Consider the following 72,089-nt stretch of genomic DNA (forward strand, 5'->3'; position numbering starts at 1 on the left):
TTGTTTGATATGCAATTTTCTAGACCAAGTTTAGCAGTCAAGTACTCTAAATACATTAATATAAAAACGCCACAATCACCACTCCATTCTGCTTTTGGTACCTTCAGGATGTGGGATTCTCTGAAATCTTAAAGTCTCATTTCTCATGTTATGATACCTGGCCATTTCAACTTCAGACATTGCTTTATGAAGGAAGGGCGGCAACATCTCACAAATGGCTTTCATGAATTCTCTAAAATCGTCGTCTTTGAGAATTGTCTGATCGCAATCATAAACATCAATTCTCCATTCTTGCAATCGAATAACACACAGTACCCAATGTAGGTTGTCGAGGTTGAGGGGGAAGTAAACATCATCAACACTGCTCCAATTGGGCATTTGTTTATCTTCTCTACCCAGTAGTAGTAGCAAATGGTTTTAGAGAAAATATGGCCATCTGGTTTAGAAGGATCAGCCGAGTCAGAAACAAAATCGGCATAGAATGAATTAACCAAAGGGGCAAACTGGCAATCTAAGATGGTGAAATCCGGCGGATACGACTTAGGGTAGGCGAATGCTCTTGCTCTTAGCAGAGAACATCCGACATTCATTTCCACATCAATTAGCCACCTATGTAACCTCAGAATTGTAGTGAAGAGTACATGGTCTACAGTGCCATCAGAGAGGTGGATCTTCTTAAATGCAACCCCTTTCGCAAATTCTTTATTGAACTCTGTCTTCAGTTTCTGATTACACTTCGACATATGATCGACAACAATCGTCTTCTTTCTTGGACGAAGGACGGTGTAGAGACTAAGTAGAGCTCTCGACATAGTCCTCTTTCTCTTAAATACGATGTGGGATGCATCTTCCAATTCCACCACATCCTCCTCTATCTGCTTGTTCTTCTTCTTCTCTTCCTTCTTCTTCACAACAAAATGATCGTCCACCTTCTTCTGCACCACCCTCTTCCCCTTCTGCACCACATTCTTACCCTTCTGCACAACCCTCTTACCCTTCTGCACCACCTTCTTCCCCTTCTGCTCAACGAAATCATCGTCCACCTACAAAGAAATCATTGAATTAGGCTGAACCGCGACTCGAGAAATATGCCAAATGCAAGAAATGCAAAATACATACCTCAACATTCTCTTCCACCTTCTCTTCCACATTCTCTTCCACCTTCTCTTCCACCTTCTCTTCCACCTTCTCTTCCACTTTCTCCTCCACATTCTCTTCCACATTCTCCTCCACAAGAACATCAGCTTCCTCAACATTCCCAACAATCCCCACATTCTACAAAAAACAAAAAAAATCTTTAATTAGACCAAATGCAAGAAATAGGCGAACTGCGAGAAATAAGTCAAATGCAAGAAATGCACCAAATGCAAGAAATGCACCAAATGCAAGAAATACATACCTCAATATTTTGTTCGGTCAACAAAAAATCATGATCTTCATCTTTATTCTCCTCCACAAGACCAACATTGTCTTTCTCCCCATCCTACAAAAAAACAAAACTCTTTAGACCAAATGCAAGAAATGCATGGAATTCAAGAAATACATACCTCAATATTTTGTTCAGTCAACAAATTATGATCTTCATCTTTATTCTCCTCCACAAGCCCAACATTGCATTTCTCCCCATCCTACAAAAAAAACAAAAGTCTTTAATTAGACAAAATGCAAGAAATGCACCAAATGCAAGAAATGCACCAAATGCAAGAAATGCAAAAAATGCACCAAATACAAGAAATGCAAGAAATGCAAGAAAATACATACCTCAATATTATGATCAATCAACAAATACTGATATTCATCTTTATTATTTTCCACTATCCCATCATTGCCTTTCTCCACATCCTACAAAAAAACAAAAGCCTTTAATTAGACCAAATGCAAGAAATGCACCAAATGCAAGAAATGCACAAAATGCACCAAATGCAAGAAATACATACCTCAATATAAGGGTACATCAACAAATCCACTAGCCCATCATTGTCTTTCTGCACATCCTACAAAAAAACAAAAGCCTTTATTAGACCAAATGCAAGAAATGCACCAAATTTATCATCATTCAACATATGCTCAGTGTTCACCGCAAAATCTTTCTCATCCTTGTCTTCCTCATTCTGCTTCTTTTTCTCTGTTAAATCTTCCTCATTAAATCTTCTCCTTCTCTGTTCCTCCCCTAGTGTGGCTGATAATATGCCAAAATCTTGTTGTAGTTGGTTTAACATATCTTTAATGAGAATTATTTCAGTTCTCATTTCAGTTTTGAATTCATTTAGCTCCTTCGAAAGTTCATCCAATCTACGTCTATCCTGGGAAGTTATTGCTGTTGGAGTCAGGGGAGAGGATTCTTCGTCTTTTCTATTCGTGGCGCTCTCGACAGAATAAGAGCTGCTGGTGCTGGTACTGGTGTTGGGGGTAGGGTTGCGGGTTCTTCTTCTCGTGGAAGGTTTGGCTTCGGCAGAAGTAATTTGTCTTTTCTTCCTTATGACAGATTTATTATGAGGAACTACATCGTCACTATCTCCAAATGTCCTCTTTCTGCAGTTAAGATAAAAAAGACATCATAAACATTACCTCCCATATCTTCAAAGTCCTCCCCAGCATATAAGATCTTCTCTTCTTCAGACAATTCCATTTTCCTGACAATCTTGCCTTGCAAGACAATGTGAAGATTAGAGGCAGTGCTCTTCCTCCTGGATTTGTACTGTATTATCCTTGAGCAGACAGGCTCTTGCGTTTGAAGCATTGTTTTAATTGCAAGATTGGGGACAAACGTTTTGATAACCTCATAGGTCCACACTTGTAAGGCTAGTGCGAACCCATATACGGTATAAGAAACATCGACATCTTTGTCTTTGTTCTTCTTCCCCGAGGCGGCATTCTTCTTCTCCAGATATAGCAACCTGTAGCGATTAAGGTCTTTGGTCAAACCCTTTATGGTTGCTCTAAAGGACACCTTTCCCCATGGAAAATTGAGGAATGTGTCGATGTCATCGACCATGCTAAGGAGTTTCATATTTATTATCCTCTTCGGGTCAAGGGCAAAGAGATAATGGGAAACAAGGTATACCAGCCCCAATTTCTATGCATCTTCCCTATTAGTGCAGGACAAGAATTTTGAATGACGGTCTTCTATTCTAATAAGTTGATTACTATTAAAATATTTAACAACCAAAGATGGAGATTCTTAAACCTGATTGAATATCGTTTCCTCCGTAGGGAATCTCTCAAAATTGAGACCTGTAACCAATGTAAACTCCATCATCCCGAAGCACAACTCTTCTCCATTCACAAGGAACTTCATCTCCATAGAATTTGAGCTGGACTTCCTGAGGAGCATTTGGTGTATAACCGTTCCTGAGAACCGTAGTAACGGGTGCCCTTTGAATAAAAATCTGAATTGGGTTTGCTTAACCCTTTTAGTTAGATTCATTGACGCAAACTTGGCGACAATATTTCCCATATTGGTTTTCTAAGATACCCTCCCAGCAAACTCGGGTATTATAGTGGACTCCATCTACAAAATAAGGAACAACATGGGAGTAAGCAAATCGAGAAAATTATAATTACCTAAACTATTGGCAAACTATTTCAAATAAGGTCTAAGTTTCCCAGTTTCATACTGCACATCATACTGCAACCAAAATAATGTTAAAACTAGTTGTCTTATTAGTTTTTAATAATCCAAAATCACTAATAGAATTAACCATTGAGAAATGCTTGCAAATTGACAATTCTAAATACATTAAGCATATGATGTGTCATTTCTTAATGTAACAACTCAAACAACATCAAAGAATATACGAAAATGTCATTTCTTCACAAGAACATAACAAACAAGAAATTATTAAACGAGAAATGAATGAATAAACGAGAAATGCATGCATGCAGAATAAGAACACTGATATAATACTCGTCATATACCCTAAAAGCTTTTATACACATAAACGAAACCAGAACCAAACCCTAAACCTAAATACATCAATATCCATGAATATAAACAGTATAATATACATCAAAACCTAAACCTAAACTTAAGCCATAAACTGACCTGAATATATCGAAGAGACGGTGGAAAGTTGATGATGTCGAAGAGACGGTGGAAAGTCGATGATGTTGGACGAGGAACGATGAAGTTGAACGAGGTTGATCGATGATGTTGAACGAATTAGGAATGAGAAATTGGCAGTTGTGAAGACGTGGTTTTGGAAGTCGGGGTGGGAGGGAGAATCGGGGGTTTTATTTTAAATTAGGGCCAAAAAATATATATACAATAATTGACGAGAATTGTCATTCACGCGATTTCATCTAAAACGCGTGAGTTTATCAACGCGTTTTAGATGAAAAGCGTGAATGGGAATTCTTGTCAATTGAAAAACGGGAATTGTCATTCACGCGTTTCATCTAAAACGCGTTAATCAACTCACGCGTTTTAGATGAAATCGCGTGAATGGCAATTCTCGTCAATGAGGGTAAAATCTGGCGCCCGAGGGGTATTTCTGACATTTCGCAGAGGACAAAAGGGCCCTTTTTGTCAACGTTAGCAGGCGTGGTCCATTTTTGGATTTTAGCCTGTTATGGGGACCATTTCATCAAATTCCCCGATTACACAACCACACTTTTATATTGAACCTATTCTTTCTTTCTTTTTTTTATCATATTTTACAATTTAGAAAATATTACATTAGTTATATTTATTAAAATTATAATAAAAAAATAATTTTAAATTAAATTATAATTATAAGTTAGATCAGGATAAAAAAAACTAATTTTCATATTAAATAAGATAAACATTATATTATAATTTGAATAATAATCTAAAGAGTCATAATTTAATAATATATCTAGAAAAATAATCTTTGGCCGAATGGAAGATTAAAGTTTTTTATTGAGTCAATTTAGATTTCGAATATCTTCTTTCAAATCATACAATATTTAGAGTACATTATAATTAAAATAATACAAAATGAGGTTTTGTCTTAACGATTTTTTAATGTCGTTAACTTATTATCTATGTGGTATTATTTATAAAAAAATAAAAAATACGCATCACTAATTTAATGTCATGCCACTTTTTTAAGAGAAATTATTAGGGCAGCGAAAATGTAACAAAAGCAAGGTTACGAATCTACGTGGTATGCCACATAGTCGCCTTTTAAAAAAAAAATCATTTTTTTTTAATTTTCTCGCCCGCCTCTTTATATTCTTCTTCTCTCTTTGCCTCTTCCGCTATTTTTAGAAAATGATTCTTCTCTTCATCTCTTCTTCAACTTTTAGAGAAAACTTAGTACACCGTTGTTCTCTTCGTCCTTTCTTCAACTTATAGAGAAACTCTAGATCGTCGTTCTCTTCGTCAATTCTTCTTCCACAAAGACCTAGTCGCCGCCTTTATCATCATTATAAAATGGTAAGCCTTCAACACTATTTGTCTTTTACCATTCAAAAACTTATTTTTCTATAGCAAAAATAACAACATTCCGTTCTTTTAAATTCCAGTAGAACTACATCCAACATGTTTGTCCAAAACTTTCAAAGATAAGTTATTTCTAGTTTATTACTGTTTTGTTTTACTGTCATCAATATTCGTATTTTTATCTTTTTAGTTTTGTAACCGTAAGTTAAATCCATTTACACCAAGATTTAGACCAATATATTTTGAAATTTATGTTTTTTTTAGGAAAATGGTTTAACACTATTTAATTAAGAAACTCAAAAGTGGGAGAGTCAATAATCAAAACTAGACAAACCCTAGTTTTGATTGTAAGATGACAAATAAACGACCCAAAAGTTTTTGAATGGTAGCAATTATACCACATTACAAACACAAATTACAATGAACAAAGACTGCAATTTATCTATCCCAGCATGTGTTGTCTCCATGTCCGCCTTTTTGACCATATTGTCTTCTTTCACGTCCCCTTCCTCTATCGTTCTTCATGAAAGGAGATTGAATTGAAGTAGATGATGATGTCTATCTACTCTCATTGTTTAATCTTCCTCAATATGAATCCATACTAATATGATAAAAGGTATCCTACTTCAGGATTTCAGGGCTTTTAACACTATTTTTCTCTATTTCAGTTTTACATATTTGAGGATCAACAACCTTAGTTTCCTCTTCACTTTTCTCCTCTACTATATCTTCAGGAAGTAGCAACATATAATATTCGATACTTCCCCCATTTTCAATAAAGATTAATCATGACTTTAATCAACTCACCAAATACCTAAATGGATCCCTACACTTTAAAGTTGATTGTCAAATGAGCCCTTAACTTTTGGGTTCATCTAAATATGCAATCCAATTGATGTAAAACATGAATAAAAGAAATGGTCTATGTTTAAGTCATTAAACTTGTAGATTTCAGTCACAACCACACTTTATATCGAGCCTACTTTGTTTTTACCATATTATACAATTTAGAAAATATTACATTAGTTATATTTATTAAAATTACAATAGTTTAAAATGTAATTTGAATTATAATCTAAAATTTAGTTTTATATTTTAAAATTTAATTATAATTATAACTTACATCATGATAAAAAAAAAAGCTAATTTTCATATTGAAGAAGATAAATATTATATTATAATTTGAACAATAATCAAAAGAGTCATAATCTAACCAATATATCTAAACAAAAACTTTTCTCGAAATGAAGATTAAAGTTTTTTATTGGGTCAATTTAGATTTCGGACATCTTCTTTCAAATTTTACAATTTAGGACATTTTTTTGTTTTAACATTTTTAATGCCGTTAACTTATTATATACACAATAATATTTATAAAAAAAAATAACACATCACTAATTTAATGACATGCCACTTTTTTAAGAGAAATAATTAGGGCAACAATTGTTAAACTTGAATCCAAACAAATACCTATAGTATTTCAGAAATCTCAGGCCGCAATAAAGCATAATCGATAACGGTGGACGGATAAACGACCGACAGACAAAGATGAATGTTGAGTCGACGAAGACGAATGTTGAGAGGACAAACTCTAGATTCACAGGTCGCGAGAGAGTAGAACCGTAGCGAAGATGATTTGAGACGAAGACGACGATCTTGGAGATTTTGAAAAACCCTAACTTGAAGTTCATTTCCCTCTAGCGTAAATGTATATGTTAGTGTGAAGAAATTAGAGAGATTGTTTTAGAGGAGAAGGGAAGAGAGATGTGTTCGGGCAGTAAGTGCCTCCGGGCAGCATTAATTTTTTTATTTTTTTTAATTACAACGCCGTTTTAAAACGACATAGCTTATGATACATATTAAGGAACAACAGATTCGGGGCCGTATAATTATATATAAAGGAGTGATAAGGGGATGAAATTTGAGAGAACGAATAAAAGAGTAAATGATGTGACATCACATCATTGGTTAGAAAAAAGAAAAAGTGTGAGAAAGAGAGAAGATAGAGAAACTATTATATTTTTTAAAGCAATCAAACTATGTCATGTCATTCATTCTCCCATTCTCTTCACCAAATTTCATCCCCAATCATTTCTCTTATATATATTATTTAAATAATAAATAAATTAAATTACATCTTAAAATACAAATATTAGTCCACGACACAAGCACTAAAAATGAACAAATAATATTAAATAAAAAAACTTGTTAGGTCACAACTCACCAACAATGAAAATTTTGATATAAAAAGTGATTGAACTTTTGTAAACATACAAATTTTTGGATTATAATTTTTTTTTTTGTCAAATGTAACTTACTATTATTATTATTAATATTTTTTATTTTTTATAAGTTTAACAAAAATGTGTGCTAAAAAGGATTAAAATACATAAGCTTCATTTTAATAAATAACACACATGATTATAGATATTTGTTATTTTTTTTTTCATATTCAAGTAGTAGATAAGATTAGATAGGCAAGCTCCATGTAAGTATGTAACTCCCTCCCATAGTCATCAAAATATATATATATATATATATATATATATATATATATATATATATATATATATATATATATATATATATATATGAAATTATCCTATAATTTTTAAAAATTTTAATTTAATATAATATTTTTTTAAATGTCAAAACTTACCTTTATCTATTATTATTTTATTAATAAATTTTTCGTTAATTTTTGGTTAATTTTACCTATTATTATTATTTAATGTAATTTTTAATTTTTAAGCTTCATTCTTGAATCTGGTTTCGTGGACCACAATAAATAAATAAATAAATATATATATATATTAACATAATATTTAAATAATTATACTATATAATTATAATTATATTTTTATTTTTATTGATGTTACAAAATTATTATATTTAATTAATAAAAATTAAGAAAGTTTTTTTTTTTTTCGCTTAAGAGAACTTATATCTCAAGATAATATTATATATTTTTAGTACAACATATATAATATTTGTATGTGATTAACAAACACATTGAGTAATCATGAAGAGTTACAACTTGTTCTCTAAGTATGGATTGGATTATGATTAATTAAATGATCTAAAACCTTAAAAAATAAAGTATATATATATATATACATGATATTACTATGATGTCACACGCACGCAAAGATAATATAATTGTATATATCCTTTCTTATTAGATTCTATTAATGGGTCAGGACATATATACATATATTGCATTTTATTTAATTGTTGAACTAGTTCGATCTGTTTTTTTTTTATTGATTTATATATTTTATCTAAGAAACAATCATAACATGAAAGTGTGTCTGATTATTGAATATTGAACCAAAAAGGCACAAACGTTATTATGTACTATAAGATTCAACTAGCATTATTATTATGATTTTTTAAGTTTAGTTTTAGTACTCTAATGAGTTGGAATCAGAATTGAAAATGAAGTCAAATTTTAATTTTGTTGATTTGAGCATTCAAACAAAGGAATTGCAATTGTATTTTCTATATAAAAGGAACTAGATTGTAACTTGTAAGTATAAATTTAATCTTCAATTTCACACTTTTGTTCGGTGAGAAATGCATAAGGTCGATATGGTTAATGACAATACGATCTTGAGAGAATCACTTAACATTTTTATTTAGTTCAATTTTGTAAATATCATAATATAGTAAAATCCCATGAATTATGAGTAAAGGTTTGGATCAGTGAAACCGAACTGTGATCGTTCGACTGACAGTTAGAAGGTATTAAAAGATTAAAATCACCGATTTAAATTCATTTGTCGATAAAAGAAACTGACTCAATCAAGTATGATTGCATTCTTGAGCACAACTGCATTGGGTGATCGTGTTGCGCTTGGGGCTGGGTGTTATGTTCATACATTGAAAGTCAAGTGGTTAACCGATAATTTAGCACTACATGCCCAAATTAACTTTTGTCCAAAACTTTTGAGATTCAATTTTTTATTTACACTTGTTCCAATCTTCATATTAAGTATGTAATCTATTTATGGTCTTGATTTACATTATAATGGTAATTTTTTGTTTGACTCCATTAGGTTTTCAAATTATGTTTTGTTACTTTCTTTAGGGCTGATCTAAATAAGTTTTTTTTTTTAATCTTTAATTTTAGACAAAATTTTAAATTTCCATTCAATAAATAAACCATGATGAAAGCATAGCTGAATTCATTGATAAGAGGTTTGACAAAGGTTTTCAATTTATTTTGTAGGTTAATTTTTCCAATTTCATAAATTATTTTCTCATTTCTCTATAATTGTATAACGTTGGATGTTATGAAAATGAAACCGTGATTTAGATTTGGGACCACAACTTGATATATATTGTCTTTTATTTATTACTTAGTTTATCATAAATACAAACAAATATATGATATTTACCCATAATAAATTGTATTATATCAACAAATACATATGACTTAACCTAATATTTTAAATACTTTAATAAACTATTTTATTAAATAGATTGTGAATAAATAATAATTAACATTTTATTGTCTTGATGATATTTTTTTAGCAGCAAAATAAATAAAATTATAAATTTCGAGTTATTTTTCATTTTTTTAATAAAGAATCATTATTGAAACCAATTTTTCAATTAAAAACCCTTTTACATCTATCAACATTTTACGACGTTGCTTACCCATCCTAGATCAAAAATAATTTTCATTTTCGCTCAAAATATTTTGTATAAATTATTCTGACATAGTTTGATGGTTCTATCCAACTCTTTCTCCGTTCCAAGCCAGCGTAGAGAAGTAATTCATCTTGTTCATCATTTTCAGGACAAGCTCGTGTCGGCACACGTAAGTGGCAAAAACCGCTTCTTCTTCCTCAACATCTTCCCGAGGTGCGACCGTTATACTGTCAATTGAAAATCCGGTGATTTCGACTTCTCTTTCAGCTTCTAAGGTCGAGGCTTCGGCATCCAACGAATGAACGTCTCCATGTACAGTGATAACGGCCCCTTCATATACTTGATTGAGCTTCTGATGCAGAGTTGAAAATATTTTGTATAAATTATTGACATTGTTTGATTGTTTGTTCGACTCGCTCTTTTTTATCATTTGTCCCTCTTTTTCATCATTTGTCGTTACATACATATCTTTTAAAATCGGTTTAAACAAAATTAAATTTTGAATATTTTCATTAAAATTTTAATTTTTATAAATTTATCCTATTACTTAACATTTAAAATATAATTTAGTATTTTTTTATGATAATTAATTTAAAAAAAATAAAAATAAAAATAAAGCATTTCCAAATGGGCCACTTTTGGCAAGAACATCACCATGCAATGAATTGTGCAAAAATTGAAGAGGGGGTATTTACGTAATTAAACAAACAACGGCGATCGGAACTGTAAACCCAGTGTGGAAGTCCACGACAGTATTCCTCTCTGAGCTCGTCGTCTCTCCTCAATAAAATTGTTGAATCTCCATTGTCTATGGTTTGAGGACCTTCCACCCCTCTTACTAGGGTTTCCAACTCTCCCGATTCATAAATTAATAACCGGAATTCGTTTCCTCATCTACCCACTTGCATCCAAGCCCGATCTTATGAAGACGCCGACTTTCTTCTTCTTTTTCGTGCTCCTGTCTGCATTTCCATTAACAATTGTCCGTCCGGTGTCTTCTTTAGCATCAGAGGAGGCCAGGATTACCAAGTTTGTTGAGCGTGAGGCAACTGATGATGCCCTTGGTTATCCCAACCTGTAAGTTCCTCTGGTTGTGTTTATAGATATATAAATCATGATAATTAAGAAATGAACATGATTTGAATCGGTATCTGTTGAATTGTGATGCTTTTTCTTGCTTGTGCATTGTATTTGACTTAGATGTCACAGTTACAAGATGCAAATCACATATATTGCAAGTTGAGATTTACACAACTGTACACTCTTCCCACTATGATCATATTCTACCTTTAATGTGCTTATGGTGTGGGTTTCATTATCATTAGACCTTCCACCTTCAATAACTAGCTTTTGAGGTGTGTAATTAGTGTGGGTATCAATGCCATGGCCAAGCGTTTTCTGTGGTTGGTTATACTGGAAATGTAGCATTACCATAGGCAAAGGAAGATACTGTATTGTGGGATCAATTGTTATGAACCAATTGCTAGCTCCATGGGACGTATGGCTTTTTGTTTTGGGTTTTAATGAATCTTAGGAGCTCAAAATTCCATAAATAGATTTGAAATGTGGTTATTATAAGATGACCTTTCTTCAGCACTTCATTTCTCAAGTTTGTAAGTTCTAATATTAGGAGATTTAAAGTTAGAACATTGCTTCAGTCTCTCGATCTAAAGGAGGTTAATGCTTTAGCAAGTGTATTTGGGATTCACATCATATATCGATAAGATATTGTTTTTTTCTCCTGCTTCATTTTTTTCTAATCCTCATTTTTCTTCTGGTTGGTGATAGGGATGAGGATGAACTGTTGAATACACAATGCCCTCAACATTTGGAGCTAAGATGGCAGACTGAAGTTAGTTCAAGCATATATGCTACACCTTTGATTGCAGATATTAACAGGTTGAAGCACAAATGGAAAGAGAGTATCTTCCATGTGTTTGTTGGTCAATGATCATTGTGTATTGTCTCTTTCTGTGTACCTCTTTAATGGTTTTGTTCTCTACATGTTTATTTGGAAAACCTGTATTTCATTTTGTGAAATAAAATATGTGTTCGTAACAAGAACTAGATGGGTCAAGATTTTTTACTTAACTCAAAGAAACAAATTGGGGCCTATAAGATCTCTGTTTCAGAAGCATATTGAAGAGAGTTTAAAGCTTCCTCAAATAGAAACAAGGGACTTCTGTTCTCAAAATATTTATAAGCGAATGAATTGAGAAATATTGCAAGACTATTTCATAGCTGGATGTATTTATGGTTACTATTCAAACTGTTCTATTATCAGAATATACTAGCTTGGTGTAAATCATCTCTATATTACATCTTTGATATACCTCCTTTTGTGTGTTCTTGCTTGATAGAGCTTGTTTTACCAAAATTGTTTACTCTTGTTTCCTCAGTGATGGAAAGCTGGACATAGTTGTTCCCTCATTTGTTCACTATCTGGAAGTCTTAGAAGGTTCCGATGGAGATAAAATGGCAGGTACTTGCTGATCTTTTTCGGAGGAGATGTTATAAATTCCGGTATTCTGTTTGTCTTATCATGAAAGTTAGGAATTACAAAGAATATAATTTTGTAACCATTTTTCTACCCTTTCCATGTCATTCCTTTCTTTTCCTTTATCCAAACATGTTCTGAAATCTTATATTCTCTTTCCCTTTAGTGATCTTATGTTATTCTTTCCCCTCCTCACCCTCCCTACCAAATTTGAGTTAGGCCTAAGGGAAGTATATTAAATAGATCAATATCATAGTGATTCTTTGGATTTTTGTCATTCTTATTCAACATTACGAATGTTAATTAGTTCAATCATCCAACAGGGTGGCCTGCTTTTCATCAGTCAACAGTTCATGCTACTCCTCTCTTGTATGACATTGACAAAGATGGTGTTAGAGAAATAGCTTTAGCCACATACAACGGGGAGGTGCTCTTTTTCCGGTAGCTGCCTGTTTTTCAATATATCTGATTATATAATATAAGTAGTATTTCTAGTGATTCTTTTCTCTCAAGATTGATTTACCGCTTTCAGGGCTTCAGGATACCTGATGTCAGACAAGTTAGAGGTTCCTAGGTTGAAAGTAAAAAAAGACTGGTATGTTGGTCTGAATCCTGATCCTGTGGATCGGTCCCATCCAGATGTGCATGATGAATCACTTATCCAAGAAGCTCTTTCGAATTCAGTGCCTCGTAAGTTACTACTTGAAAAAGCATTTTGCACCTTCATGATTGATGCTTATATCCTTTCATTTATGCTCATTACAAGTAATGCCTTGTCCTATCTCCAGAAGCTAAAGTAAACACATCTGTTGTGAACATCTCGAATTTGACATCAACAGCATCTCAAGCTTTTGTAGTAACAAATGCAAATGCAGAGGACAAAGGGAATGAAACTAATCCTAAAGTAGAATTGGAAAATAAGCTGCAACAGAGTGTCGACAATAACTCATCAGCTTCTGGCACAGGCAAAGAAAATGGAACTAGTAGTGGAAGGCGATTACTTGAAGATGATAGTTCGAAGGTTTCAGAACAAGGTTCCGATTCACGAGCTAATAACAATGACAATGTACAGGCTGCAACAGTGCAGAATGATGAAGCTCTTGAAGCTGATGCTGATTCATCTTTTGAGTTGTTCCGTGATAATGATGAACTTGCTGATGAATACAATTATGATTATGATGATTATGTTGATGAAACCATGTGGGGGGATGAAGAATGGACAGAAACTGAACATGAGCGACCAGATAATTATGTTAATATTGATTCACACATCTTATCCACTCCTGTGAGTTTAATGGAATTTTTTCTCTTGTTACGTTCTTTGTTTCTTGTTACACTTATATTGGTTTCAATATGCATTTCCTTACTTTTTCTTAGGTAATTGCTGACATCGATAATGATGGAGTATCAGAGATGATTATTGCTGTATCGTACTTTTTTGACCGCGAGTGAGTTTTCCATCTTTGGAGTTGTATTAATTTACATCTGCTCCCTTTTCAGATAAAATTCCTTAAACTATTCACTTATCTATCATTAGTTATTAATCTGATTGAACATAGGTGATGATTCTTCTCTTTGTTGAACATGCATATTTGTCATGCTGTAATTGTATTTTTTTCCCTTCAAATTCCATAGATAGTTTGTCATTTCTAGGTAATGTAGTTATTATCATAACCTTTCTTATAAGGTTGGTGCATTTGGAACTCTTTTCTGGGCATATGAAGTGTTAGGTTAGTAAAGGGTTCCAAACCTATCTTACTAATAATAATCAAGGAGCAAGCCAAAACCTACTCTTAACTTTACTGAAATAGTGAGGAAAATCCTCGACTGAGAGGAAATTTTCTTTTAATAAGAGTGACCTTTCAAAGACATTGCGATAAGACACTTGACATGCTAAGTGCACCCTGGCCATGGTTAATGCAAGTTTTAAATTTCATCAGTTGTCTTAGGCCTTGTTTGATGAAGGGTTAATGACCCCTTATCCCATCATCAATCACTTCATCATTCAAATCATCAACTAAAATACCCTTATTTTAATTTGTGTTGCATTTTAAAATATTCTATACAAGGATATTTTAGTCATTTAACCCAAATAACCCCATATAATACACTTTTTCATCAAACAAGGCTTTTTCGAAGGTTTATTTAAAAAAATACATAAAACACGCTCTTAGTCGCCCCTGAAAAATAACATTCTATGAAGAATTCTAGTAAGTCGGATTAGCAGTTTTTGCTTTTCTGTTGGACAGTCATGATTCAATTATCCTGCTTTCGGAATCTAGTATTTTTGCTTGATCCTACGTTAAATTACTGTTTAGACTGTATTTTGCCCTGAGATGCAATTTTCTGTTATTTGGCTAACCTAAAAGCACACATTTTAACCACATTATATCTTTATTTGCTTCAGTTATCTCTCCTCTGTTTATTCTACCTACATATGTTTCCTCTGATCTTTTGTAACCATATTTGTATTCACTCCTTTCTCACACTTCTACAGTATCTGTTTCCACACCTTAGGAATAAAGCTTGACGTGATCTAAATGCTATACTAACTTAATATGATTACGCAGATACTATGACAACCCTGAGCATTCAAAAGAACTTGGTGGAATTGATATAGGGAAATATGTAGCTGGTGGTATTGTAGTGTTCAACCTGGATACAAAGCAAGTTAAATGGACTCACCAACTAGACCAAAGTACTGATACTGGAAAATTCCGTGCCTACATTTATTCTTCTCCCACAGTCGTTGATTTGGATGGTGATGGAAACATGGACATTCTTATTGGGACATCTTATGGAATGTTCTATGTTCTGGATCACAGAGGTATGTAGGGCAGAACAATGTCAATTTTCTTTTAACAGGCGTGTAACTTGTTTCTATCATAGTGGCAATTTGCTTTTTACATTTTATGATATGAATATTGAACTAGGTTCATTTAATACCAGCCAAGTTGTTTGGTGAAGTAGTTATATTAGGTTTTTTCTCACTTTATCAGAGGGAGAGAGATGGGGAACATTATATATGAGCCTATTTGGAAACTGCTATTTTGTCACAATCCGTGTCACAGTCGCGATCTTTTTGGAAAATCGCCAAAAGTTAAAATTGAAAGGGATTTTTTTTTAGTTTGGCATAAGATTTTGTCTGGATTATAATCCAAATTATAGTGTATTTTTGTATAAAAATTGTTTCTATTTCATAATTCATATTATATACTCATTTGTTACTTTATTTCGTATATAGATTTTTTTTCTGGAAGCATGATCAAATTATTCTTCAAGATAATGATATAGATTATTTTCTAGATTACTCTGATTTTGGCAAACATTACAAATATAGGTTTTTCCAGATCATGATCCACATGGAAATAGTGTATAACACAATAGCCATTTGACTTGTTATGGCAGCTTAAAATGTGAATGCTACAAAATAAGCACAATAATACTCCATTTGAGAATTTGGAGCCACTAGTTCCAGTGGCTCCATCTCGAGTTCCCCCTTTGTACCTTGATACCCTAATTGTCATATTCAAAAAGAACATTTAGGTCTTATTTGATATGGGGTTATTTGAATAACTAAGTGGATAACCTTATTTGATGGACGTTGTAGAAAATCATGTTATTTAGGTAAAAAGATTGGATAGATAAAAATTACCACAAGTTCAATCCAGTACCAAAACATCTAGAACAGAACAAAGAAAGGATCAAGACACATGCACTTTAAGAGGGTCTCCTAACTTCTAGATAAGCTATATTTACCAATATGCATGGGATTAAATACTTTGACCCTTTTCCCAAAAAAAAAAAATACTTTGACCCTATTGGAATCTAGAACTCATTGTATCTAGTTCTCAATTACGAGTTTTTGTTTTGTTTTCCGCTTTGTAACATGAACGCTTCTCATGCTCATAAACTTCTTTATTCTAATACAAAGTTGACCTTTTCCAAAAAATCTAAAAGTATATTCTGAAACAGCAGTTCCATTTTCTTAGGTGGATTTTCCATTAATGCTGTCAATGTGAAAGTTGAAACTTCTTTTCTCTCACTATAGGAAAGGTAAGAGAGAATTTTCCTCTAGGAATGGCTGAAATACAAGGAGCCGTAGTTGCAGCCGATATCAACGATGATGGCAAGATTGAACTAGTAACTGCCGATACAAATGGAAACGTCGTCGCTTGGACCGCACAAGGGAAAGAAATTTGGGAACAACATATCAAGAGTCTTGTCCCACAGGTATTGTCTACTGTTGATCATTTTTTGTTATTACTTTTGTTTTTTATAATTCCATGTTGTTTTTAGGGTCCCAGCATTGGCGATGTAGATGGAGATGGTCATACAGATGTGGTAGTTCCAACAATATCTGGAAATATATATGTTCTCAGTGGGAAAGATGGGTCGTTTGTTCGTCCATATCCATATAGAACTCATGGAAGAGTGATGAATCAAGTTCTTCTTGTGGACTTAAATAAACAAAATGAGAAAAAGAAGGGCTTGACCATTGTCACCACTTCATTCGATGGTTATCTGTATCTCATTGATGGACCCACATCGTGTGCCGATGTTGTGGATATTGGTGAAACCTCGTAAGGATTCTTCATTATACTATCACAACAAAAAAGAAATATCTTTTTTCCCGTTTGTTGTTGTTAGAAAGTGGAAATAATTTTTTTAGCTTTCTTTCTATGAATAGGTATAGTATGGTCTTGGCAGACAATGTTGATGGTGGAGATGACCTCGATCTTATCGTGACAACCATGAATGGCAATGTCTTCTGCTTTTCAACACCAGCTCCTCATCATCCTCTCAAGGCATGTTGTCATAATCTATTTATTTTTGTTTTCTTTTTGTGCTCTATGACATTTGGAGGTACACCTCATTTTTAATCATTTGTCTCACGAAAAAACACCAATGGTTTTTTTTTCTTCAATCAAACCAAACATATTTTCTAAAAATATTTACTAGATTAATCTTTAAACTTAATTTTTATAAAACAATGTAGGACAGTTTGGTAGAAACAAACTTCACCATTAATTTACCTAGGAACCCTGTGTAGAACTATTAATGGCTTGTTTGATGTGGGTTATTTGGACTAAATCATAGGCCTTTTTCATCTGGGATTATTTTGAAATTAACTGGCTTGCTTGAAAAAAAAAATTGTTTGGTGAAAAATTTGGTTTATTTGGGTCAAATAACCAAAATTTCCTTAGTATTTAATAATTTAAAATGTTAGAACAATGTAAGGGTGTTTTAGTACCTTGGTGAATGATTTGACGATAGAAGTGATTGATGATGGAAAAGAAAAAGAAAGTCTTGTTTGATGAAAAAATTGGTTTATTTTTGACTTTTTAAGGCTGTGACCAAAATATCCTCTAAGAATTGGTGATAATTGGTTAATATTTTAATATGTCATAAAGAATTTTGTAAGCGGTGTTTTAATATTTTGGTTGATGATTAGATCGAAGAAGTGATAGATGATGGGATATTGAATAAGCCACATCTAACCAGCCCCAAATAATCCAACATCCCATTAACATAACAATTTTTTTTTATTATTAAATCATCAATTAAAATACAAAAATGCCCTTATTTTTTATTCTTTATAACCTTTCTCAGATATCAAATTTATGTCATTTGATCCAAATAACCCACTTTCTCAAAACATAACAAAAAATTGTTTCAACAATTAACCCCGCATTAAAAAAAGATGAAGTGTCCAATAAAACTTAGAAAGGAGAGTACTATTGAACCATAGTCAAGTTTACACTTTTCTATTTGCTTGTTCATGGTTTTATATCTTGACATTCTACAATTGTCTCTGTCTTATATTCTATCAATCTTCTTTATCTTTTGCAAATTTGTGTGACCTAGAAATATGATTATGTTGATCATATGTCATATTTTCTAATTCAGGCTTGGAGATCGCCTTATCAAGGAAGAAATAACATTGCAAACAGATTTAATCGTGAAGGTGTATTCGTAACCCATCCATCTCGAGCTTTCCGTGATGAAGAAGGCAAGAATTTCTGGGTCGAGATCGAAATTGTGGACCATTATAGATATCCTTCCGGTTCCCAAGCACCTTATAACGTAACGGTAAGATCTCACCTCCTCTATCTAGTGAACTTGAATTAATATTATAATGCTCCTATTTGGAAACACTTGAGAGCTTCAATTAATATTATCATCTATCAAAATATTTTCTTTTCCCAAAAAAAAATATTATCAATCTATCAAAATACCAATATACTCTTACTTTACTTTCTTTTTTCATCAAACAAGGTTTTAATTTCATAACATTCAAATATAACCCCACATCAAACAAGCTCTTATAATTTCTGCATCCGGATCTGATACAACCAATAAAATTTTTAATGTGTCTCTCACCAAGTTTAGTTTTGAGACTTTGCAGACATCATTGTTGGTCCCAGGCAACTACCAAGGCGAGAGAACGATAAAGCAAACCCAGATATTTAATGGTCCTGGGAAATATAGGTTTAAGCTCCCTACTGTAGGCGTGAGAACAACAGGAACCGTTTTGGTGGAGATGATAGACAAGAATGGTCTTCATTTCTCAGATGAATTCTCTTTGACCTTCCATATGCACTATTACAAGCTCTTGAAGTGGCTTATTGTTCTTCCTATGGTTGGGATGTTGGGTATACTTGTGATCCTACGTCCTCAAGAAGGTAGGCCTTTGCCTTCATTCTCGAGAAACACTGATTTGTAATGATCGATTTATACAATATACATCTCCAAATATTACATGATGCTTCAACTGAGGAAATGTCAATCGGGTCGAAGGCAGGACCCACTCTCAGACTGTCCTTGGCTGGCTGCTGTCTTTCAAATGGGTAAACTGTTGAGGTTATTTTTTCTTTTTCTTGAACCTGTTGCAGTCTAGAGATTTGATTGGTTTTATGGTATGTTTTTGGCCTTTAGTTTTGTGTAGTATGGATTTCGTTGGAGGTATAGAATAGAGATCTGAATGTTTGTAAGAAAGAGGAAAAAATTGTAGACATGTTTTAACAAAATGGACCATTATGATAGTTAATCAATGGAAGTTCCATGACTTATGAAATTTGTGATTTCATTGGTATCTTAATTATAACAATTCAGGCCCTCTCTTACAGAGGAATGAAACTAGAGGTTTAAGAGTAAACTGTAATATGTGTATTAATTGGTTTATTTTTTAATAACTATTTTATTTAAAAATACTAACTGAAACCCTAAATACAAGCACAACTTTAATATTTGCTATTAAATCTATTGTACTCCAATTTTAATTTAACTATTCAATTGAATGATTTAAGTCAGGCTGTTTTTTTGTTTTCTCAAGTTAAAGGCTTGTTTCATATGGTCTTATTTTGAAAATATTTTGTACTTCGGGAAAAGGTAATACTTGTTACAAAACAATATATTGTTAGAGTCAAATAATTAATATGGTTAGTATTTAATGTCCAAAATGAAGAATAAATTTATGGAAAATAATAATATTAATAATAAGAATTTGGTTTATTTGAGTTTAATTTAAATAATGCATGTCAAATATCAATAAAAAAAGAAAAATAAATAAAAAAATATATATTTTAAGGGATATGCATAGGGGTGAGAAAATTATATATTAAGAAAATTATATATTAAAAATAATGTATTGTAAAATATTGATTTTTTCGGTATACCGAAAAAAGTGTTAAGCAGGGTACCGATACCAAATTATTTGTACGGTAAATGTAAAAGATTTTTATAATTTTGGTGAAATAATATTTATAAATTAAAAATAAATAAATATTTATATATATATATATATATTATTTATAAGAAAATAAATAATGACTAATAAATTGTAAATATAGAAATGATTTGGTGGGAGATTTTGAGAAGGAAAATGAGAGAGTGAATGATATGATGCAATAAAAAATAAAATAATTTTTTTATTTTCTTTCTTTTTTCCCAATAAGATGAGGTGAGGACACATTATTCATTTTCTCAGTTCTTCTCCCAAATTATCTCCACTGTCTCTTATAAATATTTATGTTTTAATTTTCATTTTGGAAATTAGATTTGAGCATCTATTATGAAATTCTTAGTAATATCAACATCATAAATTAATCATTCCATTAATAAATTTCTTTATTTCTTCAAACATATTTGAGACTCAACTTTAAGGTATATGTTTTGTTTATCTAAACTTTACCAACTTATTATTTTTTTAAATAGATTTAATGTTAATTAAATATAGAAAATATTTTTTTTTAAATCAAATCAAAATATAATTATATTGTAATATTTGTAACCCCGAAAAATCCTTGTCCCGAAAATGCTCGAAGTTCGAGAAATTTCAACATCAATTTGCGTGTTAAAATTTTTTAAAATAAAATATTATTTAAAAAAAATTATAAAAATATCCTGACCTTTTTAAATTAATTATAAAAATAATTAATTTGAGATCAAATTTCAAATAATCTTTTAAATTTGAAATAATCAAAATAAAATTTGATTTTTTGAAATTTGTGTATAATTAATTTAAAAAATTATTATTTTGATAAAAGTCACCTGTTGATTTTCAGTTTAAAATCAATAAAATAAAAGGCATACGTATACAAACGTATTTTAAACTAGAATTTATTTTCTGTTCGTAGTTTGATGATACTCGGAAAATGATTTCGCGCTTCATCCTCAGTACCTGTTTAAAAATGTCTCTACTTTATAAAATTATGACTTTTGAAATATTTATTGTATACGTTTTACTTAACCAATTATTCTTTTGATTTTAGACATGCATATGTTTTCGTATATTAAAAATTGTAACAACAATATTTAAATATTGATACCTGTAGCTCATGATGATTAAAGAGGAATGTACTTGAAGAACATCAGTTTTTAAGTTGTTAAAGTTTAAAAAATAAATTTTAAATTATGCCTTTAAAAATTTTTTTTGTGAAAATATCCAAAAATATATTGAAATAATTTCCTAATTTTTTAGATTTTTAGAAAATGGTTTGAGTTTTCAAAATTATTTTTATAATTTTGAAAATTAAAAAGTGGAACTAAACAGGCCCTAAGACCGGTGATCTCGATTCTAAGTGCGATTTTTATCGATCGGGGTTAAAACCCTCAGTCGAGGTGCGAGGATGCTCGTTTGGGGTGCTAGAGTCCTTTGTCGGGTGCGGGAATTCACGGTCAGGTGCGAGAATTCTCGATTGGGTGTGAGAATTCTTGGTCGGACCTCCTCGGTCGAGGTTCAAAAATCATCGGTCGGGGTGCTGAAATCTTTGATCGGACTCCTTCGGTCGCGACTTGAAGATTCTTGGTCGGATGTGGGAATTCTCAGTCGGACTCCCTCGGTCGCGACCGAACATGTGTTAGGTTTTTCGGTCTTCAAGAACACCAAACTGGATTTTTGGTGATTTTGTTTGAGGCTCGAATCCTTTGATCCAAGGACATGTGAAGCTTCATAAATCTCCTAAGATCATTTTGATCATCATCCCGACGCATCATTCGTTGGAAAGGAGTGTCATTCAAACCAAATAATTTTGGTACAAAAAAACGGGTTTATGATTTTTGGGCTTTGATAAAGCGTAAAGAGTTTGTCAATAGATTCTTTATTCATATGATTGAATGCAATCAAAACATGAACACTTACAGTTCGTTTTGACGAATTCAAAAACTTGAATTTTTTTTTTGTGAAAATTTTGATTTTGATCAAATATGATCGGGATGGATTGAAACTGGTCCAAATAGGTTCCAACATCTTTAAACATGTTGGGAAACTTTCTGGTTTGCGATTTTTGAGAAATAACTCAAGAACAGAAAACTCAATTTTGAATTTTTTAAATTTAAATTTGGGAATCTTTATTTAGATTGATAGATTGGGTTTGGTTTCTACAGAAAACTCATAATTGATCCTATAATTGTTTTCCAATTAAGAAATCTAAGAACTAGACATTATACAAAATTGTCAAAACTGAAATGTAAAAATTTGAATTCAAACTGATAATTCGAAATAGAAGATGATTGGAAGCTTATTAGGAGTTGGAGAACACTCCTTAACTCTTGTGAAAACTTTGTGAACACATGAATCAAATTCTTAAGGCCTTACATGAAAATTTCAAAAATCTAGAAAACTTGAAGCTTGAATGACAGATTTCTGAAAACTTTGATTGAGGGCTGGATAGTGGATCTCTTAAATAGCCTCTCAAGATCGGTTCATCGACCAAATGACTTCCAATTAGTCAAAAGACCATTAATGGTATTTTGGTTGTTCTCCGGCCAGTTGACGATATAGGCCATGCTGATGCCTCTAAGTATATGAGAAATGATCACTGGAGTAAGATGATCATTTCAAATTTTGAACGAGGTCAAATGATCAAGAAACAACAAAGTTCCATCTTTGAAAAATCAAAGATGATTGTCGTTCTTATATGTTTGTTGTCGCGATGATGACGACGATACAAGGTGAAACGACATCATTTCGGGCGAGAAATCGAACGTGAGACGCTCCGCTGGCGAAAGGTACGCAACTGGGTATTTTGTCGTGTTTCAACTAACGACGTTGAGGCACGCGTTAGTTGATTATGTGATTCACGAACGCGCGCCTCCTTTGTTGCAGCGAGCGACGCAGATGACTAATGAACGTCGGATGAAAACCCAACATTTATCCGAAGGCTATGGCTTCTACTGCAGCGATTCCTCCGAGTTTCGGCCACAACGGATTACATGCAATTTTCAGTCTTAAGAGTTTGTTTGAAATTGATTTTTATTTCGTCTTTTTCGTCTTTTGACTTTATTTTTAATCTTAAAAATATACAAAATATTTTTAATAAATATGATATATATTTTGCCATTTTATTTTATTTATTCTTAATATTTTTGAGTATAATAATAATTTGTTTGGGATAAAATGAATATAATACTTATTCTAAATTATTTATTTTAATTCCTTTTGATTTTTCTAAAATTAATTTGAGATAATATGAGTACAACAATTATCCCAAATTATTTTATTTATTTCATTGACCATTGTCTTTTTAATTAATTAAGGTTTAATCACCCCCATTAATTAAATCAATTAATCTTTTAATTAAGTTTTGGCCTTTGTTTTAATTATTTGGAATTTATTTATTTAAAAAATTTATTTTAAAATTTATAAATTGAATAGGTAAAATTTTAGTGTTTATAATATTATTTAATGATGAGTGACAGAGAAATAAAAAAAATAAAATGTTATCACCGAAAAATAAAAAAAAAGATGTGAGGAGAAAGAATTAATATTTTTTTATATATATTTTTAGTTAATTAGATTAAGCTACGTTATTTTTTTTCTTTCAAATTTCATTCTCTCAATTTTTATTATTATTATTATTATTAAAAAATATTTTTCAGTCAATTAGAGGAATTAATATATACATTATATTTTATTTTATATAAAGTGTTTTTTTAAATAGATCAAATGAAATTTAGTATGTTGTAAATTAATCTCAAATAAAAAATTCAATCAAATATGAAGCACAATTTTTTTTTATCTAAATATACTTTTAGATATAAAAATATAATACTAAAATTATGGTATATCGAAATTAAATTTATTATATTTTTTTTTTTTAGGAAATATACATTTTGTTATTTGATCATAACCATTTTAATTTATTATTATCGTTTTTAGACATAATTTTTTTTTATTTTTTTTTATCTCTCCTTACTCAAGTGATAAACTACTAAACATTGTTATTTTATTTCTCTATTTAAGTTATTATAATGAATTAACTCATGACAATTAAATTTAAATTATTATTTTTTAATGTGATATTCACTCTTTTTAAACAGTTAAAATAATATCATAATTTATATTTTTTTTATCTTTATAATTAATTTTGAGATTTAATAAATTAATTTAATCTAAAAAAACCCATAAATTTATGAATGAATATTTGTAGAAAGTACGAGCCGTTTCAGACAGCACAAAATGAATCACTTTTATTTGCACTGATTTCCCGCCCCTCTCTCTCTCTCTTAGCACATATTGTTCCTAAATCTCCATTGCTAAATCTTGATCTATCTCGAACTGATTTGTAACTCTATTTTAGGGTTCGAAGTGGAAAATGAAACCAATTCGTAAGCTCAAGAACCCACTTCAACCTCCAATTTCTAAGGTACACTTTCAAATACTTCTCCTCTTCCCCTTTCTTTCGAAACCATCTTCAAAATCTATTCTTTATTTGATGCATTTCTCTTATTTGCAGCTGACTTTAGCAGAAGTGATCGGTCTGACGACCAAGAACAAAAATGGGTTGGCTTCAAACATTTCAACTTCGAGTTACGCTTACATTGCAGGATGTGTTGTCATCATTCTCAACACAGATTCCTCCAAGAAGTCCCATCTTGTGGTGCCTGACAGAATACCGAAGCCTTTCAGTTGTCTTGCTGTCTCAGATGATGGGAAGTTTGTTGCTGCTGGAGAGGTAGATATTTTGTAACTGTACGTATTGATTGAAGCAGATGCATTATTGTAATTCAAATATCCCTAGGGAGAATCAATGGAACGTGGTGTGCATGTTCTTGACACACCCCCTCCTTCAGGAATGTGTGTTGATAAGATTTGTTATTTAGTAATTAGGTTTGGACCCCTCTTTTCTCATGAACAAAGGTAGGTTAGTTTCTAGAAACCAACTGTAGACCCCAAACTTTTTCCTTCTCCAGCATACATGTTCGAAGACAGAGTTGAGAGCTTAGGCAAAAATCTTCTACAAATGGCCAACTGGAGCAGGAATTCTCTATTGAGGAGCAATCTAAATCAAAATTGGCAGGATAAAATTCTGCTATGCTAGAATGTTATAGTCTGTCCATATTGCTTGACATGCTTGCTAGTTATCTGGTGTAATGTGTAGACTGTATTTGTAAATCTTGTTTATGCTATGTACCAACTACCAATGTATAATCAATCATAGTGTTGCAGTCAGGAAATCTTCCGTCAGTGCTGATATGGGACATGGTAAATTTGTCGTTCTTATCAGAACTACAAGGGCATCAGTATGGGGTATCATGCATGGCCTTTTCTCCTGATGGTTAGTGAACACATTCTTCTGTCTTTTTGTTTATTTATGATGGAATATGTCTATTTCTCTTCTTCTTCATGTCCTCATCAATTTACAATTTGTTTGCTGGTTTTCTTTCTCAGGGAAACTTCTAGCTTCTGTTGGGTTTCCTAATGATGGATACATTTGTGTATGGGATTGGAAAGCAGGAATATTAGTTTCAAAGCTCAAAGCATGTTCTTCAGGTTCCTCTGTTAAATCAGTTTTCTTCTCAGATTCCGGATTCATTGTGACAGCTGGGAGAAAGCACTTGAAGCTTTGGACTATAAGAGCATCTAGAAGTATCGGTGCAAACTCTAGGGCCACAACCACAAGAATGCATGGCAAATCTATTAATCTCCATGGTCAGAAAGAATGCAGTTTTGTGGCTGCTTTATCCCCCATTCTGGCAAGTAAACGTTTCATGAGAACTTACAAGGATGGTGAAGGTTTTCCCTTCTATGCATTGACTGATTCAGGTGGACTTGCATAACACTTAATGCCATACAATTTTTTGTTATTTGTCACATTGAATGGTAAATAAACAGTTATTTTTTTTTGTTTATTTGCAGGTATACTATACCTTATAAATTCTGGTTCTTCAATAAAAGATTCAGTGGACCTGAAGGTATGTACTGGCTATAAACTTGTCATCCATTGTAAGAAAGATAGTTCTTGTGCCAACAACTAAAAATAATGATTTTTGCATTAGTTTAAACTAGTGAATAAACTGCATGGTATACAAGGACCTACAAAGTGTATCAAAAAAGCATTATGTTTTCTTGAATAATATCACCATAAACAGCTAATATATAACCAGATAACGGAGAACTTGGAAGCCTATCTTGCACTTCACAGTAACATAACTTAAGGACCATATTAATGAGTATTTGGTCATAATACTAAAAAATTTGAAGATAGGTATTACTAAGTGTTTCATAGGTCAGCATCTTAAGCAGGAAGAAACAGAGGTTTAAGATCCCATCTTTTAAACAACAAGTCTCGTTCTACTTATAGTTTTAGAGCTTCCACTCCGTTGCAGTCTAGAGAGGCTTTCTGTTTTTCTTTGTCTGCCTACAGAAAATGCTAAATAGCAGTGAGGTGTAATTGAACTACAAACGTGTTTCAAGCTGAACATGGAAAGGGATTTCCCATTGCCGGGGTTGTTTAAGAGTTCCTGTTATCAATTTTGGCCTTTCTTTTTGGCATAGAATTGCCATCTTGTTTACTTTTATCTCATCTGTTCTCATGGTCTTAGAACCTAATCTCCAGGTTGAGAAGGCTTTTTCCCTATCTGTATCGGATAAATTGATTGCATGTGCATGCAACAATGGAGTTGTAAAGCTCCTCACCATTGGCTCACTGAAGTATGCTGGAATTTTACGATATGCTGACACCAAGCAAATGAACAAGGACCACAACATGAATTGTCACAGAGAAGGCAGTGAAGTGGTTTATCCGTCATTTCCCTTGCTCCCTGATGCAGTTGCTTGTGAATTCACTATTGAGCAAAAGTTAGGTCAGTACTTGTTATTTTTTCTAGTTATAGAGTTTGCATTTATTTGTGCCTCACTTACTAGGTTTGTTGTGATAACAGTGGTTGTGTATGGAGATCACAGTCTCCACATCTGGAATATTCATAATGTAGACCAGGTGACTTTTTAAGACTGTTTTCTTTTACAGTCAGCTTGAGTTTTTCTTCTCAGACACAGATTCCAGACTATGGACCATTACATGTCAATAACTTGGTGTTTGGTGCACACCAATTATGCTGAAATGTGCAGGTTTCCAGACTATGTGTTCTTGTTTCACATGCTGCATGCATTTGGGACATTAAGAACCTTCCATGTGAATTTATGCCTCTCCCATCTCTTGCACCGGTTGTTTCTTTTGCAACATGTTCAGAAGATGGTTCTGTAAGGTTGTGGGATATAGCTCTTCATCCTGATAGATCAGAGGTTAAGGTAGATCAGACCACATGCCATGGGTCTGTAGAGGATGATATGTCTGGTACTGTAAGTTTCGGTAATGGCCAGTTTGCATTAGTGTTATACAAGTTTCATCCACCGTCAACTTGTTTACTCATCACGTGTCTCCTTCTCTGGATTTTCTTTTGGGTCTCTGCAGTAAATGCTGACCTCTTTGATCAGAAAACTCTGGAGCTAAGCATCAATAATCCTGGGTTACAGTGTATGACAGTTAGTCCAGATGGAAAGCTTTTGATTGCTGGTGATTGCAAGGGAAATCTCCATGTCTTTAATCTCTTGACTTCTGACTATACATGTCTTCAGGTGAATCTTTGCATCTACATTAAATTTGCTGGAAAGACCAAAATGGACAGAAAATTTGACGTGCATTGCAGATTATGGAAAACATATGTTCCATTGCGTTTTCTTAACTATGTATTTTTCTTACACATGACAGCATGTACATGATGCAGAGGTATTGTCACTAAGCTTTAACATGTCAGCCAAGGAAATATCATTTGGAGAGATTTCTGGGAGCCATTATTTGCTTGCTTCAAGTGGAAAGGATTGCAAGATTCATCTCTATGATGTCAAAAGGTCAGCATCAGACCATTATGTTTTTCAGTTCACGATGATGAATGTTTCATTAACCAATCACTCTTGTCTTTCTTCAACCAGGAACTTTGCTCTCATAGGAAGAATTGATGATCATTCAGCTGCCGTTACTTCTGTTAAACTCTCTGGTGATGGCTCTAAGATTCTAAGTTGTAGTGCTGATAGGTGCGAAGCTCTTGAAAACTTCCATGAAACATAATGAAATGAAGAGAGTCTATCTAGTGTTGGCCGGATTAAATTAATATGTTAACTTGTCCCGTGTATTCTATTATGGAGTGTTTCATTGTATCTGTAGCTCTGAAATAAAATATGAGCCATAGTTACCGGGAAGAATATGTTAGACATTTCTTTAAAATTAGCATTTATCTTAGGTATTGAGTCCCGTGTATTCTATTATGGAGTGTTTCATTGTATCTGTAGCTCTGAAATAAAATATGAGCCATAGTTACCGGGAAGAATATGTTAGACATTTCTTTAAAATTAGCATTTATCTTAGGTATTGAGTCGTGGAACATCAAGAGGAATATGATCAAAGGGGAAAGGATATTAGGGCTTATGCAATATGGTGGAAGTGACAGTTATTAATATAGTAGTATAAATAGAATATTAGTTGTTAAGAATATTTATGAAATAAATTAGTTGAATTCTTTATTAGAGTTTTTCACTCTCATCCCCATTGTATTCACCTAACAGTTATGGTTCTATCTCCCTCCGTTAATTCTTCACTCCTCATCTCAATATAATTCTTCTATCCTTTTATCAATTATACTTCTCTATTCAAGATTTATACCTTATTCTACTTTAAGGTATAACATAATATAAGCTATTTTTTTTATAAATTTATGCATGTCCCTAATGCATCTACATTTTGTAGGTGAAGTTCAAATTCCACATATATTTCCCTGTGATGCTGATATTTTCTTCTGCTCCCTTTTAGGACTGTGATGCTCCATGACATTTCTATAAAAGGTCTCACTTGTCAGATTGCTCGATCTTCACATCAAATTGCATCATGTGGAACCATTTATGGTATTGCTATAGATCCTATGATGGAGGTTGCTGTGACAATCGAGAAGGTGACTTTTAAAAAATATATTGATTTTGTTTTGCTACATCCATGAAGGGTGGTTCTTTGAAAGTGACCAATGTTTGGGACTCATAACATTTTATGGCTGCAGGATAACAACATTAACTCATACTGCATTGCAACTGGTAAACTTATTCGATCATTCAAGCAAAAGGGAGATCATGGTGACCCAGTAAAGGTGCATTATTTTGTAGAAAACTTGATGATTCTCAGCTGGAATGTTGGGAAGTAAAAAAATAATTTATGTTGTGTACACTTTATTGTTGAGTCTTACATACATACTTTATATACCTCTATTCACTTCATCACATCATTAATGGAATTTATTTTCAAACTTATGTATCATCCAAAAAGTCATAAGACCTGGAATTGTTGTTAACTTGAAGATTTTTTACTAATTATTTTGACAGATAGAAATGGACCCAAGCTGCAGTTATCTGGTCTGTTCTTATTCTAATAGAACCATCTACATAATAGACTTCATTAATGGTGAAGTGATAGCAGAAGCTGTTGGATATGGGGAACCTACAAATGCCATCATTGCCCTACCTGACTGTCGGCACATAGTTTCTGTAAGATGTCTCCTATTATTTGCTTATAATTGCACAAATTACTTATTATCTATGTTTGGACCAATCTCACTAACTTATCTCATGGATTATCATACAAGTATAATTATCTTGGTATTGGTGCAACGTACTTGCATACAACACATTACTTTGTTTATATTCAACATATTGTTTGTTGTCATTATTTAGTTTTAATGTACTCAATGTACTTTATATACCACACATTTCTCATTTTCACTCCCAAAGATTCTCTATGGTATAAAAGCCAGGTTCTTGAGCTCTATGCAGTTTCATTCTCAATTTGCGTTTTCCATCAGAATCTGCACTTTTCATCCTCTCGGCAGCAATGTCCCTCTCCTATCATGGCTGCTGGCAAAGATTCTTCCTCATCTCCCAACATCTCTTCTGTGGATTATTCTCCCATATCCATTTTTAGATTCAATGGTAGTAGCTACCTCGAATGGACAAGCTCCGTCAAAATGAACATTCGAGGTAGAGGGAAACTCTCATTCCTTATAGGAATCGTCGTTGCTCCCAAATCCGATGATCCTGCCTATGAAGCATGAGAAATCAATAACGGCTGCGTCATTTCGTGCCTTGTTAACTGTATGACTCCTAAAATGGCTAGAATCTATGTCACCGGGTATGAAACTGCAAAGGATATTAAGACACCGGTAAACGATTCTACTCTGAAAGCGGTAATATGTCTCGCCTCTTTAAGATTGAACTCAACATCCTCAATCTTAAATAAGGGACTCTCAAGGTAACCCAGTATTGTACCATGCTATGCCCCTATTGATAAGAAATTGCCGCTGCCGAATCACTTCCTCGGAGAACCCAATCGGCGCGAAATCTACCCTAAACACTCCTCTTAAAAGAAGTGTTTTAAATTAATGTATGGTTTAAATAGCAATCTTGATGGTGCTCGGACACTCATTATTTCACAGAAGCCACTACCATCGGTTAGAGATGCATTTGCCGAAATTTATCTCGAAAAAGGACTCCATCTCATGATGCCGATTGCCACACCGGGTTACATGTTGGCTGCCAGATCTGAACTGGCACCCCTCCTCGCCAAATAATCTGCCTCCAATGCCCGTCGTGGTGATAGACATGGTGTGACCATTGCTAAAAATATGGTTACACCAAAGACAAATGTTTGGACAATTTTCGGCAAACCCGTCGATTGGAAATAAAGGCACAAACTTCAGTCGTCACCACTCCCTTGCATCCACTGCACTCTGCCGCCGTCTGGCAGCCTTCTTTTGCTGCTGCTGCCCATTCGACCGGCGTCTAATTGAATGCTCTTCGTTAACTCCTCGCCACCAATCCCGTGCTTCTGCATCACATCTCTCGGTAACAGCCTTGTTTTAAAAATATCCTCTGTGTTCCAAATCTTGATTGCAATCTAGTGTGATTAGAAAAATTGTCACAATTTAAAATATCTTAGCAAAATCTATCCGAATTGTTGTGAATTTCAGGATATGGGAATAGGGAGGACGATTGACAATACCAAATTGTGTTTGAGGCTCTACATCTTGCAACCTAGTCTATCTTTAGGGAATATCTCATGTTATTCAAGTTCCCTCTCAAACAAACTTGCCAAAATAATGGTGTGGGTAGACTAGGACATTCTAGTTTTTTTGTATTTGGCAAAATTATATTCGAACTTATTTATCGATAAAATCCTAGTTCTTTTTTACACACTCTCCTCTTATTCAAGCATGGAATACAAACCCTTTAAAATCATTTTGATTACTTTATAGTGATATGGGGAACCTGGCAGACTAACTCTTTAAATGATAAAACGATGGGTTGTGATCTTTATCAACGACCACACTTGCCTTACTTGACTCTTACTTGACTCTTCTTAATGAAGGAAAATATGAAATTTGCAAATCTTCAAAGTTCTTCGTCTTAATTTAATACCAATTCCAAAATGTCGTCCAAGTCTTCAAAACCGATAACGGGCGCAAATTTTTCTCTTCCAACATCGACGATTTCTTAAAATCAAAAGACATTATTCATCTAAGCTCTTGTGTTGATACTCCCCACAAAATGGAGTCGTTGAAAGAAAAAAAAAAACGTCACCTCCTCGAGGTAACTTGATCTATCATATTCGACTCCAATGCTCCCAAAATATATTGCACCGCTGCCTACCTCATTAACCGTATGTTATTCCGCATCCTCCAATTCCAAACCTAGTCGAAACACTCCTAAAAGTCTTTCCCTTCCAAAATTGCATCTAAATACACTCTCGCAACTATTTTTGGATGCACCTCCTTTGTCCACATTCATGACCACAACCGGAACAAACTTGACCCTCGATCCACAAAATGATCTTCCTCGGGTACTCACCACCAAATTAGAAATGGGGAGAATTTCAATAATCTTCAACATGGTGGTCCTCCCAAAGACATCATCCCTCCTACCTTCATACCTGTACCCGAATCCGTACTTGAACCACAACTTCATCTTCAATCGAAACAACATCCAAACCCACAACCACTTTCTCATCAACCTTTATTTTCTCCGGAAGAAGAGTTAAAAGTCTATATTTGACGAAGAACACAACTTGCACCCGTCCATGAATCCTTCTTGAGTCGAGTCCAACATAAATTTCAGGTACGACAGTTAATCATGATATACCTCTTATTGACTTACCCATTGCTCTTAGAAAGGTATTAGGTCATGCACAAATCACTCGATTTCATAATTTGTTTTATACAAATGTCTATCGGAGTCATACCGGGCATGCATTGTCAATTATAAGAATGCCAAAATACATACATTCATTAAACCCTTGAAAAAACGGAATAGGAAACGTGTCGTTAATGAGGAGAATGACGTACTTCTAAAGAATCATATGTGGTCATTTGTGAGTTTCCAAAGGAAAACAAAAACCCATAGGATGTAAATGGATCTTCAAGACGAAACATAAATCTGAACAGATCAGTTTAAAGGTACAAATTTATCTCCTCTTCTAGCTTAGCGGCAAAGAAGTGGATATCCCCAGCCTCCCTGAAGGTCCTGGGTTCGAGTCCGTGAGGCGGTAAGTTCCGCTCGCCTGGTTAAATGGTTAAGTGTGTTTACGGGCTATGTGTTTAACCCGCCGGGATTAGTTACACTCTGAAATAAAAAAGTGGAACCCAACGTTCTATAAAAAAAGGTTCAAAGTTCGTTTAGTCACCAAAGGATTTTGTCAATAATATAGAATAGATTACTTACAAAATTTTGTGCTTGTTGCAAAACTCAACACCATCTGGATACTCCCATCTCTAGTGGCTAAAAAATTTGGAACTTTATCAACTCGATGTAAACAATGTCTTTCTAAATAGAGCCTCAAAAAAGAAGTCTACATAAATGTGTCTCATAATATTAGTTTCACCTAACTAAGTTTGTTGCCTTCGAAAATCTCTCTAAGATTTCAAACAATCACCGAGGGGTATGGATCAAATAATTCTCAATCTCCATCATCAATAATGACTTCTTTCAATGTCTAGATGATCACACTATGTTTGTTAAGAGTGCTCCAAATAAAAAGACTACAATCATCATTGTCTATGTTGATGACACAAATAAAAAGACTACAATCATCATTGTCTACGTTGATGACACCAAAGATCTCAAACCCTCAAGTTCTTCATAAAAATGAAAATTTCTCAATCAAAGAATGTGATCTCCTTATCCCAAAGGAAGTACATTATTGACCTTTTAAAGAAAACCAACATGCTTGGATGTAATAAAGACGATATTGGCACTGTAACTAACAAAGGTAGATTGTCCCGACATTGGCTTCACATGAGCATTGTTAGCCAATTAATGAATTGTTCCTTAGAAGATTACATGAACATAGTTTCAAGGATCTTAAGGTGCCTGAAAGGTTCTCCGCGGAAATGTCTCATGTTCACAAGCAAAGACGACAAGTTCATCCATGTTCACCAATGCCGCCAGAAATATACCTCCGGATATTGTTCGTTTGTATGGGACAATCTCGTCACATGAAGAAGAAACAATATGTTGTCACTCGAAGTAGTGCCGAAGACGAGTATCGTCCTCTTGCACTCATATTCTATGAAGAAATTTGGATACACTGATCCTGGTAGAGTTATGATTGCCTCCTGATTGACCCAGTCAAATTATGTGTGACAACCAAGCCGCAATCAATATTACAACGAATTTGGTTCATCATGTTGAACCCAAACATATTGAAATTGATCGTCACTTCATTTATGAGAATGTCAATAAGTGATTTATTACGCCTCTCTGCGTTACTTCAAGCAATCCGGTGGCTGACATACTCATAAAAGTTCTTCCCAAGTTAAGTTTCGAAGAATTATGTGGCAAGTTGGGCATTTTCAATATCTACTATCCAACTTGAGGGAAATGTAGAATTATCTCTATCTCATCTTTGGCATTTGTGCAATCCTTGGTATTTGTGCAATTTACTTACACTTAACATGTTGCTTTGTTTATACTCAACACATTATTTGTTATCATTTTCTATCTTTATGGTACTCAATGTCTTTTATATACTACATATCTCTCAGGTAAATAATAAGTCATATTTGAATAATATTATCACTCTTTACTCCCAATCTTCACTCTCACGAGCTCAATATTCTACGAGTTGAAACAACCATACAGGACATTGGGCATTGATCCAAGTCCATTCATTGACATGCTGTTGGTTCCTTGATTGAAGAATACATTACTTCATTTAAGGGATTTATGGTGTTTCATAGGAAACTATATTTCAGAACAAAAATCTTGAAGCAACTATTTCTTCACTTGGGCCTTCTTTATTTATATGGGTAGGGGCGTCCCAAAGGTAACACAACATTGGAGACCGGGTAAAGTCACAATCCCACCCCTTCCTAGGCAATATAGGGCAATAAACACATTGAGATGATACTAGGCTGAATCAATTTTATTCATTTTTAACTTTAAAATATTATATATCTCCATTTTTTCTTAAAAGTGCAAGAAAGAATTAAAAAATCGCTTAGGGTATCCCAATTCTCGAAGGACGATAGTGTATATGCAGTTATTTAAATAACCAAATGGTTATTTCTAAATAAATTTGTTTGATATAGGTTATAGCAAATCAGATTATTTAGATAAAAGGAAACTTAGGAATATAAATAGTTAAATATAATATTTTTGTTGAGTGCATTTAATGGTAATAGTAGTAGCAGCGAGAGTTGGGATAGACTAATTGTATGTGTTGTCTTTTTATTGAATCAATTGTACAATTGCCAATATATACAAGGAATACTATTATCTACAAGAAATGAATGAAATATAATTAAATCTTATCATCTAAATTATATCCTCAATCTGCATATAATCTAGTTAGCTTAAAATTAGCAATCAACAATCAAGAATATTGGAAACGGCTTCATTAGTTAGATTCATTGACATTTATTGTTCTCCATATTTTCTAAATAATGAGTATTTTGGTCTATGATTTGAATAATGTGATTGATAAGTAGATGGCTGATTGAACAAGATATTTGGAAAAAATCCCAAATAATCCACATCACACAAGGCATTGAAAAAACTTGAACTCCTATAATGTTGAGTATCAAGATTAGGGTCTTAACAGTTTGGTCTCATTCCCTGCTTCTAAGCTCCCTTACCTTTGAATATTTATTAATATAGAGGTGCTGTCAGCTATTCCACACTATTCACTAGAATTCCATATTCAAGCCAGATGGTTCTTCTTATTATATATCCATGGAGGTTCTCAAGCTCTAAATTTCATCTAGACAGTTATATGTACAAGAGCCGAATATGATGCAGTTCGAAATAAAGCAGAAAATATAGTGTGTAGACAGACTTGAAAACTATCTTCTTTGAATTACTATTTTTAGTCCCTTTCTCATATTCCTTCCAAATGTGTTCAGGTTGATGGCGATGGATGTATCTTTATATGGAGACTTCCTGAACTCTTATCATCTAAGATGCTGCAGAAAATTGAGCAAAATTGCAGGTTATTTTCCCGAACAGATGTCCAACAAGTACTCACACGACAAACTAAGTTTCATGAAGTTGATTGCCAGAAAAACAGTATTAGCACCGTAGAGTTAAAAGAACTGGAAATATCCAAAAATAGTCCAAGACTGCTTTATCAGGAGGGTGCTCTTTCGGCGACTTCATGGTTTAAGTTTAGTATGTCCAGACTTCCGAAATGGGCACAAGAAAAAGTTAGTAGTCCTAGGATTATTCGTGTGGATTCTGAATATACAAGGTTCCAGGTAAGCAGTATTAAATCATGGCCATTCTTGATAGATTAAGAGCTGTTCAAATCTCTGATTTTCCTTCTCACTTTTGGTGCTAGCAAGATGGATGCAAAGGTTTATCCCTCTTGGCGGGTAAAGTGCATGGATGGAATATTGAAGACCCTGAAGTTCAAACTCCTTCTAAGAGTGATCCTAGTTGCGGCCATTCAATCGACAACATTTCTATGTATTCATCTGATGCTGACAGAAATCAGAGTTCCACTAAACGACAGGAATCTAGTAGGTTAGAGGTTTAAACTAAGCACTCCCTCTTTAAAGCAATGGACATTTTCTTTTTCTGCACAATCATCTTTTTCTATCTGTGGTTCAGGAACTTCATGTTGGATAATCGTTGGTTGACAGTTCATACTGTCTGTTTGGATCTACTATCACCAGAAGTTTGGGATGTGAAGCACACGAATTTACCAAGAGCGTTTCCAAGACTGTGTAAGTTCTTTTCTTTGGGGGATAAATATTGAACCTTTTTTATTTTATACTTTGCACATAATCTACTTATTTGTTTAAACAAAATAAGCTAACTAACTGGAATTAAATATATATAGAAAAAGATATTGTAGTTTACATTTTAAAGACAATATTTTCTTTATTTATTGGATTGAATAAATGGTCATTTTGTAAATTGCCGCTGACTAAGGAAAAACAAAGTGCAAAGGAACAAAACACAAGTGGCATGAGGAAAAGTGAAGTCGAGTGGTAGACACACATCAACAAAAAGAAGCAATCCAAAACCACAATATAACAAAAATTCCAAACTAACATAGCCTAATCTTGTTGAAAAAGTCCACAATATAACTTGTCGTCGAAAGTGGAGCTCCCATATACAGTATTGATTTCAACCAGTCGTGAGAATCTGGATTTTTGTCCTTGGACTCAGTAGAGATTGTGGTATCGATAAGAGCGAAATAAGCATCGACAACTTTGCGGCCTCTAATGTGAAAGCGGTTGAAAGTGGGTAACCAAACTATCTGCCCACCAATGAACCGGTGAACCTCAACAATTGTGGCTCTCTTCTTGTTAGAATCTTCTTAGAGATCGGGAAAAAACAGAGAGGGTGCCGCCAGGATGCCACATGTCAGTCCAGAAGAGGATCTTTTTGCGGTTTCGACATAATGGATGGAGGGATCCCCACAATTTTGCGATGTGACCCAATGCTACAATCACAATTAACTCTATTGGTTACTACCGTATTTGGATGAAATTGATTTAGCCCATAAACTGTTATCATCGTAATGGTATTTCCACCACCACTTGCAAATGAGTGAGTGGTTAAAAGGATTTAATGTCCTTCATTACGAGTCCTCCCTCATGCTTACACAACTTAGTATTGTTCCAGTTAACAAAAGTAGGAAACGCGTGAAGAGCTAGAAATTACACATAATTTTCTCCATTCTTTTTGTCGTAGCTGCCTAGATGGGGGAGAATAGACATCACATAGGTTGGAAGAGTCGGGTGAGCCTCCCGCCTTTTGAGAGGAGCCTACTCTTCTAAAGGGCTAACCTTTGTCCATCTTCTCAACAATGGGCTTTCAAGTATCCATACTTCTAATCTTTGTGCCAAGAGGAAGGCCGAGGTATTATAATCTTTGTGCCAAGAGGAAGGTTGTGGTATTTAGATGACAGGGATTTGATTTTGAAGCCCAGGGGTTAGAAATGTTGCCGACAAAGAACATTTCAGATTTGTCTTTGTTCATACGGAGTCCCGAACAAACTTCTAAAAGAATGAGAATTCTTTCAAGGGTTCCAAGTATCCATACTAAATAAACAACCTATTAAGACGAATGATAGTAAAACATAATGTAAAGAGAGAGATTGAACGAACGTATTGAGATAATCTTATAATTACATGTGGAACTATAAGAATATGTAATACAAGATAAAACATTGAGAAGATAAGCAAAGTAATAAATAAAGTAGAATTCTAAAGGACACAATGGCAGCCAACCGACTACCTCCCAATGACATAAATGGCAGCCAACCGGCTTCCTGGGGAGTCCCAGGCAGCCAACTGAGGGGAGAGATAATGTACAATATAATAAACTTACACTCCTCAAATTACAATCCTTCTCAAATTGGGTAGTAAATATTGAGAGTACCCAATTTGTTGCATAGTTCTTTAAAATTTGACTTGGTTAGAGCTTTTTGTAAGTATTTCAGTCACTTTTCGTGAGGTGACGTAGAGAAGTTCAATAGACCCTTTAGTAACTTTTTTTTGATATGAAGAGACGATCAATCTTGATATGTCTGGTTATGTCATGATGAACCAGATTTTTGGCCATACTGATTGCGGCTTGATTGTCGACATCATTTGAATGGGTTCGTTATTAGGTAATCCTAAATTTTCATAAATGCGGCATATCTTAACTCAACTTCGCCAATGCTCCAAGCAACAAGCTGTTTATTACTTCTCCATATGACGAGGTTGCTCTATACGAAAGAACAATATCCAGAGATAGATTTCTTGTCGATAATCTTCCCGACCCAATCGACATTGGTGAACATGCGAATGGACTTGTCATTTGTACTTGTGAATATGAGGTCTTTTTATGGAGAGCCTTTTAGATACCTCATGATCATGAAAATTGCGTTCATATGATATTCTGAATGACAATTCATGAATTGACTAATAACTCTCCCTGTGAAGCAATGTCAGGAAGTGTATGAGACGAGTATAAGAGTTGGCCCACAAGTCGTTGATATCTCCCTTTGTCAGTTGAAACATTGTCTTTGTTGTTTACAAGTTTGTGAGTTGAGTACATGATGGTGTCAGCGGGCTTACATCCAAGTATATCGGTTTCCTTTAGAAGGTCCGTGGTGTATTTCTTTTGGATAAAGATATCCCCTTTTTAATTGAGCAAATTCTATTCCTATGAAGAACTTGAGAGGTCCGAGATTTTTGGTGTCAAATCGTCTTCCGATTAATTCTTTTGAGTTTTGAATCTCTTCTTAATGATCCCCGGTGATAATGATGTTATCGACGTAAACAGTGAGGATTGTAGTCATTTTATTTGGAGCAATTTTGACGAACATAGTGTGATCGGCTTGACATTGAGAGATCTCGATGATGAAAATGGAGAATTCTTAATCATGCCCTTGGTGATTGTTTGGCCGTAGTGAGAGGCGAAACTTCATTGGGTGATACACTAACCGAGAGGCATGCTCCTATAGACTTCTTCAAGGTCCCCATTAAAAAAAAGGCATTTTTTATTTTGTTGTCGAGTTGGTGAAGTTTCAATCTTTATTAGCCCTAAGAGATAGGAGAGTTCATTTTTGCAACGGGTGCAAAAGTTTCCAGACAATCAATCTCATATAATTGGGAAAAGCCTTTAGCAACAAGTCAAGTTTTGTACCTTTCAACGATTCTATCGGTGTTTTATTTCAATTTGGAGATTCATTGCAGCTGATAGCCATCTTTTCCTTTTGGGAGATCACAAGGGGACCACGTATGATTTTCTTAGAAGTGAGTCAATCTCTTCATCAGTGACATGTTTCCATTCCGGTTGCTTAAGAGATTCACCAAATGGATGCAAGTAGTTTGACATCGTTGTAATGAACAACGATACATGGTATGACTCAGATAGGTTTTTGTATGATACAAATTTCAAAACCGGGTGTTTTTTGTGCATGATCTAACATCTTTTATGAGAGTAATGGGTAAGTCAATAGAAATAATAACATGATTAATTGTTGTACCCGAAATTTCTGTTGGAGTCGAGTTCGAGGAGGATTCATGGACATGTGTCGGTTGTGTTCTTCGTCGAATCTACACTTTGAGCTCTTTTTCGGAGGAAGTGAGTTTTTTGGTTCGGAGGTAGGTTTGGTTGAAGATGATGAGGTTCAGATGTAGGTGATGTGGGTTCGGGTACGTGTATGGAGGTAGAACGGTCGATGTCTTCGAGAGGACCACTATGTTGAAGATTGTTAAGATTCTCCCTCTTAGTATGATGGTAGAAAGGTTGATCTTCAAAGAGCGAGGCATTCATGGAGTAGAAGGTTTTTTTGAAGTGGAGTCATAATATTTGTAGCCTTTCTTGTTTGAAGAATACCCGAGAAAGTTACATTTTATGGTTTTAAGGGTCAAGTTTATTTTGCTTGTGGTTATGAATGTGGACAAATGATGTGCATCCAAACATTTTGGTGTGAAATTTTTTAGATACAATTTTGGAATCGGGAAAGATTTTTAGGAAGATTTTGTATAAAATTTGGAATTTGAGGATGCGGGATGAGATACAGTTAGTGAGGTAGTCAGCGGGCATCGTCCCAATATATTTTGGAAGCATTGGAGTCGAATATGATAGATCAAGTTACTTAGAGCAAATTACGGTTTTTCTAAAACTTTCCTTGCATTTGCTTCAATCCTACCCAAAATCTTCGACAAAAAAAATTCCTAGACGGTCTCAACGCGGTCCAATGTACAACCATTTGATCAACCCAGGATAATAGAAATAAAGGCTTCCTATCAACTGTGAACATAAGTGGAGAAAGATGGTATTCATATCAAAGACATGTCGAACTACTGAAGAATTCCTTAATACACAAAAACTGATACAATAGGTCCATCTCTTTCTCATTTTTTTCAATATGTAAAGATGGAAGTCGGAGTTTATATGATTTCCCAAATGAATGCCATCTTTTTATGAGATATAATGAAGGGGAGGACTTCTCTCGCAATGTTGCTTCAATCTTGCATATAGTATAGTCAATAGACAAGAATACCTATACTGTCTCCATGTTGTTCAATGTCCAACCATATGTTGTTCAATGTCCAACCATTTGATCAAATGATGTGATTCCACTCTGCAATAATAGAACTAATGGATTCCATTACAATTGTCAACAAAAGTGGCGAAAGATGGTTTTCATGGAGAAGACGTGTCGAACTACTGAAGAATCCCTTAGACACCCCCCATTTATCATAATCGGAAAAAAAACTGTGAAAATACCAAAATTGATACCCAAGGTCCATCTCTCCCCATTCCATTCTCTTCAAGTCTTGAAGAAGGAAGTCTGAGTTGACATGGTCATAACCTTTTTTTAATGTCCAGCTTGGCGAAATCACATATTTCCCTATTCTAATGATACAGACGAGGCACTCGCATACAATGAGAGAAACTGATATAGCTCGAATTAGATTTAACCTAGTTATAGAGTGAAAGATACATTGATTTAGAGTAGAGAAATATAATAGAATATGATGGAGGTTGAGAATGAGATTCACAATTGCAACCTGCAATAGAGAGTATTAGGTGTGTGAGGTAAAAGATAAGCGATTAAGGAAAAAGAAAATTGAGAGAAGGTTAACCTTGAGAGATTTTTGGAAAATGGCTAGTCTGCTGCAGATTCCTTTTCTCTTTCTTATACCTGTCAGCTGGCATAACTAATTTCCAGCCAATTAACATTGTACTTTTGGGTAACAACCTTTTTCCCGCCAACATGTAACTACCCAACATTTTGGCTAACTGCCTTATTAACAATTATTTATTGTATTGAATTGAAATGTAACTGTCAACCTTGGTTAAGTCTACCCGTCAGCTTATTCTAGGGTTAGGAAACCTAACAATAACGATCTCTCGTATCAGAAACATTGAACATCTGTTTATCCAAATGAATGTCATCTGGTTATAGGAAGTGATGACGGAGAAGACTTCTCTCAACTTGTTGCCTAAACCCTTGTTGTCGATCTTGTAAAATGTGGACACCAAGCTGATTGTAGGAATGTTCTTCAAGTCCCACAATGTAACAATGATGGTGGAGTTCTAGCTTTTCTCGAAAGAAGTGGTTCATTAGCTCTCATGATATCACCTTTAGGCCTTCGTTGAACTTGCGTTATTTGGATAACTAAAGGGTTATTTTCAAATAACCTTGTCCGGTATTGGTTATTGAAAATTAGATTACTTGATATACATAGACATTATGGATATAAGTTTATAATGAAAAAGTGATTTTATTTTTTTAATAGAAATAGAAAGTATTTTAGATAATGATTTGAATAATGTGATTATGAGGAAATAAGATGATGAGATGGTGAGTTATTTGAGATTAAACACAATATACTCAAATCGATGAAAGCCTTACTAAAAGCCCATGTTTTATCACCCCACAATTGTTCAAAGCCTGCCAAACCTTATCCTTTGAGAATGGTCGCTCAAGAAGACCTAAATGTTGAGCTGAAAGGGTTGAGAATTCAACCTCGTCTAGCATAGGTCTGATCTAAATACGATCAGAGTACAAGAGTAAGAATACCCTCCACGATGTTTGATTAGGCTGAGCCATTAATACAAAGGAAGCTAATGATGGTACATTTTTCTTTACCTTTGCCATACAATGAAAAAACGTGGTATTAATATCACTTGCTTTGAGAGAAAAAGGACCTAAGTCCTTTTGTCAAAGTTGATCCCCTCAACGTTCCAAATGTCATAATTTTGCACAACACTAAAAACGAAATTCTAACCTGCCACCTATTTCCGCCGTTCTGCAACTCAAAAGGTGGCCATTTCGTTTTCATGAAACCTCATTATTGGCTGCCGTTCCAGTTTCTACAACTCGCAGTCATCCTTTAGGTCCTTTGTTGAATGTGTGTCCATTAAACTTTTTAAACTTTTGGGCATGATGATGATGAGACTATCTTGTTTTTTGATAGTCATGCAAAACGAGTTTCCATAGCCTTAGGCAGTAATTTTTCGCTTGTAGGCATGATTTGAACTAAACTCTTCTGCTTTCACTGCAATATTTCTGGAAAGGTAAATCTTCATTTTAACATTTCTATTAATTGAACCCCAAGAATTGGTCCAATGATTGAAAATCACACTTCCATATGTTTTTTCAAATGGTCAAATCTCACCATAATAAAAAGAAAAAACTTTTCTATTAATGTCTCTATGGTCTTAGACCATCTAATGATATGCTGCTACAGTAGAGAAAGTGACAACAATGTTTAGTTAAACTGTAACCTTTCTAGCAATAGAATTCCATCAATTAACTGGAATAAAGCACCTGCCATGAAATATAGTTCACACTACCAATGTTTGAGGGGTCTACTTTTGCCTTTTGTACTTTTTTTTTATCTGTTCTTATGAAGTTCTATCTTGAATTTTCATGCAGCTTATTCCCCAATAGATAATACTGAGATTGATAATCTTGGAATAAAAAGCTTAGGGGAGTCTCCATTCAAGTCATCCACTGAAAAGTGTACTACTCTGATCCACAACCATGATCAAAATGGTGTTGATGATATGCATACCTCCACCAAGGTAATTGTTTGCTTCTTCATAAACAGTTAGAAGTATGGAGTGAACTAATCTTGACCAATATTTGGTGTAGTGTAAGGTTATAGTTGCTTGAATCAGTTTCTATACTTTTTTTTTTCTCTTAAATAGTAAAAACTATTTTTTATCTAAGGCCAAAATATAAAGTTTTGAGATGTCACCACTCAGAGTAGCTAGAGTGATAAGAGTATTGAATTCCTAATTTTATGTTTTAGTCACTGTTCTATTATTAGACTATGATATGAAAATATTTATTTAACTTAAGACTAGATAACATTTTTTCATACTGCATCATCTTTTTGGTAAATCAATTGATTTCAAGGCTATTGAGGTTTGTTAAAATCATATGTATCTTTATTATCCAGGAATCATTGTTAAAGGAAGATATATTAGTGAAGTGCAAAGAAGAATTAAGAAATTTGGAAGCTGCAGCTAACACAACATTCGCAATGTTCTCTAAGCTTGGAACTAATTCTTCTCTAGGACATCATGATGTGATCACGGTTCAACCCTCAGTGAATCAGTTTTATAACGAGACCACTAAGGTCCTATCCTCCATAGCAATGAAAGTGCGTGAAATAGCTAATCTGGTTCAATCTAGCGAGAAGCTTTATAATTCCACCACTGAATTCGACATTTCTACTTCCGAGCCTCTGCTGGGGATATTGGCTGAGAACCTCTCTCAATGAGTTATTGAAATACTAAAGAAAAATTGTGGTTGACTAGACTTGCGTGAAAGCAGTTTTGCAACATCAAATTTCTACCTGTGAGATATATTAATGTCTTTTTTTGTTAATCTTTTATGAACATTTCATATTACTCTGGACTGGACTGGACTGGACTGAACTGAAATGAAATTCATATTTCTTTGTTACAGAAGTTAGGCTGGAAAAGTGGCTCAAAGATGGGTGAAGAAAGCCCAGATCATTTTCTTGATGGTACATTCTGCCCTGAATTGATTTGTATACAATAGTTTGGTAGTAACTTCTCTGCAGATTTCTGCTAACTTTGCTTGTATGACCCTACTTGTCAAATAGTTAAATTAGCTTTCATCAGATGGTTGATCCAGAATAAAATGGTAAAAACTCTTTTTCTTATAAAATAAATATAATACATAATACTGGAGCACTGAATTCAACATACTGGGCTCCATCTTATTCAAAAGAAGAAGAAAAGAAAAATTGGGATCTCTCCTGTGAAAACACTTTCTCTTTCACCCATATCCTTTCCAACCCTAAAATTCTCAATGATCTTCCCACTTTAGACCATTAAAAGGAAAAGCAATAGACAACCTCTTTCCTCACTATCACTTTACCTTAGAGAATAATAGATTATTCTGATCATTTTTATGCAACCCATTCTTTCACTTTAATTTTGTGTTATCCCCTCCAGAAGTACTCTTCAAACAGTCTTGGAATATGTTTGCAATAAATTGGAAATCCCTAAGCTTCTTTTCTTGGGATTCATGCATTATTTATTGCTAGTTTCTTGTTTCTTTAAGTTAGTAGTAATACTGATTGATTGTGTCCTGATCTATATGATATGGTTCCCCTAACTGTAAACCAACCTAAATTAAGTGAGTTTTGGCTTAAAGTCCAAGATAGTAAATACTTGGATCTTCTAGCAACCACAACCTTTCATTTGCTGTTAATTATCTATCTGCCAGAAGAAACCCACCACCAATATTACATACTAGTGGAAGTAAAGAAAATGTGAAACAAACAAAAAATAAAAGGCAAAAGTAATGGATTGTTTCAAAGCAGAATCTGATCATACTCAAGATCTGAACAATGGTTGTGAAGAGGCATGTTGGGTCCAAAATTGTAGGCTTTTTTTTTATTAGTGGGTTATCATTCAAGATGTTTTTTACTCCCAAAAAAAAGTTCAATGATTCAATGGCCTTGTGGTGTGTGTGTGTGTTTTGTAATGTGGGTAAAATTAAATTAAAGGATTCAAAATTTATTTTAATAAAATGGTAGGTAGGGACTGATCCCTTTTTATCCTGTCGTTTTCACCATTTGATATCAACAATTGTTTGCTACTAGTTGCTATATAGGCAGTAGAGGCAGGCAATTGAGTAAGTATGATAAGCATATTTTGTTTGTGTAATTATAGCCAATAATGTTGCAAAAATCATATAATATTATAATTTAGAAACAGCAATTATTTGTTATGCGAAATTTGTGGAATCTGTGTATGGGCTGCGCGTGCAAAGTGACATTTGACATAATTTGCTTTTCATTTTTTCACAAGAGGTATCTTTGCTATTGCAATAATCACCCAAATGAAATTGCACATGGGTTTTATTATTGTTCCACATCTGTATGTAAATAATTATTTGCCTATAAGGATTCAAAAAAAAGGTTCTCAAATAAATACTTTTATGAAGAGTTCGATCTTGGTTCATTAGGTTCGGCTCAAGGGAGTTTGGATTCTTTTTTATTCACGTCGATGTTATGTTTGAGCGTTTGTGCTTATGTTTCTTTGTTTTATTATAGTATTAGTATATATATCTACACATGTCATAACATATGGTATTGGTAATTTTTTTTCTTTTTCATGACACACAATCTTTATATAGTACCATGGATTTGTGAAAAAGAGTTTAATTTAAAAAAAATAAAATAAATTTGCCCATAAAAAAATTAAGGATGAGGATGAACTTCGCATAACTATTTAAGACGTTTATCAAATAAATGATTGTTTGAATTAAGTCATAACTACTCAAGTCTAAGAATTTTGATCACCAATGAATCATGTCGAATAAAACAGAACGTTTTTTTTTTGCCTGAGTTTTGTTTTCTCTTAAAAACAATAAGTTCCACAACTCTTTTGAAGTGTGACTAATTTCTGGTTAAATAAATAATTTGTAAATTACTCCATCAATATAACCAAACGCAAAATTTCAAACCTAAGACCTCAGAAGAATGGTTGAGAATGTGTCCACCTTCTTTTGCTGATAAGTTAGAAAAGGAGATTTGAATCTAAGTTAAAACAGAGTACAAAAGAAAACAGAGTTGGATCTAATCATAGTAGGTGAAAAGTATAATCAAATTCAAGCATGCAATTAAAGAAAATATGAATTGCTAGTCAAAACCTAATTTTTCCCATCAAGGCAATCTAATAAATTATGAACTAAAAATAAAAACAAATAGTTTATTGGATTATGAATGTGTATATATACTAGTAAAGAAATGTTAATTATTTTTTATTTTTCAGAATTACTGTTTTAACCTAAACATTGGGAAAAAGATTTAATAAAATTTTATATTATTTTGAGGACTTCTATACATAAATATTTAAAATTTATCATAATATTACTTATTAGCACCTTGCTATAATTCAAACCTATATACACTATTTTTTAAAGTAAAAAAAAATGGAGTATTTGTTGGTGAGAGATGTGTAAAGTGCATTGTTAAAGTTCCATTGTCCATGGAATTCTCACCCTCATGATTACATTTCTTTAGCCAGCCGGACCCCATTGCCATGTGATAATTTAGTCCCTTTTAAGATTATTTTAATTTTCTTTTAAATCAATTAAGTTTAAATAATTCAAATATGTATAAAATTAGAAATAAAACCAAAGACCTTAGAAAAAGCAAACTTAGAAATACCCCTTGATTAACTGATTTTTCTTTGTTGAGCATAAAATTTCCCAAAAGACAGCCTTGCAAATTACTTAATTGCCCTTGTGAGGGCACATCTTCTCAAGCATTTTTTTAAAAGATTTGAGGGTATTTAAGTAAATTGCCAAGGATTGGAGACCGAGTGATGCTTCCAAACAAACAGGTCCTAAGAAGTATGAATTAAAGAAACAGAACAACAGTGAAACAAACAAAGATTGTAACAGTGTGTTGGGCATGTTTTTAAAGGTTTAAGGAGGGAAAGAAATAAAAAAGAAAAAGAAGGGTACATACATCAGATCAGTTGTTCTTTTCATTGAGAAAATGACAAAATATTTAAAGCAAAGGAAGAAAGCTCAATCTCACTAACATAGAGACAGTAGTAATTTACTCTGTCCAAAAGAATAAAGAATCTGCACCAAGGCAAATAATACAACAACATATATAATTACAATATTAATAAGGTTAAATTGTTATGCTATATCTTGTTTGGTTGTAATTCAATTTTATCCAAGGTTAGGTTTTCATATTAATCAAAATTTACCCAACAAGAAATTTCGTGTCAAAGCCACTCATTGTTGACACGGTGCACTGTTTTAATTTTAAATTTAATAACGAGCTAGAATAACTTGTTCTTTCTTAAATATCCCGATTCAATGATAAAGAATTTCTTTATAAACTAGTTTTAGTAGTTAGTTCAATTAACACTTGTTATCCATTTAAATGTATTTGGTTTTTATCTTAAAAAAATAATGTCTCTAATTTTCAACACCAAACAAATAGAGATAATATAATAAAAGGAAATTAAAGATTTGGCAATCACAGATTGGAGAAAGTGACATTATAATATGATTGTTCCTTAGGGCATTACAATTTCTTACAATGCATGCTTTCTTATAAGCTTTTTTTTAATAATCCAGTGATATGTTAATATCATACTTTGATGCAAATCCATCCAAAACATGATCTGACATTTGCAGACTATTTCTCTGTTTGATCAGCCTTACACACTTGCACAATTCATTATAATTATTTTCAATTGATTTTCTCATGAATTTAACTCTATTTAAAATATGGAATAAAATATTTTTTATAAAAAAAAAAGGTGCACACATATCAATAATTGGGTCACTTATATATATTTTTAAAGTTCACAAACTTATAGTCATGTTCTCTAATTTAGGCAATATCAAAACTTTAGTTTCTTAAATAAGATTTCTACCTTAGTGGGTTATATAGGTAGAGTGGTATTATCGAATAAATTTTGCAATTAGGTTTGGATCCATGAATGATATCAAATTCAGTATGAAGTTATTCATGACACAAGGAGTAAATGTTTTCTCTAATTTTAACTGTAATATCCCGAATTCCTACAGTCCAAATTGAAAAGGTACTCACGGAGATATTTATAGTCTATCTGAGTCACGCGACGTCTTTGTCGTGTCGCGATCTCATTCGTAGTCTCAGTCTCCCCGGGTTAGAACTTTATAAGTGACTCACGTGACACTTTGCTCATGCGGGATTCAAGAGGTGCTCCCCCGTGACACTTTGTTCATAGCACCGGGTCGACTTTGATACCACTTGTAATGCCCCAAACCTGAGTACTTACTCCCGTGAGGAAATAGACTATAAATACCTCCGAGCAAGTCTTTTGGCCACCATAACCCAATCTCAAAAGATATACATTAATGTATCTATATAATCTATATAGTCTATTAGCCCACTCTTATAAAATCATATTTATTGTGATTTTTCGATGTGGCATAATAGTTTGCTCGGAGATGTCGATTTTTCACGAGTTCGGGACGTTACATCAACAATAATGGGCATTTTTTAAAACACCTATAATTGGAGTGAAACTGAAATTATATACATAATTAAAACATATTTAAGAATATTATTTCATTTAAATTTAAATAAATTTAAAATATTTGGTTTTTACTTTTTAATAGAATCTATTGCATGCATCATAAAGTGGTGCTATTATATTATGTACTGATCGGATCATATTTATTTTAATTAATGACCACTTTATTTATTAATTAATGTCCACTTTAAATTTAAGACTTATTTGATCAATAAACCAACAAAGCTAAAAGAGACAAATCTTCTAGAGATGAGTTTGATTTGATTTTTGTTGTTGGTTTAATATAAAAAGAAAAAGGTAAAGTTGAGGACAGGAGATGACTTTATGGTATGGCTCATGCATGCCAAATGACAAATACATTTTATTTATTATTTCCTATTTGGGTATAGTGGCTATTAATGCTTTTTTCTATCTAATCTTATATAATGTTTTTCCAAATAAACCATTTTGTCTCACTTTATTATATCTTTTTTTTGGCCATCCACATAATTTTAAATATATCCCTCAAAAACTCATGTTTTATCCTTACTACCTAAGACTTTGAAGTTTATTTTTACAAATAAATTATCCTCTTATTATTAATATTATTACTTACTATATTAAATTGTTAAGTTTTTTTTTTAAAATAATTGATATGTTTGTTATTTTAGCAAAAGATTATAAATAAACTCACAGTTTATAGTTTTAAAAAAATTAAGACATCAATCACATGGGCAGGGGATGTCAAGTGTTGGATTTAGAAGTTCAAGTGTCAAAATTGCATTCTAGCATTAAAAAAACAGCCCTTATTTGATCTTGAGTTATTTGAAAAAAAAAATTATTATAAAATTGCATTATTTGGATAAAATAATTAATTCATATAAAAATATTCTTAGTGGGGATGTCATTAGGTAGATAGTGTTATGCTTTAACTCTATATCCATATAAAGGTGTAAACTAATTTTGTATATTGAAATGCATAATTAAATTGTTGAGTGGTTTGAAATATATTTTTTTATCGATTTACATTTTGTTAGTTTGCTAGAAGATTGAATTGATTGGTCTTATTCGTTTGTAAAAAATAGTGTTAAATAATATAAATATACTTTAAATTTATTTTAAAAAATATTAATTTTATAAATTTAATTGTTTTAAAAGATAGATAATGATTATGTATATTGTAGTTTTAATGGTTGAAACTTATATTAAGAGAAATGTATAAGTGCGAACTATAAATTGTAACCAAATTATATAAATAATTTTGTAAACTTTAACGATGTTGATTGGTTTGACGTTTGACTATCACTAGACTGACCAATCCAATCGCTGTGTTCGATTAAACGGGTTGTCATTATTTTGATCAATTCAATTGATTTTTATTTTAAATTTTGATTGGTTCTATTCGATTTAGGTGGTTAAATCGATTTTGTTTACATTCTTATTTCATACCTATAAATGTTATTAATAATATATTTATAGTTATACTAACTTTTATTTAAGTAAGATTGATTATAATTTTAGTCCGCCTTTAAAGTTATTAAATTTATTCATTATTTTTTTTCTTTAGAAACGATTAAGGTTAAACATTTAAAATAAACTAACAATTAAAACATTCATTCAACACAGTGTTTTTTTATCGTGTTTTTTTAGCTTTATTAGTGTTTCTAGAATAATGACCTTACGAACCGGAAATTTTTGGTTCGGTTTTTTTGGTAGAACCGTCCGGTCAAACCGACGGTTCGAAAAATTACCCTATTAAAGTTAAAAAACGGACCGTCCACTAAATCGTATCGCGGTCGGACCTGTTGGACCACCGGTCGGACCGCGTATTTAAAAACTATAATAATTTCTATATTACAAATGACCCGTCAAAAAATATTTATGTTATTACTTTCTTATCAAATATAACAAAATTTGCCCACAATCAATAGTGAATTTTCAAAGTTTGTGGATGATTATTGTGACCAAATATTATGTAAATTGATTCAAAATAAGACTACAAATCAAGTCCATAAATGAAAAATGAAATAATAAGTGTTCATTCTTTTAACTTATGACAAGGAAGACAAATACAATCAATAATAAATCTTTCAATCTTCAAAATGTAAGTATACCCCCATATCACCATGCAACTAAAAAAAATGACATTTTGAATAAGAAAATTTGTACTCATAAAAAATTATCTATTTAATAAAAAGTGCATAACATTGTTGAAAGTATTCATAATGGTCAACCATATAACTCGTATATATAACTCTAAATGCATACTTCTTGCATGAAAAAACAAAACATATGATACTTGAAAAGATTATATATTTGTGCCAATAAAACTTCATTTAAAAATGTTATTGTAAAAAACATCTTTAAGATGATTAAATTTGTCACCCAAATTAGCATTTTGACATAGCACGGCTTCAAACAACTAAGGGAAAGATGATTCAAAGATTTGGTCCACAAACCAAATCATGTTTCTTTCCATATGTTGATAGAATACTCATTCCAACTTTTAAAATGTTCTTCTCTAAGAAAGAACTTAAATTGAAACTAATGTTTTTTCAAACTCTCACACCATGATGATAGATATTTTCATGATGAACCAACCACTTACACCAATTCAGTACTTGACACAATAGAAAAACAAATGTAAAGCAAAGACGAAATTCCTCCTTTATGCGAAAATTAAAAGTCTAGTTCTCCTCAAGCGAACGGTGTCCCTCAATCCAACAACCAACGTTCGTTATGTTAAAGATGTAACATTGTATGTAACCAAGTTTAGAGATCACAAATATTAAATTTTTTATTATTTTATCACGATAATAGTTATAAATTAACATAATCACATCTTAAAGTTCTTAATATAAAATGTAAAAGTGACTTTGTCTAACTTTGTATAAAAATTATTATTGAATTAAATAAAAAAAATAGATAAAAAGTGAATAAAATAATAATTTTATAGAATTTAAATAATACTATATAAATTTTGTTGATAAATTTCTTTTTTTTTCAAATAATTTTCCTTAATATTTTGACAAGTAAAAATAAGAGAATAGAAAAAGTATTATGGAAAAATAAAAATAATAAATAAAAATAATAATGAAAGCAATTTAAATGTTATTTAACAATCCCGTGAAAGAAGCGGCGGCGCTAATCTCGTGAATCACCGGCGCTTCTCCTCCGCCGCTACATTTAATTCTTCTCCTTCATTCCCAATTTCGATAACAAGGCCTTGTTTGTTTTCTAGTTTCCGTCAAAACTTAAAATGAAACAGATACTCGTGAGAATTATAATTCTTCAGTAAATTACCAAACAGATCTTAAACTTTTCACTTTTACTACAAATTTGCCACTCTTATTTTCTTCTCTATACCTTTGGATATAATGGTAATTTACATATCCCAACAAATCATATTAAAATTCTCAAATATCACAAGAAATTAATATTCACTTCAAAACCTATATTTCAGAATTTTAAAATAAAAAATATCTCAATTAGATAATAAAATTTGATGAGATGTTTTCAATTATTATTATTAATAATAATAATAATGCATTTTTAATCTATTTTTCTCTTATTTGTCTTTGTATATAATATTTCTAATATATATATAAAAGAGATGATAAAGTACATACTTTGAATTCAATTTTTATTTTAACTCAACTTAAAACCCGAAAAATATAATATGATTTTGTTTAAAATTAATTATTTTATATTTATTTTGATTTAAAATTACCTTTTATTATAATAATATCATAATTTATATATTTCACCAATATCCAAGCAAATGATTGTTTGAGATAGATGATTCATTTAAAATATGAACAATTGATACAAATATAAAAAAGATTATGTTATTCCTTCAATGTCAATTTGTTAATATAAGATCATTTATGGGAAGTGAATTGGTAATGATCTAATCAATTATGAGATGAGAGGTTTGGACAAAAACATTACTTAACAAATGTTCTTTACTATTTTGTTTTTTTGTTTGATTGATTAAAATTGAGATTATTTGTTATCAAATTATCAATTTCGTATTTATAGTACGACAAAAACTCGAAATACTCCTATAATTAACTACGAAAACAATGATAAAATGATAAAACAAAATTAGTGTGTCAATTTACTTTTCTTGATTTCTTATTTTTGTAGTGATGGTTTAGTTTTAAAAGTTCTCAAGTTTGTTTGGAATTTATTATTTTTAATTATGTTTGTTTATTATTTTAAATGTAATTTTGGAATTTTTATAAATAAATAAATAAAATTATAATCTATTTTATGTGTTTTTTTTAATAAAAAAAATTATATCACATTTAATTTTTATTAACTAAAATATCAAAATAGTTTAATTGTATAAAGAAAATTTAAATTAAAAAAATTATAATAATTTTATAAATTAAAAATGAGAAGTGAACATTAATTAATAAAAGAATTGGCACGTGTGGAGGTGGACAGCTCTCAGGGGCGAATGGGACCCACATTTTCAGTCATTTTCTTTAATATTTTAATATTATTTAAAGTTAAAGGAATTTCTCTATTGCAAAATAAACAAAATTAAAAAATAAATGGCCCACCGGCTACCCATGCGTGTCTGAGGTTAATCAATCAACTATTTTCCGCCGTTTGATAATATTTTCAAGCTAGCTACTTCACATTTATTTATTATACATATCTTTTAACCTAACTTCATTAACTCAACAATAAACTAAATATTAATGATTCAATGATCAAATTGGAGTCATTTAGAATTTTCAATCATTAAACATCAAAATTTGAGAATTTTTATTATTAAAGTTAAAAAAAAAATTATCTTACAGATTTTAATTGTAGATAAATATATAAAAATCTCACTAATTTAATGAGGATTGAAGGTTAGAATATGTTGTTTCATAAGTGTAACTCCAACCGGTGCCTTTTTCTCTTTCGACCACCGGTAAAAAAAAAAATCATTATGGAATCTGTCTTCTCTCCAGTCCAGACGCAAATATGCTTATCGACGGTTCATTATTATCTTTGGCCATTTTTTAAAAATGACCTTTACATTTTTTTAATAACTTTTATATTTTTTTAATAACTTTTATATGTAAATTAATTATTTAACTTTTTTTTTTTAACTTTTAAGATAAAAAAAAATTATAATATTTTTTAAATGTATAATTAAATCATTAAATTTATTATACTTAAATTTTATCTAATTTATTTTATATTTATGTGTATAAAGTGTTTTTTTATTAATAATGTTTATTTTTATATAATATGTTTGTTTATTTAAATGTATTATTGAATTATTTTATTTATTATGAATTATTGATATATAATTAATTTTATTAAATGAATAAGAAAATATTGGGGTTAAATATGTAAAGTTGATAAATATATATATAATATTAATAAGGTTAAAAAGTTAGGATATATAAGAAAGAAATATTTTAAGAATATTTTTTTAGTTTGAAAATGGGTTTTTAGGTTGAGATAGATTACTATTTGATGTGACATTTACTGCATTTTGGGTTTGAGAATTAGTTTATGGGTTGGAGATAGTATAAGTCGTGCTTAATATATGTCACCCGTCACAATAAATGTGATTATGGAACTCGTATTATTATTAATTTTTTATTCCATAATTATATTTTAGGTTTTATTACACAAATATAATAAATTTGTATTATTTTTAATAAAAAATAATATAATTTAGTTGATTAAATATTTTGTTAGCACATATAAGGACTTAGGGATCAAACATTCTAGATATTTTTACTTTTTTTTATTTTTCTAATTTTGAGGGTCCCGGGTTCTGGTTTAAGATTGATCATCACTAAAATTGAATGCAAATCTAGAGATTATCTAGATGAAAGACAAATTAATTTCAAAGGGATAAATCTTGTCAAATGATAAATCACCATTTACACGGCCATTGAGAAACTCATAAATAATGAGAAGATATTTGTAAAAAAAAAATCTTCTTATGAAATATTAATTTCAATAACTCTTTATTAAATATGTGAAAAATATCTAAGATCCATTTTTTTCATCTCATATGTTTATGTTGGTAAGATAAGGAAAGATGTACACAAATTTGATAAAGTATGACAAACACAATTAAAATGTATGAAAAAAATGATAAACTAATAATTGAGAGTGTTATTCAGATTATAAAAATAAAAAATGACAAATTCAATATGAGTAAACATACTAAATAAAATACATACTAAATAAAATCCGAGAAAAATTCAAATCTAAGTATTAAAAAGAGGAATATAACAACGTATTTATTTGTCATCCTAAGGTGTGACTGTAAAAGATTGAGAGAATTATGTGTAATTTTATGAGATTATCTAATTCATCATTTGCTTATTTAGTGAGTTAAAATAATGTTAAATTAATAAAAGAGTAATGTAACTAGGAATTCGCAATCTAGTGGCTTTTAATTTGGCGACCTAATTGCTCTTTTGAAGAATCTTTGAGCTAGTTAATTGTATTTTGTTTTTTATTTTTTTATGTTATCTTTTTGTCGTTATTTATAACGATTTTTATTTTAATTGCATTAATCATTTAAAAAAATATATTACAACCTATAATATTCCAAAAAGAAACTTTTCACATCCTTCAAATTTTGTTACTCCACAAATTAAAAAAATATATAAATTAGTGAAATAAGATAATTAACTAATACACATATTTAAAAGAGTTTTAAAGTTGTTATACTTTTTGCTTTACATATACAGACGTATATTCATATAAAATTTTGGATGGTTAATATGAAATTGGTTGATAGTGTGTGTTTTGAGTTGATGTTGAATTTTATTTGGTGCGGTGTATTATTTTGTCGGGTCGAATTTTTTATCTTGAATTTTTTATCTGAATAATACTCTTAACCGTCGATGAATTGTTTGTTGTTCGTACTTTCCAATTGTGTTGGTGATCTTTTTTTTCGAGTCAGTGTCCGTCTTTTTCTTATCAGCAAATGAGACGAAACTATTAGTTATAATATTGTTTTTCAAAGTTTTAATAATGAGTTATTTAATTTGATCTTTCATATGAAATGTCTCTTATAAATACGTATAATCCCATAATTTATACGAGTTTTTCATTTTTTCGGTCATATATAGATGTCAATTGTCATTTGGTAGGATATTTTCTCAACTGATGATAATTTTAAATGTTGCTCAACATATTTGGTAAAAAAAAAAATAGATATCATTTTATTGGTTCGTTCAACTTGCTCTACTCCCACCTCCATTGTGGGAAACTTAAATGGAGTTGTTATTAGAGTGACATTTAATAAATTGTTTAATTGTTTGATTATCTTTATTGAAAATTTTAATTTTGTAAATTTGTTCATATAATTTGATATTTAGATCATTAATTTGTTGTAGTATGAATTTTGTAGATTTTATTTTATATTATATACTAATTAATTTATTGCATATAACTCTTAATTGAATGAAATGAGAATTAATTCATTACAAAATATTACTTTAAAAAATTTACTTTTGATAAACCAACCCTAGTTATCTTTTTAAATCTTATTTGCTCTTCTAAGATTATGATGCATCTTATCTTGAATCTTATTATGAGCTTATTTGATGTAGTGGTTATCAATTATTTTTAGGTTTTTATGTTAAAACCAATCTATTATCTCCAACATTTAATTAATCTTTTTATCTATTAAAATATAAAAATTATTCTTTAATTTATTTTTTAATACATATAGAGAGAGAGAAAATAAATATATATAATGTAATTTGGTCTTAAATATCTAAAATTCAATTTGTGTAGATTGAATAAATATAAAGATTTGCAGAGAAAATTCAAGTAAAACTCAAAAAATTCAGATTTGAGGCCTAAGTATTTTGTCTGGATTTTTTATAAATTTTTCTGAATAACACTGCAATTGTGTGGGTAATCATATATTAACATGCAAATGAGTTTAAGTTGTAAAAAATGTAAAAAATATGAAGTTTTTATTAAAATAATTCAAAATTTAAAATGAAGAACTTATTTAAATTATAAAAAGACAATTATGTATAATGATTATTTTAATAAGTGATTTAAATAAGAAACTGTGCTAAGAGCTACTTTATGTGGGTTTTATTTTTTTAATTTATCCTATTATATAATTGGCCCTTTTTTAAAATGATAAGAGACGATTGAAATTGAAGTGGTGAAAAAAAATGTTATTAAATTTGTTAATATATACATAATTAAAAAAATATTTTATTTAAAATATTGTAAAAAAATATAGTTTAAAAAAAAAATTAGGTCAAAACAAAACAAAAGGCTAATTATAATCAACAAATCACTCATTTAATCAATTAAAATACTAAAAATATATTTATTTTTATTTATAAAAATATTTAGCATTTAGACCAACTAAAAACCCAATTTACATAAAAAATTTTTATTAAACAATGATTTTGTTTTTAAATCTTGGAAAAAAAAAACAAGATCAAAATTTATATATATGATCAAAATTTATATATATATATATATATATATATATTATTTTTAATTATATACTTACACTAAATTTAAATGATGCATATAAAAAATTAATATTATAACTAAATTATCAAAATATTTAATATTTTTAATTATATTATCATAATATTCATAATATAAACTATTATATATATTATCAGAAAAAGTTATATTAGAAAACAGATAAATGGTAGTAAAACATTAAATAATTCAGAATATTTTTACAAAAAATTGAAAGATCCTAAAAAATGAAAAAAAAAAAAGAAGTGAAGCTTCATTTTGCAAGAAATTTTAAATATGGCTATTGAGTTTAGATTAATTATTTTTTAACTGAATTTAATTTGAAGATTATTACCACTATCCAAACATAATTTATTAAACATATTTGGTTAAACACATCATTCATAACCCCCAAAATTCAAATTTCAACACCAATATGTGAGCTTTGCAATTTTACTAAAAAAATGTTATTACACAATTTGAAATACTATTTTGATTTACAACAATTGCATAAAATAAAACAGTGATAATTAGTTTTTCTAACAAGGGTGAAGCTATGTATTTGAAATAGTAGGGTCCTTAGACACATTTATTCTTTTACTCTTTGATTGGTGAGTCCTCGATTAAGGGAGTATGAAGGGTGACATACATAGAAATGTTATCTAAATAGACAACCGAATGATGGATGTGTCTCGTTCATGGGAAATTTGTGTATCACTTACTTCTTTATTACCCGATGATGACGACAACGTGCATGGCCGGTTCGGAGAATTTGGGGCATTATGTAAATTTAAATTTTGGTTCTTTAAAATATTTTTTTCATTTTAATAATATAAACTAAGATATATATGATTAATATATTATAATAAAGAAAAAAGAGATTTAAGAGGAGATAAAAAAAAATATATATATATATTTAATATTAAAGAAGAAAAAAAGGAAAAAATAAAATTAATAATATAATACTGTTAAATATTAAAAAAAATTAGGAGTCTTATAAAAGTGGGCTCATGCAACTGCATACCTTAGGACCGACCCAAACAACGTGTATATTTGGGGATCGCCCTGAAATGACATTGACGTGAAGTAGGTATGTTGGGTTCAATTGTTGGTAGGTAAGAGAGTTGGATGAAGTTGTGTAGATTTGTTGGCCAAAGAAAAATGTGGTTTTCTATTATGAAAATATTCTTGTGAATAATCGGATTTCAAACAAATATGTACAATCAAGTTTGTTTAGAATATTATATTAACGGCCTTAATAGAAATTCGCAAAGTTGATTAATACTAGGGAGAATTGAGAATTGTTCCCATGTAAGGGTTCTAATTTTGGTTAGGCTTGAGGGTGTTTCCATAGACAATAATGGCTTCGTTATCATGTCATGAATAATTTTTAGGTGATTTATTTTGAGAAATATGTGAAGTGGATTAGGGAGCTTTCTTTTTTTTATTGAGGATCTTCCGACTAAGTTAAACTCTTGTTTTTTATTTTTGTGCTTTATTTTTTTTTATGTCGTACTTTTATCGTTATGTTTAAACGACTTCTTCTTTATATTGCATAAATTATTTAAAAATAAATTCGTTAATGTTTCCTTTTAAATGCGTATTAAAATGGTATTTTTGTTGAAAGGATTGCCTGATCAAACTTTTTTATATGTTATTTTTAACTTTTATTAGTCTTCTTACATCTTTTCTTTGTTTTATCTTTCTTTCCTTTTTTTAAGTTGTGTTTCATGATTTGTGATAATTTATTTGTTAGTGATGTTTTAAAAAAGAAGAAAATTTATCCTCTCTAAATTTTTCAATTTTGATTTTACCCTTTCAACCCTAACATAGTTGAAGTTCTCCCTAATCTTTTTACAATATTTTGATCTGCTTCAAAGAATTTGTAGGTAAATATTTCATGAGGTTGAGTAGGGTTGCATATATCGGTGGACAAATCATATTATGATATTATCAAGAACCATTCTCAATATTTTAGATGTTTTTTATCTATGATAAAATTAATTAATTAAAAATTCATTGTAATCCTTGATATCATTATTTATAATAATAAATATAAATTTTGGTTAGGCTATAAATATGAGTTTAAAATACATTTTATAAGGCCTTGTTTGATTTGTTTTTTTTAATCTTTAATTTTTTTTTATAGCATCATTAACATTTTAACAATTAAATAACTTATCTCATTAATTAAAAATACTAAAATACAATTATTTTATTTTTATTAAATTTTAATTTTATATACCAAAAAACAAGATCAAACTAACTCTTAGAGTTCATTTGATATATATATATATATATATATATATATATATATATATATATATATATATATATATATATATATATATATATATATATATATATATATATATATATATATATATATATATATATATATATATATATATATATAACATAACTCATTCTAACCATTAAATTACTAATTTTACAATTAAAATAAGTTTACTTTATTTTTATTAAATTTTAATTTTAAATATAAAAAGATATTTTAATAATAAAATTAATTAAAAATTAAATAATCCACTACTTTTATGAACAAGAATTTTTGGATAAAATTCTAAAAAAACTAAAAAAAAACTAAAATCTAACATGCTCTAAATATCATTTTCATTATACTCGTATCAATTTCTTGTTAAATATGAGAAAACTTTGTTCCATGCATATTAAAAATTGATATTAAATTTAAATGATAAGTCAAAATTAAAAATATTTTTCATCCAAATGTTAAATACTAAGTTATATCATACATATGAAAATAGATATTTATCAAGTACAAATATAGAGATTATAAAAATTGATATAGAGTAATGTGTACAAAATTAGAAGAAAAAATGATATTATAAAATTAGAAGTGAGAAAATGAGATTAATAATGATCATAAATTAATATTTGAAATAATTGTATAATATAGGAAAAAATATAGTTGAATTAGTTTGTTTGAAAATAGAAAAAGTGTAGAGAGAAAGAGAATGTCGGAAAAGTATAATAAAAACTAAAAAGAAGAACCAGTAAAATAAAATAAAAAAATAAAAAGCCAAAAAAAGAGAATTGAAGAAAGCGAAATGAGAATGGGAAAGACAGATAAAGATAGAAGAGACAAGTTGTCAATTCTTTTTTTTATTATTATATATATAATATATCAACTTTAACAATTATTGCAAATAAGTATTTGAATTATACAAATATATTTCACTTAATTTCAAAATTTGTGACAAAAGTCTTATCCAACATAAAGGACAAATTTATTCAATTTACAATAGTGACTGGTCTCTTACACCTTAAAACTGAAATATTTATATAAATTTATTTGTTATAAAAAAATGGTTGATACAAGTAAATTAATTAAGATGCTCTAACAAGTAAATATAACTAAAGAATATCTAATTACTTTTATTTACCTTTAAAATAATGTGTAAAATTATTTTTAAAAATATATTAAAAAGACAAATGAAATAGTAAACAATAAATTTACTAATTTTGATATGATTTTTGTGATCCAAATTGATGGCCTTTTTGTTTTTAGTTATTTGAAAAATAATAATTATTGATAATTTTGAGAGAGTGATAATATTTTTAGGTAAAAAGACTTAAAGAGTATTAATATATAGAGGAGTGATAGAGTGAGGGAATTTAGTGAGGGGATTTGGTGAGGGAATTTGGTGAGAGAATGACGTGACATCACCTTCATTGGTTGGAAAATGTAAAAGTGAGAGGAAAGAGAGAGAAAAGAGAGAAATTATTTGATTTTTTCAGCAAATAAGATTATGCCACGTCATTCCCTCACCAAATTTCCTCACCAAATTCCCTCACCTAATCATTTCTCTAATATATAATTAATGATAAAATAAAAAATAAAAATTATTTTAATTTTTAGTTAATGAATTTAGTAATATAATATAAGTGAATCGAAAAATTATCTTTTGAATCAGAATTATTCAAAACTCAAAGAAAAGCCTATGTTAAACTTAGATCACAAACAAACTAACAAAAAAAAAAAGAAACTAGTTGTTAAAATAGACATTATGTATAACAATATAATATCTAAAGAGCGAGGATTATTGAAATATTAGTGGATAACTGAATATTACAAATTTGGACATTTTTAATGATTGTAATATTTGATAGAGATAATGTATCTTTGAGTTGAATATTTTGTAATACATGAGAAAATAAAGACATAGTTATCTTAACAAAACTAATGTTTAAAAAAAAATATGTATTTCATGTAAACAACTTATTCAATCCAACTTATTCAATAAAAGAAAGAAGATATAAAAAAAATTATGTTTAATTATAATTTTACGTTAACTTACTACGTACTTTAACAGATTATTACGCAAACGCTAAATCAAACGTGCTTTACAAATAAATCAACCATATTTTATTTTAAATTTTATTTTAAGACTAAATAATATATAATTAAAAAAAAAAAAGTTTATGAAAATTTACTTAGAGAATGAAAATAGAGTAAAAAAAACATTTATAATTATTTGATTAGTATGTAATAATTAAAAAATTAAAAAAAAATGAAGGGTAAAATGGTAATTTAGGGGGTGGATTGAGTAGTCCGTAAAGAAGCAAAGCATCCAACGGAAAAGTAAAACTTAGGGAGACGGGAAATTTTGTTTTCTTTTTTTATTTATTTTATTTTCTCCTTCTTTATACTTTTTTACCTTCCTTCTTCTTCTCTCTCTCTTGTCCGTTGGACGCCATTGTTCTAACCTTCAAACTCTCTCTCTATCTCTCTCTATTTCTCTCTCACACACAACACACACTCTCTGTATGTATCTTTGATTAACAAGTAAATGCAGTAAAATGAGTACTAGAACAACACTGATTCTTAATCCTTGCCGCCGGTTATGAATCCTCCAACCGACCAATCGTTACCGCCTTTACAGTTAATTCCACCTCCACAACCTCCGCAGCCTCACCGTTCTTCATTCAGCTGCGACCGTCATCCAAGCGAACAGTATACAGGTTTTTGCCCTTCATGTCTTTGCGAACGTCTCACTACATTAGATCACTCATCCGCTTCTTCTTCCTCTCGCCGACCTTCCAATGCCAATTCCTCTACTGCCACCGCCGCACTTAAGGCCATTTTCAGAATCCCCGGCGAGAGAAATAAGCCTTCTTTCTTACCCGAGCTCCGTCGTACCAAATCATTCTCCGCGTCTAAAAACGAGGGGTTTTCTGGCGTTTTTGAACCGCAGAGGAGGTCTTGTGATGTTAGAGGTCGTAGTACTCTTTGGAATTTGTTTAATCAGGACGATGTTAGGAAACCCATATCAAAAAACGATCAGCTTGCCGAGGTCACGTCTGGTTCACCGGTTCTGGAGTCAAAAGAAGAAGATGAAGAACACAATGATGATAACAGCAGCGATGGCGACGATGGCGACGATGGAGACGACGGAGATGATGATGAAATTAGGGTTTTGGAAGAGACGAATGTCATTCAAGAACCAACGATAGAAGAAGAGATAGTCTCCATTGAACAGGAGGTGGAGGAGGAGGTGAAAACGATGAAAGATCATATAGATCTTGATTCCCAGGTGAAGAAACCATCGGGAATGGACCTTAAAGAAATCGCGGGAAGTGTTTGGGCGGCTGCTTCAGTTTTCAGTAAGAAATGGAACAAATGGAGGCATAAACATAAACAAAAGCTAAAGAAACATAATGCCGATGGTGTTTCCTCTGTCGCATTACCGGTAGACAAACCCATTTCCCGTCAGTTCCATGAAACACAGTCGGAAATCGCTGATTACGGCTTTGGCAGACGATCCTGCGACACTGATCCTCGATTCTCACTTGACGCTGGTCGATTCTCACTTGACGCTGGACGTATGTCATTTGAAGATCCTCGCTACTCATTTGACGAACCTAGAGCTTCATGGGATGGATACTTAATCGGCAGGACATTCCCTCGTCTCCCTCCTATTCTATCTGTGTTAGAAGATCCTCCTCCGGCAGTTCATAGATCAGATGTAGAAATCCCAGTTGAAGAAGATGAAGAAGAACCTGTCAATGAGAGTGAAACAGATACAGTTCCTGGAGGCACAGCACAGACTCGTGATTACTACTGCGATTCAACGAGCTCTCGCAGGAGAAAGAGCCTGGATCGATCCAATTCCATAAGAAAGACAGCAGCAGCAGTGGTGGCTGAAATAGACGAAATGAAAACCACTGCACCTGCATCAAACGCTAAAGTATCACCAACTACCCTGGATTACATTCCAGGTAATCACAGAGATTCAAATTCGAATTCTTCAGAAACATTCGAGTTGGGTTTCAATGGAGACCAGCATCAACACCAACAGCAACAGCAACAGAAAGCAGCGGCGATAAAGAAATCAAGAAGATGGATGAAAGCTTGGAACATTTGGGGATTCATCCATCGCAAGAACAACAACAACAATGACAGTAATAATATCAATAAAGAAGAATTCAACAACGGTGTTCAAAGGTCATTCTCAGAGACATGGCCAGACCAGAGAGGGTTTAATCCAAGGGTTCTTCGTAGTAACAGCAGCGTAAGCTCGAGAAATTCATACAACTTGGGATTATTCGGGAGCATGAGGAAACAACAACAGGGTAATAATGTTGTGTTGGAGAGCAATTCTTCTAATGGTCATGGAAAACAGAAGAAGAAAAAGAAGGAAGAATTCGTGCTGGAAAGAAACAGAAGTGCTCGTTATTCACCAAACGATGCAGAGAATGGTCTTCTTCGATTCTACTTGACTCCATTGAGGAGTAGCAGTGGACGAAGAGTTCCAAACAAGCTGAACAATTCTCATTCGATCGCTAGAAGCGTGCTGAGGCTCTACTGAAAGATGGGTTTTTTTCTTTTAATTTTTAGTTTGATGTTAATTTTGATGTTGTTGTTGTTGGGTCTGATTCTGATCCTGATCAGAGACAGTTTTATTGTTATTATTATTATGTATTCTTATTAGTGTTGGTGGTGAAGGTGAAGGTGGGGGGTTAATGGTGGGGGGTATAAAAGTTGCTTGCATTGTTGAAAATAAACATAATCTTGGTTCAGTTTTTCTGCATTGTTCTGTTCTGTTCTGTCATTCTATGTTCTTTGTTGTTATATACAGATCTGGTTGTGATGTTGGAGAAGAAGAAGAAGAAAGTCTGCCATTGTTGTTCTTACTGTTCTTCTCTGCTCTGTTCTGGACTGGACTGGACTGTCTCTTCCGACAAGGTGAGTACTATCTTTGTGTTTAGACCATTTGAAGAACAAGGTTTTTAAGAACATGTATATGAAGATTTGAATTTTTATTAAAAAACAAAGAAGGTAAAGGACATGCATGTTCTTGTTTGATGAATTATGGGGGTTATTTGAAAATATAATAATAATAAGAAGAAGAGTTGAAAAAGTTGATAAAATAATTGTCATTTAGCTCATTAAGCAATTACTACTACTTTAGCTTTGGTAAAAGAAGAAAGAAAGCTGTTTCTACTGCTGCTGATGTTGAAATGTCTCTTTTCACTTTAACTCAAAAACCCAATTCATGAATTTATGTTATATGTCCAAATTTACCCTTATAACGTTAACTTTCTTTTCACAACATGCTCATTTATTGAAATATCAGGGTTACGTGTTAACGGTAAGAGTCGGGCTTAAAAGATTATGATTTCGATTTTTATTAAAAACGTCACAAAGTAAAGAAAAAAAATTCAAGACTTTCTTCATTCTAAAGAAGGCAATCACTATATGAGCCTTTAGATTGAAACATGAGATGTATGTATCTATCAATCATTCTTGAAATAGATTTTGTTCACTTACAAATCACAAAAACAAGATCAATTCATAATCTTAATCAAAATTAGTGAATACAATTTTCTTTTCCATTTATAAATTATTATTTTTTAAAATTTGGAAATGTTTGATATAACATACTTTTTTTGACTAGGATGCAACTAGAAACAAATATGGAAGGTTATAAGGACATATCTAAGTTGCATAATTACTCCTACAAATGTAAAGTGGTTTTATTCTTATTTTTATGTTCATATAAAAATATTACTAAGATTCTTCAAGAGGACAATGAGATCCCGAGTCGAATTTATGGGTTTTCTAAATCGAACCTTATTATATGTCATAATGATAACATTTTGTAGAATTCTTTTATAGTATAATCAAATGTGGAGGTTAATTTTATGAAAACAAGCTTATTTTTAGTTCAAACTAATAGTGATGCAACCTTTTCATTTTTATGAATGTAGTACAAATTCATTTAAGCTTAAGTCACAAAGGATAGTAATTCACTCTTCTCAATGTAGAAAAAGTAATGTGAAACTGAGGAAAATTAAAGGGAAGAAAATGCACAAAGCAAGAAAAGGGAATTCTGGGATCTTTGACCAACAAAATATGTGTTCTTTTTAGATGAGTTGGGTTCCATTAACTCATTAAACAACAAAGCAACCATAGCCAAAATCATGCCCAACTCATCATTTTTTTATCCTTTTTTATCCTTGTTGGAAAATCTAACCAAATCAATCACAATTATTGACATTATTTAGTTGACTAATTCCTTTTTTTATTTCCAAAAAGTAATACAGATAAAAACATTTTGACATTTAATGTTAAAGTGTAAAACAATTATTTCTTAAATTAAATTTATCATCCTCTTTTTGCACATGAATTGTTAATGTTTGTGCCTTGATATATCATCAAACAAGAAAGTGCCACTAATGAAACACAAGAAGCACCTTTGCTAATTATCTAAGTAGAACTTGTTGTTGGCTTAAATGAAATTCATTCTAATTTCATAATTTAATTTTAGTAATAGAATGCAAAATTGATATAAGGTAATGGATTCAAATCTTCATACCATATCATTTAAAAAAAAAAATAAAGAAGCAATGCTTTTGGACTTATTAATTTAATGAAAAAATGTATAGTAGTTTGTATTTATCAGATAATCGAAGAATGAGATTAGAACATTAACTCAACTTGAAAATGATAAAGAGGCGACGATATGATTCAATGGAGCAAGATGGTATAGTTGACAAAAAGTGGTTCATAGATCAATTCAACTTTTTGTTGGCAATCTGGGAAGGCTATCGAGGACAAAGATTCATAGAAATTAACAATGTTTCAATGCATGTTTTATGAGACATGGAGTAAGTATATGAAAGACATGTCTCTTAACTCAAAGTTCTATAGATGCACTTTCGGACATGTCTCTTAACTTAAAGAAGTTCTATAGATGCACTTTCGGACATGTCTCTTAACTCAAAGAAGTTCTATAGATGCACTTTCAGGACAATATTGTACGAGACATGCCTATAAAGAAATGCTAGACTTTCACGAGATAAGAAGGCAAAATGAAGAAATGTAAATAAATAAATCTACTCAAATGTAATGATTCAAAGTAGGTCCAAACATCTACTACACAACATTTAAAATCAAGATTCATTCATTGCAAGCTTATAAACAACAAATATATATGAAATAGTAACTACTTACAATAAATACATACATCTTCATTAGCCTAGCATCACTCTGCAAGAACTACACAAATGCTTTCTAGACGAAAATAATGTTACTACCGCTGCTACTATAACCAATGTGCATGGAAAAAAGAAGAAGAGGGGATGTGCTGGCCCAATGCATTTCATTTACCTTTTACTTGATCGTTTTAGAAAAACTGTTTAAAGAGCCAGCGAAAAGGTCTAAGAAGATGCGGTCTATCCATCCGCCAGAACGAAATGGCAGCATTGTAATTCTCGTTCCGAATCTTTTTAGTAGCTGTTCGCCAATCGAACTTTTCAATTTCTTGGCGGGCAGCTTTTCCCATACTTTCTCTAATTCCATTACTATTTTGCAACAGAAACTTCACTTTCTGTACGCAGTCACTAACATCGCCTGGTCTGAAGCAAAACCCCGTTTTACCCTCCTGTTCTTCCGGAATTATGTCCATGATTCCACCTGCACGTGCAGCCACCACAGCTAGACCGGAAGCCATCGCCTCCAACACGACTTGACCGAGTGTTTCAGATTCCGAAGGCATCACAAAAATGTCACCACTTGCGTATGCTTGTGACAGCTCTTCTCCTACTAACATACCTGTGAAAACTGCTGGCATACCCTCCATCAGCTTTTCTAGATCCTCCCTGCTCAACCAACACGATAAACGTCAAACTTTATTTATTCCCCCCTAAGAAGCTAGCACAGTATGATATGAACGTGCTTTCATTGAGAATCAAACTTGAGACGTTAAATTAATAAGTCAAAACTCTTCCCACTTAAATTATCCTGAGTGAGTTTTTAACGTCTTTACTAATACTAATACTAATACTAATACAAATGCTAGTATATATATAGTAGGTCCAATTGTTTGTTGTTTATTTATCCCCTCTAAAGTGTTAGCACTGAATGTCCTTTAAGTGATAATTAAACTTTAGATGTTATCCTTACATATCAGAAATCTTTTACACTTGAACTATGTTAGATGAGTTTTTAATGTCATTACTAATACTAGCACTACTAAATATAGTTAATTTTTTCTGTATATCCTAGAATTAATCTCGACTGAAACCGACATAATTTACCTGTAGGGACCGTCTCCGACAATCGCAATTCGTGCCTCGGGTATCTCTTCCATTACCCTGTCCAATTAACCCTTTGTTTTAAGACATGCTCTTCAAAATCAGCAAATGATCAAGAACTTTAGCCTAAATTTCCTAAAACTAACTAACTATATTATTTTATCTTAGTATACTCTTACAAGAAAAATCTACATACATAATAATAGTGAAGTTTATAGATGGAAATATAAGATTTAATAATTAAAAAAAATTATGATAATTTTCATTGGCTCAAGAAGATTGAAAAATAGCTTTAGATCTTTTATCCATATGGAGAGATTATTATTAGATTTTCTTTAAAATAAGATAGTGGTCTTATTTAAAAACTACTATATGTATTAATCATGATCGCATTGAAAAATCGTCAAAGTTAAAATTGAAATGATATATATATATATATTTTTTAAAATTTGGTTAAAAGATTGATTTTTGGATAAGGATATAGATTATAGTTTTTTTTTTGTTTCATTTATAGTATAAATATTATTTTTGGGTCATTTTTTCCGATTTTAATCTGATTATAAAATGTGATAACAAATAGGCTCGTTTGTTAAATATGGAGATTTTCTGTGTCTCCCCTATAAAAATAATTTAAAAATGATAAATACAGTTTGCATGATTTATTTTATTGTTTAATATATATTCAAATACAGATTTCTTCCAATTAATTGTTTAATGTGAAATTAAAAAGGATGATTTCATATTTATATAAAGATAATAGTAACCTTATTATCCAATAAGTTATTAAAACCAGTAAACTATTTAGCAAAATGAGTGTGAGTATGTGAAGGGGAATAGTATTGATCAATAGAAGAGAAAAACAATACCTTTTTAGTAAATCCAAACTCTTCTCAACTCCCAATCTTCCAACATGTACTATCAATGGTCTATTGGGCTCACCATTGCTGATACAAAAGAAAGACATGTATTGGAGTCACACTCGAAAAACTTTACTGGAGATGAAAATGCTAAAACAGCAGCAATGAGATACCTCAGCCTTAACCGCATTTCATGTGAGTAGAAACGGGGATGGAAGCTATCTGAATCAACACCCTTATTCCATAGCCGGATCTTATAGGCTGAAAGAAGGAGCCATAATAATCAATTGCAATTGAAGCAGAAAAACAAAATGATAAAAATCAGAAACATCGAGAAAAATTTAGTGTTTTTGCTCACCTTCCGTCACTTTAGCATCTTCAAGTTCCTTTGCCAAGGCAGCTGATGGCACCAGGGTGAGGTCTGCTGCTTGATGAAGAAACTCTGTCAAGGAAAGAAAGACATTAGTTTTTTTTTTCAAATGGACAATAGAATCACATGAATCATAGAGCCAAGCCAATTAAGAGATGCTTACTTATAACCATCCACATTGGTTTGACTAGCCAACTAAATGTGTATCGTGGAATATAACTGCAGAGACGATGATGACGAGGATTAGCTGTTTATTATTTAGATTTTGAATGATAAAGGATATATATTTGAGAGTTTTAATATAAAACACGTTACAGATCAAACTCATCCCAAAATGCACAAGGAAATAGCTCTATCAAGTTTGTCAATTGCAGCTTTTGATAGATACAAAGCATAATTGAACTCATTATACATCAAAAGCTAATGAATAAAAACGTTTACTCACACTGGCACATGTGTATGATAAGACATAACCAAAGGAACAGCCAATAGTTTTGCAATAGCAAGCGCACCAAATACCTATAAAGTTGGAAACTGACACTTTAACATCTTGTATTGAGATGAAGAAAAGAAATGCATTCAAATGTGAAACTTGAAATTTACCATAATTCCAGGAGAAGTGACATGGACAATGTCAGGTTTAAATTGTGCAACCTCTGAAATTATTCTCGGGCTTAATGCTAGGGAGAGTGGAACCTTCTGGTACCAAGGAAAGGGGAAACTGAAAAATGAAACACACAGATGACCAGACTGAGATTTTTTACAATAGAGGAAGGAGCTTTAACACAATATACCTTCGTGACCCAACTAATTTTGCTCCATAAAATTCCTTTGGCACTCCTTCATGTGTTGTCACTACCAGAACCTACAGTTTTACCCATATGAGATTAAGGCAATCTGGCTAACAGTTGTATCAAATTACATTAAAGAGTTCAAACCGGGGATGTGGGGTGCTAGGCTTAGGTTCTTTTTCTCTTCTTGTGGGCTTGGGATGAAGATTATGATTTTAGTGTAGTCTTTGTTCTGTGTTGCACTTTAATTGAAACTAAATAGTTGAGAAAGTGTCATTGTGATTTGGGAGCACTGTTTGATTTAACAGTAGTATTTGTATATGTCAGCTAGAGTATTCTTAAATTTCCCAAAACAAAATCATTTGATTCTCATTACTTATAAATTATTCAGCATTTTTGTATCATTTCATCTAGATAATTAAGTTCATTCAATAATTGTTAAACATTTATTTTCTAGATTCAGAACAAATTAATTTTAAAAAAACAAAGCTAAGCAATTGATAAGTTAACTCCATAATAATAATAATATTAAAAAATTGAACTCAAAATTAATCATCTTATGTGGGTAAAATAGTCTTTAGTATTATCAAATCAACCTATACAAGTAACTCAAATTTAAAGAATCAGTTTCACATGGTTAATTAAACATTTTGACTTGAGTTTGATTTTGAACAACAAGTACGAGTCGAGCTCGAGCCGACTCGTTTAATATTCGAGATCGACTCGACTATTTACCTACAAGCTCGGTATGACTCGAAAAACTTGAACTAAAATTAAATTTTTAAATATTTATGAAGAAACAATATTTATTTTAAATGTTAAGTTTTAATATTAAGTAAATAAAAGAAAATGTATTATTTATTATTTTGCTCGAAAAACTCGACAACCCACCAATCAAATTTTATATCAGCTCGAACTCGACTCGAATATTAAACGAGTCGGTTCAACCTCTACTCGAAAATCAAAATCAAACTCAAGTAAGAGCTAATCAAACTCAAGTCGAGCTTTTGACCGAGCTCGTTTGCAACTCGAGATAAAACTAGGGTAAATGAGCTCAGACTGAACAGTCAAATTGATGGACTCATAAAGTGTAGAAGATGTGAAATTGCTTGAATATAGAATGAATATAAAGGATACCTCATCTCCCATTTCTCTAAGGTATTTAATGAAATTCTGGAACCGATTTTTGTATCCCGAGATATAGCTGAAAAACCAAGAGAAATCAGACGAGGTTAATCAATCAATCAATCAATCAGGAATCAGAATAATGGGTGTACTTGTAAATGAAGAAAACATGAGCATAGAATTAGAAAGCCAAAAGATTGAAACCGAGATCCATTAATGGAGTAGTTATAAACAACTGGGTAGAATCCAGAACATCAAATCGAGTAAAAAAAACTCACGCAAAGGGAGAAGGCTCAACGAAGAGAGCTATTCTACGAGGCCCAGAAGAGAATTCTGATTCGCGCAAGAGAGGATTCTCCCTATCATGGTCTCTGAAAATGGTAATGGTCATCTTGAACGGAGGTAGTGGTTCCAGTCAAGCTCAGCTCAGGTCCTGTTGGGCTACTGAAACAAGTGTTGTAAAAGGTGTAGAGGAAGTATGAAGCATATTTATAGAAAGAGAAGATTAGTTGTGAGATCTGAACTGGAATGGAATCGAGAGAATGGTAGCTTGAAGGATATTCTTTAATGGAATGGAATAACGGGATGAAGAAAGAGAGTATATGCCATGAATGAATGAATGATAACAGCCGTAGTAACTGTGTAGGCCAGACTTCTGTCTTTCTCTCTCTCTCTCAATTCTAATTATTAATTTTATTCTAAACATGATTCTTTAATAATATTTTCTTTTTATAGATTATCTCAAGCAAACTTGATTGTTTTTTTTTATAAATTAATTATTTTTCTGAATAAAAGGAAACTTGTTTGAGAAAAACAATATATATATAGATAGAGGTGTTGTTTGATATGGGTTTTAGAAATATTATCTCTATCTTATTACTATTATTTTATCGTTAAATCACTTATTTTATTAATTAAAATATTAAAATATTATTTTTTAAAATTTAAATTAAAAATATAAAATAAATAGTCTAATAAATAAAT

The 72,089-nt window shown here is 31.6% G+C and overlaps 4 protein-coding genes across 10 annotated transcripts; 3 read left to right on the forward strand and 1 right to left on the reverse strand.

Moving 5' to 3' along the window:
• The first annotated feature begins 10,768 nt into the window (after window positions 1–10,768).
• LOC124944627 (protein DEFECTIVE IN EXINE FORMATION 1) lies at window positions 10,769–19,646 on the forward strand. Of its 2 annotated transcripts, none has more exons than XM_047484927.1 (13): window positions 10,769–11,140; window positions 11,852–11,962; window positions 12,463–12,545; window positions 12,884–13,001; window positions 13,093–13,250; window positions 13,349–13,845; window positions 13,938–14,008; window positions 15,131–15,387; window positions 16,612–16,793; window positions 16,860–17,143; window positions 17,251–17,368; window positions 18,471–18,653; window positions 18,970–19,646. In XM_047484927.1, the coding sequence occupies exons 1-13, from the start codon at window positions 10,986–10,988 to the stop codon at window positions 19,285–19,287; spliced, it is 2,535 nt and encodes an 844-aa protein (XP_047340883.1). In that variant the 5' UTR covers window positions 10,769–10,985; the 3' UTR covers window positions 19,288–19,646. The 2 variants fall into 2 exon arrangements, with proteins under 2 accessions (XP_047340883.1, XP_047340884.1); XM_047484928.1 differs by having other exon boundaries at window positions 13,352–13,845.
• A 4,904-nt stretch (window positions 19,647–24,550) lies between these two features.
• Window positions 24,551–44,567, forward strand: LOC124910811 (WD repeat-containing protein 62). Of its 6 annotated transcripts, none has more exons than XM_047451491.1 (20): window positions 24,551–24,709; window positions 24,800–25,018; window positions 25,513–25,621; window positions 25,735–26,109; window positions 26,203–26,258; window positions 26,903–27,149; window positions 27,228–27,283; window positions 27,415–27,655; window positions 27,758–27,921; window positions 28,055–28,194; window positions 28,276–28,377; window positions 29,150–29,288; window positions 29,391–29,477; window positions 29,710–29,871; window positions 35,778–36,128; window positions 36,212–36,396; window positions 36,484–36,599; window positions 43,271–43,419; window positions 43,800–44,200; window positions 44,312–44,567. In XM_047451491.1, the coding sequence occupies exons 1-19, from the start codon at window positions 24,659–24,661 to the stop codon at window positions 44,121–44,123; spliced, it is 3,273 nt and encodes a 1,090-aa protein (XP_047307447.1). In that variant the 5' UTR covers window positions 24,551–24,658; the 3' UTR covers window positions 44,124–44,200; window positions 44,312–44,567. The 6 variants fall into 6 exon arrangements, with proteins under 6 accessions (XP_047307447.1, XP_047307448.1, XP_047307450.1 ...); XM_047451492.1 differs by having other exon boundaries at window positions 27,415–27,640; XM_047451493.1 differs by lacking the exon at window positions 24,551–24,709 and having other exon boundaries at window positions 24,890–25,018; window positions 25,505–25,621.
• A 17,518-nt stretch (window positions 44,568–62,085) lies between these two features.
• LOC124945997 (protein OCTOPUS-like) lies at window positions 62,086–64,354 on the forward strand. Its single transcript, XM_047486544.1, has one exon. The coding sequence runs from the start codon at window positions 62,268–62,270 to the stop codon at window positions 64,230–64,232; it is 1,965 nt and encodes a 654-aa protein (XP_047342500.1). The 5' UTR covers window positions 62,086–62,267; the 3' UTR covers window positions 64,233–64,354.
• Window positions 64,355–66,786: 2,432 nt separating this feature from the next.
• Window positions 66,787–71,690, reverse strand: LOC124945730 (sulfoquinovosyl transferase SQD2-like). Its single transcript, XM_047486217.1, has 11 exons — window positions 71,384–71,690; window positions 71,118–71,184; window positions 69,984–70,054; window positions 69,793–69,910; window positions 69,635–69,708; window positions 69,353–69,408; window positions 69,178–69,261; window positions 68,993–69,080; window positions 68,829–68,906; window positions 67,966–68,022; window positions 66,787–67,527 (listed from the first exon to the last, which is right to left on the reverse strand). The coding sequence occupies exons 1-11, from the start codon at window positions 71,494–71,496 to the stop codon at window positions 67,053–67,055; spliced, it is 1,281 nt and encodes a 426-aa protein (XP_047342173.1). The 5' UTR covers window positions 71,497–71,690; the 3' UTR covers window positions 66,787–67,052.
• Between the last annotated feature and the right edge of the window lie 399 nt (window positions 71,691–72,089).

Source organism: Impatiens glandulifera, chromosome 7, assembly GCF_907164915.1.
Source record: "Impatiens glandulifera chromosome 7, dImpGla2.1, whole genome shotgun sequence".
NCBI lineage: Eukaryota > Viridiplantae > Streptophyta > Magnoliopsida > Ericales > Balsaminaceae > Impatiens > Impatiens glandulifera.

Excerpts from the sequence above, each read along its gene's own strand:
- LOC124944627 (XM_047484927.1), top strand. The coding sequence starts at position 10,986 with ATGAAGACGCCGACTTTCTTCTTCTTTTTCGTGCTCCTGTCTGCATTT. Across the intron at positions 13,002-13,092 it reads GGGGAGGTGCTCTTTTTCCG|GGCTTCAGGATACCTGATGT; the intron begins GTAGCTGCCTGT and ends TACCGCTTTCAG. Across the intron at positions 13,251-13,348 it reads TCTTTCGAATTCAGTGCCTC|AAGCTAAAGTAAACACATCT; the intron begins GTAAGTTACTAC and ends TCCTATCTCCAG.
- LOC124910811 (XM_047451491.1), top strand. The coding sequence starts at position 24,659 with ATGAAACCAATTCGTAAGCTCAAGAACCCACTTCAACCTCCAATTTCT. Across the intron at positions 29,872-35,777 it reads ACTGTCGGCACATAGTTTCT|GTTGATGGCGATGGATGTAT; the intron begins GTAAGATGTCTC and ends AAATGTGTTCAG. Across the intron at positions 43,420-43,799 it reads ATATGCATACCTCCACCAAG|GAATCATTGTTAAAGGAAGA; the intron begins GTAATTGTTTGC and ends TTTATTATCCAG.
- LOC124945997 (XM_047486544.1), top strand. The coding sequence starts at position 62,268 with ATGAATCCTCCAACCGACCAATCGTTACCGCCTTTACAGTTAATTCCA.
- LOC124945730 (XM_047486217.1), bottom strand. The coding sequence starts at position 71,496 with ATGACCATTACCATTTTCAGAGACCATGATAGGGAGAATCCTCTCTTG. Across the intron at positions 70,055-71,117 it reads TTAGAGAAATGGGAGATGAG|GTTCTGGTAGTGACAACACA; the intron begins GTATCCTTTATA and ends GTAAAACTGTAG. Across the intron at positions 68,907-68,992 it reads GAAATGCGGTTAAGGCTGAG|CAATGGTGAGCCCAATAGAC; the intron begins GTATCTCATTGC and ends CTTTTGTATCAG.